The following is a 67,603-nucleotide window of genomic DNA, read 5'->3' as shown; positions in this document are numbered from 1 at the left end:
AACAGATGTATGAGATGTATCCCTGCTGCCACTGAGGCTGTTTTATCTGGAGCTCTGAGAATGGAAATGATTCTCTGAAGCTTTCATGTTTTTTTTTTATCTTTGTTCACAATGAAGAGGGACTGTTTGCAGTCCCTGAAAATTAACCTTGAAAACTATCATGAGTCTGAGCATAATTTTTCCTTCCAAGCAAAGAATAAACCTATTTTTAAATTTCCGGGTTGTTTCTTTGTCATTGAAACAACGATATATGCAGTATAGGTACAGGAGACGGTACTATTCGTAGTGAATCAGTGCTTCCTGTAGTAGGTTCTTCTTCCAAATTTTTGGTAGCATTTCGATTAAGACATTGGATAGAGAAGGACTATCAGATTTTAGGCCAGATTTCAAACAAAGACGTTATAAACGGCACAAAACCATGGGAGCGCATTTTCACGTTTAGGAAGCTTAAGCAGAATTTACAAGAAATGCATACAAATATTTTACTCTACTATTAATGTCTTCTAATCTCGAGTTTTTTCTTTTGCAACATGGCCTCACCTATAGTTTCCAATATTAATGTCAGTAAACCAAATTGGAGATGGGCTCAAGCAGAGCCATTGTGGTATCATCAGCCAGAAGGCAGTTTTTGTCATACCTTTCTGATGGTTGCACCACAGCCTAGCAACCTTTTAGTTGACAGTGACACTCACATGTGTTCCGTGCTAGATTCTGGCATCCAGACTTGTTTCCCTGGGACACATCTGTTGTGTTCAGCTGGGAGGTGATTTGGTGGTGAGGTGCACCGTTTGTTCTTCATCCTACACAGAGCAGGACATGCCTGGACTGCATATGTGGCCTGACAAACTAGGAGGTTCACAGTTGACCATGATGCTACTCGGGCAGACAGAACTTAATGTCTGCCTTAATATCTAGCCGCTACATTGTACGAGGGAACAGTTTGGCTGTGCAATTACATCTTATGACATGCTTTTTTGTTTTTTGTTGAATTAGAGATTTTTTTCCTGATGCATCATGTCTATAAAACATTTTTTTTTTTTGATAATGCAGTTTTCTTTCCTCTACAAATTACTGCTATAATGGCAATATTTTTCTTTCACTATTTTTACCTGTTCTTCTAGAACACAGAAAAAATATACCGAAGATCTTAATGTGGAGATCAGCATATAAATTCAATCCTATTCTGGACTCTCAAATTTGTGGCCACTAGAAAATTCTGGTGGCCAGCTACTGACTAAACCTTCTGAAGAGAGAGCTGACACTTACACACATCCTATGATGACCACTTACCTGACTAGAAAAAAAGGGAGTTACAAACAATGAATTTTGAGGCTGGCTGTGTAAGAGAATAAATAAACAATTACACCTGTTATCAGCCGTGTGATGTGGGTCGAAGTTTGCAGCCACTATTCCTACTCCTTTAGTCAGTAGGCTAGAAGTATTTGACAGGCTGTCATGAAGAAGGAAAACTGGTCTGTGCCTCATATTACTCATATATTTAACATATTTAAGAGCCGACCTTTTGACTTTGTTCAGAGTAAATAAACTAAATAAGCAGAAATTGAACTACGTCATAAAGACAGATGCTCTTCATGGAACTCTGCTTCTGTGTTTAGCTCAGCACCTTGGCTTCTATGGAAACCTACTGAGGAAAAAGCAACAATGAAAAGAACTATGCTGAAATGGTTGTGAATTTCAGGTTACAGTCATTGACTAGCTTTTCAGATACAGTGTGGAGCATTTCTCACTAAAGAGTTTGTAAATGGAGGTTTTCCACTACGCCTGGCAAAAAGGGTAGCAGGAAGATCCCATATGTCCTCTCGCCTCCTTTTGTGCCTGTGTGCGTGGCCCAGGTAGATGTGTTGATTTCCTCATTCAACTCCTTCGTTATACAAATTGAAGAAACAATGGGCCCAGCTCACTAATGTAAACAGAAACATAGACACAGAAGCCTGCCATTCTATCTAACAATTGTTTAACAGAGCTTAAATGAAATCTACGAATAAAAATAAATGACAGTATAAAGCACTTGTCATATGAATAATTAGACATTATAATAGCAACAGTATACTCAGTCTGTTCTCATCTGTAGTGTTTCTGTTCAGCAGCTGCTATGCCTGACAAACAACTGTCAGATGCAAGAGTTCCCTCATGGGCACCTGGACATGCTCTGTGTATCCTCCTGAACTTTACTGCAGTTAAAATGTTATTGCGGACCTGCAGAAAATAGATAGATGTTTTGCTAGCTTAGCAAATGGGAATATTCCTTCTCTGAGCCAGTGGGAAATGCACTACATCTGTCTCAGCTATAAACAATTTTAGCATTCACTGTTCAAATCATCTGCTTTTGTAATCTCTAAAGTATTAGCGAATCTCAGTCACAGATTTTACTTACTTGTAGCAGAATAAAAACCCTCAATTTTTCACATGCGTTTTTATAAACCAAAAAAATCTTCTTCTCATCAATAGATAGGAAATCTAGGGCTCTTGAATATCTGGGTCCTGATGATTGCTCTGCTACTTGTGCATTAATAATTAGAGATTACAGGAATATGCTTCCAATTACTACCAGTGTAACAAAGTTAGAGACAGTTGCAAACAGACTTTGTAGAGTGAAGAAGAGCTAGTACCATGAGACATATCGCTGTGAATTCTTGCCATCTGTCTGATGACACATGACACCAGTGTGAATGGTATCAAATCAGCCTACAGATTTGCCATATATATTTAGTAACCCGCAAATACATAAGGCAAAATGGCCCCACTTACGCTGTGCACCAAAACAGAGAGTATAATGCTTTGTCATAAGGTAAACTGCTCTATTAAAATTGTCACGTGTTCAGACATGAAGAAGGCATTTCTTGATTTCAACTTAGTTTATTTCTTGTTTGGACATCTTTTTTCTTCTGAAAGTCTCCTTTTCATGATTTGAGTTTCATTTCATAGCTATTAGTATTTTAATGCTACCAGTTTTAACAGCTCTTTATAACTTGGCCTTTTATTCTCTGACAAATGCGAATGTCATGAGGTTAATTTTTACAGTAGTGGGAATGGTACACTCTTCCTCAGCAAAACACCAACAATCTTTGCTGCTTAATATAAACGGCTAGATACTCTTTCAAGCATTTTGCTACAGTTGAATGTCATTGATTGATGGTCCTTTCCTAAGGTGAAGCTGGCAGTGCTCTAAACTTATAGAAATGGAGTGCCTAGGGCAGATTCTTTGCTTGTATAAGATGTATGTATATGTACACATATATGATGAACTCTGACAGCTAGAAGTCACCTACATATAAAAGAAATTGTGTCAGGGTTATAAATGAGAATAGAGTTTCCTTCTCATCTTTTTTCCTTTCTGATACAATTATAAAGGTCTCACATGACGTAATGTCATTGCTCCTTTAGCTTAGTTGAAAGCTTTAATCCTAAATGTTTTAAAGATTTTGCCTCACCTTACCTAATAGCAGTTATTTAAAAGGTAAATATTCAGAGTAAGCTTATTAATTAGACTTTCTCTGCTTTCTCTGTTATGGAAGAAAGATGCGATGAATTGCCTTCTGCAGGCACTTTCCTGCATGGACTCTGGAAGATTCTTAGATGTCTATCTCAGAGCAGGTATTTGTCTTTCAGGCTGCCCTTGGCAGCATCTGTCCCCTGTGCTTCATCCAGTACTATTATCTTGACTGTGTCAAGAAGAAGCATCAAAAGTCAACAACTAGCAGAAGCATTCACTTCTTTGTTCCTTTCAACTTAGTGATAAATTTGAATGTGATAAAATGTGAGGCTTTTACTGGAAACAATATTCTTTGGCATAACATCAAGGTAATGGGCTAGTCCAATTCCTTGAGAGATGAGGCAGAGTCAAAAAAAGAGGCAATAGGTGTGACACCTTCTATCCAGGTTTTAATTTATTTATTTACAGAGTACTTCTCTATTCAGGAGAAATATCTATAGTGACATCTTTTTTTTTGATTTGTGTGCTTTGACTTCATGCTTGCTGGGCCCCCTGGCCTCAGATTAATCAAAAGCAGAACAATAGAACCAAACCAAGTAGAAACAAAACCTAACAATAGCCAAATGATTTAGGAAGAGTCATAATTATGGATAAGAAATATCTCATTACTGCAAAACCCTGACACGTTAGCTTGTAATGGATACTGCTCGTTAAATGAAATAATCCTTTGAATGAAAATAATTTTGTCTAGAGAAGCTAGAAAATGACAAACACAAATATAACAGCTGGCAGGGTGCAGCATCTAACTGGGCAAGTGGAGTTGGTGTCAGCAGTTGCTACAAATTTTATTCTACAGGAGGGACAAAGATGCTTACTCATGGTCCATCCTTTTTGCCTTTGCTGAGAACATGTGCCCAGCAGATGGTATAAACATGTGCATTTCAGGTCTTTGAAGTCTCAAATGTCTTATGTCATGAATAGAACTGGTTTAGAGTCTGTAATCTGTTTCCTGCTGGCTGTGTGCTCTTACCCCCGAAGTCACATGTTTGCCCAGAGAAGGTCCATAGCTCAAACAGCAAGATGAACTCTTAAACTTGTAAACATCTCACTCAAGGGGCACTCTTCACTGTGCTTAACTATTTTTCTGGAGAGAAAAATGTGCATGCAGTTTCTCATTTCTCATACAAAGACATAAAAATATTTCCCAGTAAATAATGGAATTGCCATGAAGCCATATGATAAGCTATTTTCCTGCTAACAGGGAACAAGGTACTAATAGTATTTGGAGTGTTTGTAAAATTTTCTACTGATTAATTCTGCGTTTATTCAACACTACATTAAATTCTTCAAATCACTCAGCATCAAATCTTTTGCACTACAAACAATAAAAGCTTTCCCATTACTTGCAATAGGCATAAAAAGGTTTCTATGTTAAAGAATATATAGTGGCAATTGGAGGAGATTAAAATATTACAAAAGTGTTGTGCAAAATATTTCTCTTATAGAAGCTCAGAATTCTTAATCTGTGGCAATTGATTGCAAAGAATTTGGGGGTTTCAGTGATTCTTTTTTTTTACAAAAAGAATGTTAAAAAAGTTCTTTACTGTTGGTTTTGAAGTCAGTTTTTAGTAATAATGAACTATATTTATTAACAAAACTCCTGCAGTCAAGTGGCTGTGTTACAGTGTGATTGAACCCTCCTAAAAATGAATTTCACTAAGTGTCTTACAGCTGTATTCAATATTGGTACAGACTTTGGTACAAACTGTTTTTCTTCTTGAAAAGATGAGTAGCAATGCATTTTAACTCTTGTAATATTTTTACCTCTATTTTTTTCCCTGTGAATAATAGTAGTTGACAATACAGTGAATGACCTCATTTTAGAAAGTGCAGCAACAATGAACATTATAAAATGCCACTAATCACTTTTGTTTCTATTTTGTAGATAGAAAATAAATAATTTTAGAGTTTAGTCACAGAAATTGTGATTTTACTTGGGCTGAAGAGCAGTATTTTCTTTCCCTTGTTCAAAAGAAATTCACAATAACTCCCGCCTAATTGCTGAAAGATTTGAAACGCCATTTCCTAAATTTTGGCCAGAAAGCCTCCTCAGATGCCTGAAGCTCTGCAGCTGCTCATGACCACAGGCATTACTGTTCTGGGTTGGCTGAGCATCTAGGGACTCATTTAATGCCTACACCTGTCGAGGGGTCACAAGCTGCAGGAAGCAATTCAGTATTCATGAGTCTAGAGAAAAAATGATGCTGTAGAGAGTGAGTAGGGAATGTTTATCAGGAAAGTGATAAGGGGATGGAGTTCTCAGTGCTGCTCTAAGAGATGTTTTGCACTTTACTTTAAATGGAGAAAATGCAGAAATAACACTGTAGGTAGAGATCATTGTGCAAACTCAGAACCAGCTTGGGGTTCTAAGGTGGCACTGCATGATATTGAGTAGACATAGCCAGAAGCCTCAAGTGTGGATTTGTTCATTTTACATCTAGAGCTGGGTGGCTAACACTGTGCAAACCTCTGCTTGTGGTTTGCTGGGTTAAGAAGTTTGCTTCCTCTGTGGTTGAATCTACCTTACCCTTCTTTTCTTTGTTTGATCCTTGTTGCCTCAATTAATTAATTTTCTCCTATTCCTTGTTCAAATTCCCCTGGCCTAGTCACTTGAATAACTGACAAAACAGAACAGAGACTATGGTTACTCTGTGGTACTAGCTGTGGCTCGATTTTATTTAATAACACTGTGTTGCTCTGTGCAACAAATTGTAACTGATTACTTTTCCATTGCTCTGTCAGTCTGTGAAAAGGACAGCATCACAAAACACCAAGTAAGAGCTCCCTGGCAAATCCCTTAGGCTTATATGAAAAGCAATCTTTGGTGAATGAGGTTTGACTGGAATTAAGTGTTTTGGTGGAAGAAATGTACCCATCATTGACTCCAGTGCTGAATTCTGCAATTTTCCCCTCAGATGTAATGTATATAAACATTTTTGACTCCACAGACCTTGTAAAAAAACTCATCCTCTTTGCCTTTTTCAGGAAACAAAAACTCCATTCATATAAACTTGTGTAATATCTATTATTGTGTTGATAACGTGTGGGTTTCAATTTTTATTTTAATCGGTTAATATAATTTCTCCCTTTCTTGCTTTCTTCCTTAGTGCTAAAAAGTACACTATGGCTTTTTAATATTTAATTGATGGGATCATTTTACGGGTTTTAGTTTAAAGGTAACCATAGCACAAACGCATCCATTATTAACTGCAGAATGGCACTGTAGCTTCTTGGGAACCCTCTTTAGTTTAATATGAGAACCCCTGTCAACAGAAAACAGCGCTGATATTGTTGTTAAGTGTGACGGACTGGCAAATGCAATGGGCACCACGCTGGAACAATGCAAACTGCTTATATCAATGGAAGAGACGATGTTTAAAAGTGAGATGAAGGCAGAGAGCGAGAGGCTGTCGAGGAAGGTTCGATTCCGCGTGGCATCCTCGCATAGCGGGAGGGTGCTGAAGGAGGTGTACACCAACGGGGAGGCTGCCGACTCACTGGACTCCGAGTATGCCAGCAGCTCAGAGACCGACCAAACCAGCCGGCTGAGCGAAGTGGACGGGCAGCAGAACGGACACGTAGGGTCCGAGTGCGATGAAAATGAGAACGAGCAAGATGACTTGCTCATTTTAGTCAGAGCTACTAAAGAGAGGGGCTTTGGTACAAAGCGAGTCAACATCCTCAGCAAAAATGGCACAGTCAGGGGAGTCAAGCATAAAGTCAGCGCTGGTCAAGCCCTCTTTGACAATTTGGCAAAAGTATTTCAGGTAGGTGATGTGGTCCTGCTGGCTGCAAGCCCTTTGTCTGTCCCTTTTAACTCCCCACATTATTCTTTCCCTTTGTCCAAACCTCTCTCATTCATGATTTCTCAAACTCTGAATTCAATTCTACTTCATTCCCACTGCTGTCCACTTGCTGTTCTTGCTTACTCTTTCTGGAACACACCATCTTCACACTCCAAATTGTGAAATTTTTATTTCAAATTTGACTTAAAGTTTGTTGACTGGAAATATATACGTTGTGCTTCCCATGTATGGACCAGGAAAGAAACCTAACAGAGTAATTAACTGGAGATCTGTACAAATCCACTATACAGGGATGTATCATGTTTCCACTCCTATTATATTAATTCTAAGGAGTTTACGATGTTATCTGCTGTCCCCTACATGTAAATATGTATACTTGCAAATTCCATTGTGTTTAATCTGCAAAGCAGATCAAATTAGATGCAGGATGGCAGCAATGATAGTTTTCCTATATGAAAATTTCAGAGGAATGAAACTTAGTCAGAGGTCTCTTTTATTAATGTCTGTTTTCCGTTTATTTTGTAGAAGGAGCAGAATATCTGTGTTTGAAAGAGTATATACCACACTGATGCCTTAGGCTGAGAAATACAGGCCTCAGAAAAATCAAGATAAAAGTACTAAAAAATTCAGCTTAGATATGTAATTTACCTATATGCACTATGCAAGTCTAATAAGCATTACTATTCAAAAAAAGGGAGACAGGTATGCAAACAAACTCTTTCTAAAATTTACTATAATCCAGAATTAGGATGGTTGCTTAAATTAAACAGTAATTGACTTCAAGGCATTATTTTAAAAGCATTTATGCAGTTTTACAGCATGGGGAATTTGATATTCATAATGACTGCTATGTATTGAAATGAAACCTTCTGAAAATTCTTTCTTATTTTGAAGTGATTTCACAATACATTTAGAAATGGCTATAGATTAACATTATTGCTCCTGAATATGAATTTATCCTCTACATTGTGCCTAAATTCTAACAGTCTTTCTGTCAATACTGATGTTCCTGTGCAAGATTAATATTTTAAAGATTAATTAGCTGTTCATTTTTGTTCTTTACATCACATAGCACTCCAATAGCTTGCATTCTTTCAAGGCACTCTGTGAAAAGTTTGTCCTTGAGTATAAAATTTATAGATATGAGTTAGGAAGTGTTAACTAGGGCACGTCTGGATTCTTCTCCAACCTTGATTCCAAATACTGTTCCACGTTTCACTACATGGAGTACACCATTTTACCTCACCAGCCTCCTTCCCTCCTAAAAGCTTCCTTCTGCAGTGTTGGTGACACCAGGCTAAGGAGTTTGAATCATCTAAATAAATGGATGTAGCCAAAGACAGAGTGGCCCTGTCATCTTGCTGTTTCTATCTCCAGTTTTAGGCTGGAAGTTCTTCAGGAAAGCTTAATGGACTGAAATCAATGTACTTTGATTACAATTAAGTTTCTTTATTCCTATCAGAGTTACAGCTAGTACCAGCACTATTTCCATGCCAGAAGACAGGAAGACTTGAGAGGAGGCATAGCCATCTGATAACTTCAGAAAACTATGTAGCCAAGTCTAGCACAGAAGTCCATAATTATAACCTCTAAAATATTGATGGTTTAAAAGGTGATAGAGATCTCATATTGACAAAATTTTACAGCAGAAGAAAGTGGAAAAATGAAATTATCAGGTGAAAACAAACTATTCAGTTTTTCATACTGCACATAATTACACTTAAGAACTCTCTGCTACAGACATTGTAAAGGCTAAAAAAATAGACAGGTTTTGAAAGTAGATGAGGAAAATATACGGGGAACTGAACAACTTCTGCTTGGGGAGATCTAAATGATTGATTTCCAGAAATAACTGCATATTCTTACCTTAAGCATCTACTGGATTGAAGACATATATTCAATACTACAGAGAACATCATGATTTGAGGTTTCTACTCAAACAAGTTCCTTTCTGCTCAGAGATAAAGTTTGAAGTGTAGTGAAGAAGAATGGTCATTCGCGTATCATCTTTTATGTCATACTGTGAGCCAATTTTCTATGCTACATGGTGGACACTGAGGACAGCAAAGCACAAAGGTTGGCTTTGAGATTGATTTGGAACTGCTTGATCTCAGTGTGAAATATGATCGAAATCTTTCCAACTACAAAAGAAATTATGACCTTTAGGATAAGATTAGAGAATGATTTCCACTTTTCTGTAAGTACATTCCAGACAATTAATTGCACAGTAATACCACTTAGAGAACAAGAGTCCTTCATTCAAGAATACGATAAGACAGAAATATGTGTCTATTAGAAGATATAACTCAAAATCTCTTGATCTGGACATTTTTATAAGTTTTCTCCTTGATTATGTGAGATCATCTGCAGTTACATGTTTCACTTTTCTTAGGTGAGCAGCAGCAGATGTATAACAACAGTTAAGATGTATATGAAGTCGCTTATCCCTGAGGAGAGCCCATCTCTGCCCCTTTGATGATTCAGCACTAGGTGACCTCAATATATATTTCTCAGAGTCAGTGTCAGAGCAGGTATTTGTAATGACAGAGTATGCACATGAACTCTTCACAGTTTTAAAACCTGAGCCTTGATAAATTTGTGAATGCAAACACTTCTTATTTAGTATTTAATGTATCACTTATTAAAGAAAATGTTTATGCAAGAAGCCAAACACTGAGTGTGTGTGAATGTCCTGTGACACTGAAACTATTTTTTTTAGATTTTCTGTGGTGTAAGCATTCTGATTTTTCAGACTATATTTGCAAACTCCTCCACTATGCTGTTACCAAAATCCCCACATTCCTCATTGTGACATAGAAGAGATCCTTTAAAACAAATCACTTGGCTCAGATATTCTAGGGGTAGGCAGGGATTCATTAACTGGGCTTTATTAAGTTGCGCAGCCAAGACCTTTGGTATTTTCTGTTCAAATACCTGTGCTAAAAGCACTCCTGCGTATTTTACTTTTCCTTGGAATATTTAGGCTTTTGAATATTTTTTCCACATTTTCTAACTATGGCCTTTCTACAGACTTGGTTCAGACAGTTTCTTTCCACAACAGCCTCATCTGAAAAAAATCACACTTTCTGGAGATTTTAGGAAATAATGTAATACAGGAACTATTTCTAGATGAAAACGTGTCTTTGTTTTTTGTTGTTGTATGATACAAGGTTGGCCTGAGAATGTATATCTGCTGCCAAGTACACACATCCCCTGCTACATCTTCCCACATCCATGCACTGAGTACGTCCATCACCAGCACAACCAGCGACTTCCCATTTCCACCGTTCCTTGAGAAGAGAAGCTAGGTCACTCGCATTAGTCCGTCTGATGGCTGTTTGTGTCCCCAGACATGAGATGCTCCAGTGCTCTGACAGTAAAAGGTCTCCCATCAAGTCAGCCCTTCATGGGCTGGTGAAGCTGCTGCCAGTTGGGTGGGAGCTGGGGCTGGCATGGCCATGGGGATGTTGTGGGACAGAGCAACATGAGTCCGGCAGTTATCTCGGCTTCATGGCAAGGTATTTTGGGGGCAGAAAGGCAGGGAAGAGTCCAGCCCTATTGATGCTGCAGGGGAGTACAGTTTCCATGGCAACCCCTCCAGTCTTTCCCTCCCAGGGGTAGGTGCCACAAGGAAACCGTTGACATGGCAACCACATCCTGGTGGGGGAGGGTGTGAGAGGGTGTTGTTGTGGTAACATCTCTCCATCCCCTGCTTTGTGGGGAAGGTGGGAGGCCAGTCCGGTGGTCATCGGTGAAGGGCAGGGATGGTGATGGGTGTCTGCCGAACCTTGGACCAGAGCGGGGCCACCTACAGGACTGGCAGTGTGGCGGTCAAACAGTCACAAATATTTTATTTGCAAGAAATGTGCACTACTGAAAAGCCTGAATAACATAAAGGATTTAAAGCTCCCAGTGTTCCTGTTCATGTACCTCCTCGGTATAAGTGAAATCATCTCCTGCTGAAAACACTAAAACTGATGATGTTGGCAGCTCTGGAGCTGAGGATCTGACCTGCTAATTGAATCAGAAGAATAATGCCTTTCTCTGCATATCTAAAGCAATTGTGGCCTTATTTTTGTATGTTACTAACATTTTTGTTTTCCAATACTTAGATCACTGTTAAAATGTGAATGGGTGTGAATATTTCCTATATTTTTGCATAGAAATTAGTAGAGAAATGGTTCTTGTTTCCTTGAAATAAATGTAATTCTCTTCATGACCAATTTTTATGATTAGGCCAACCCTATGATGGCTTTCAGGTGACCCAGAACAAAAATCTTTGGCTTGTCTTGCATATTACTAAGTAGTGCAGTGATCATTTCATGCCAGACCAGGTTTCCATCCCAACGTGTAAAGTAATGGAGCTCAGCCAAAGGTTTTACACAGGTCTCCCCTAATTTCCACCATTTTAATGTGGGTCCTTTCTTCTATTTCTAAACTTACACACTCCACTGGCATTCTGCCTCCTCTGAAAGGTCACCTTCTGCAAAATTAGCTACAGATCTCATTGTCAGGCAGGGCCTGCTGACGTCTGTTATGAAAGGGCAGGTCTGGTTAACAAACCTGAATAATGCCTTTGTGAACATTGCATCAGACGGGATACGGGTGAAGAGTCAGGCATAATGCACTTGGTCTTTATGATATTCCCCAGTATGGTGTCTTAGGTAGAGCTAACCTTTAAGGTTGCAAAGTGCAAGTCAATGTTCAGCCTGATAAAGAAGTAGTTTATTAATGTTTATAGAGAGATATGGGAAAGAGTTAAGAGTCAGGTGGAACTTTGTTAAGAGATGGACAGCTTCTGGGATGGTTAGGTTCACTTTCATCTTTCTTTACTTGGAGGTGACCTGGAAAAGTCAATACAGAACAGGGCATTAAGAGCTTACAAACCACTAGGGCTAGCTAATACCTTAGAGAAAATAAAACGAAAGGCAGCAGCAAAAACAACCGTCTTCCAAAGAAGGCAGATGCTACAAAATGCTGTTAAGGAAAGTTTTTTTGCAATAGTACAAGCAAAGGATTTAGGGTGGGTGGCATGTTGTATACCACTCCAGGCCCTGGAGTACATATCACTACCACCTGCAAAACTCTGGGTAAAAGAGAGAGAAATCTGCACTTTCACTGGAGAAGTCATGATGTTATACTCCTCACTTCTTTGGTAGATGGTCAGTTGTGACACTTCAGCATCATTGGACTCTTTGAACTGAAAAGCCTCTGCTAGAACTGGACTTAGATTGTAAGTGATCGCCTGAAATTCCATTTCATATTTCTCATCTATACACACTGTCCTGTGACTCCCAATTGGGCGTAGCTTGCAAAAGGAGAAGATGTGCTGGATTGCTTGTACCTCCTAGTAGCAATGTTAGGGAAACCTGTTCATAAGCTAAGGCCATAGCATTTGCTGTAGTAATGCCATATATATGGATGGAGATAAATCCCAGTGAGCTGCAGGTATCTCCTCTGAGGTATAAAGTGCCAATATATGTTTCTAGTGTTAAAAAGTCTGGAAAACTAATTATGAAAAAGTGTAGCACTGAAATCCACTGAAGGACAGGAAAAATTGTAATGACATAGAGGAACATGCGATTATTAAAAGTAGGTTTCTGTTTGCTAAAGAAAATTCAGTATTAGAAAGACAACTGGATCACCATTGGGATGGGCATAGTGTCCCTTCGCTACTTCCTTTGTGCCTTCCTAAGTGCTTTGGTCTGTGACCACAATGCAAGGGACAGTGATTCAGCTTATTCAGCTGATTAAGTGGCAGTTAAAACAGATAGGTTCCAGAGCTGGTAGCTGAATAGCCACACTGATTTTAAAAGGCAGATGTTCAGGTCTGTGAGCTTTTAACTGGACCCTGGTGTTGGTCAGTACTTACGATATTGGTATTTATTTTTCTTATGTTCTCATATAAATCAGCTGTATAGCACTATGCTCACACAGGTCTATTGTTACTGTTCCTGATATTTTAGGGTTTGCTGCTTTTGGATTTGAAATACATATTTGACATAGACTTGAAATGATAAGTAAATAGATTTTAAACTACCTAAACCTCTGATGTGAAATACAAGCTTTGAGTTAAAAAATACTTAGCTGTCTAATTTTTTAAAAATATAGGTAAGGGATGTCTTGACTTTTCAGTACACTCAGCATTGGGAAGCTTAGCAACAAAACTATGGTTACATTTATCACTTTGTGAAGATTGAATGAACAATTGAAGAAAAAACATTGCTACACTTTTATGCTGGCAGTCTGATTAGCATGTACTGGACATCTGTCCAGCCTTTCAGAACACTGCATGACCTCAAAATTATCCTTGCTCTGGTGTGTCTTCATCCGTGTAAAAGATCCATAAATGAGGACAGTGTTTTCAAGACACTTGGGTGCACTCTATGGGGCATGACAAAAGGCAGAGCAAAGAAGCTACGCTTAATACTACAGTGAATATGTATATACAGAGCATGTATATGTAGTACTAGAGTTAATAAAGACTTTAGGTTTGGATTCAAAAAGTCCATAAGTCTCCGAAGAAGGACTTGGATATCAAGCTCCAAAACTCTGATCCTCCAAACCTCTATTTGGTGCCACCTTGTCTCAAAGATAGCAGAAGCCTTTTATTAATCAAAATTCGACTAAGGATCTGCCTTGGCCATGTGCCTCAGCATCTCAGTATTGACAGGACATGATGCTTACCTCCTACTCATGTCCTAAGGGAACCACAAAGTAGGTGCTCCTTTGCCTGTCTCACCTGCAGGGCTTGATGCAGTAGGTATCCTCTGGGCATGCCTAGTGGACCAGATCCTACACAAACTGCACACAAGCAGATGCTGCTTTGTTACAAATTGTCTCTGCAAGAGGCAGTGGTGGGAGTTGTGCTTTGAATTAGACAGTCACAAAACAGTGTGAATAAGTTGCTGGAGAAGGGATGGAACACAGGCTTGCTGAATCTCAACTTGCCATCCCAAATACTATGCTTCAGCATCATGCTTGCCTTCCATTTCTTACTCGCTCTCAAGCACTATGATGATGGTGTTGCTTCACCAGCTGGGTGTTCTGGAAAAGCTTATAGCCTGTGACTTACTTGTTACGGAGAAGAGGTAGAGATGAGGCTGGATCCAGGCAGCCAGTACATGAGAGATTACAAATAACCATGTTCTGCCACCTTGTTTCATCCTCTCTCTTTACATCTAAAAATACACTTGCTGTATTTTTGAAAGAAAGAATGTACTTCTTCTCAGACAATAAATATGAATGTCAAATCGAAAAAGATGTCTCCTGGTTGGGATTCCTAAATCATATTGGCTTCAGGAAATTCTCTGAACTGAAAATAGTCATAAACTGAGATTTTTGGGATGAAATATCACATATGCTTGCCATCCTCTTATTTTTAGTTATCTGTCTGGTATATGACCTGGAAAACTATACGACCACTGGTTCTAAGCCCATGTACTGCTCTGGAACTCTTAGATAATGGAAAAAAATTTGTGCAATTGCTCACTAAGGTGCTCAACCTTTTGATTAATACAGAAGATGCTTCATCTAACTTCAAACTGACTTGAAAAAAAGGAATGTTACATAAACAGCCTGTTAAAAACATTCTCAGGATGCTAACCTGAATTTTTTTTTTCTTTATTCTAACAGTAAGATTTTTTTTTCTAAATTGGCCTCTTACAACAGAGATGAAAAAGATGAATTGATTAATATTAATCATTAATTAGTTACAATAACCCTTCACTTTATTTCTAGCTGTGGAACTCAATTCAGTAACTCAGCAGGACAATTATGAGAAAATGTCTTCTGAAGTACTCTTAAAACTAGGAGTATCAAGAAAATTTTGGGCTAGTCCCCTTTCTTTGATGTGGTACAACAGGCTGCGTGCTAGCTCATTTGTTGTGTCCTCTTGCCCCTGAATGTGTGCATGCCTTTGACACAGCATATGCAAAATTTGTGGAACTCAAAAAGCTGAAATACATTGCCTAAAAATGTGAACCATCCTATATGTTTAATTACTAGCATCATTCTTGGTCATTGACCCCTAATTTTTGTGTACAAATAAATTACTTTGCGAACAAATACTTAAGGGTCCTCATTGCACCTGAGTGTCTTAGGTGAGGTTTGGTTTTAGTTACATTTACAAATATGGAAGCAAATATTTGGCTACACTGGACCAATTTGTCACCAGATTGCACAACTGTGCAGTTGTGCAATTCCAAACATACGGTAATAATGAGGATGCAACACACCAAAAAAAAAAGGAAAAATGAGGAATTATCTTTACCTTGGTGATATGGTTCTCTGGGAAGGTACTAACATCTTTGATTTTGTGCCATAGAAGTCATTAACAAAAATACTTTCTAATAAGTTAATTACAATTCACTTTAGTTTACAGATCTCTGAACTGTTTCAGTTCTGCACTAGGATTTGCAAATACTTACACTAGTATTTGCAAACACAAGCTAGACAAATATAAATGTACACATACCATACAGGTATTGGGTTATAATGACCCAGGAAAAAAGTATTTTAGCAGTTGACCAAAAACACAGTTCAGGAGTCACCTGCTGCCAATTTAATTGCCATGTAGGTGTCATTAAGGACTATTTCCTTCCCTAAGAAAGAAATGAAATCATGCTTTATTTGCAGATAACACTTGCTAGACTACTCTGATCTGTCAGCAGCCTGCTCTGACATTTGTCTACTCACATTGACAGGTTATTACACACTACACCAACACAAGACACATGATTAACAGCTTGAAGAAAGAAATGGTCAAAGAGTTACTGCTATTTTGGCTGGAGCTTTAACCTGTGACTGCAGTGTTCAGCAGCAGCATAAGTTTGTAACTGAAGAACAATAAAATATGCTTCAGAACGGAATTTGCAGGCAGAGAGAAAAGGGTACGACTTTCATGCATGAAAACCTTTCTCATTGCTGCAACATCCAGTACCAGGTAGTACAAAGTGTGACACTCAAATCTCACTGAATTTTTCCAAAGCTTGAAAGATAAATAGCAATTAGGACAACATGCCCAGCCTGTTGATTTTGTAAAGGAGTTGGAAAAGTACAGTTTCCCACTCAACCAGGCAATCTGTTGGTTTTGCGTGACACAGTGGTTATGTTGTGGAGAAGCTGCCACATCACAACTGTTTGCAGCCACCATCACACAAAACAACAGAAATGGTCACAGATGAGCACCTGGAGTCAGTGAGGTAGAGACTTATTTCACACATGGCGAGAAAGAAGACAGAAAAAACATGATTCATTGCTAGTATGAATTGTGGAAAGCATTTTAACAACCTTAGCACAATTTTGCTTTGGAACTATGTCTAGAGACACCATCCACCAATAATGTCAGAGGAACAGGTCTTCTATACTGCAGAAATACCACACACAGCCTCATTCTTTCTCTGTTTATCACAAAGAACTATGGAAAAACTTACTGGCCAGTATTTGCACATTTTTATAACAACCTGGCGTGTTATGTCCTGCATTGGCAAATCAGTCAATGCTCATGCAAAGGCAAAGAAATTTTTCTTTGGGATTGACTCACAGTAGTTTTGTTTGGAATACTGCTTATTGCTAATTATCTATCAATTTTTTAAAATATTAAGAATCAACAGCAGTCATAGACCATAATTTAAGAAAAATCTGTTTACCCATGCCATTTCCACAAGATAATAAGCAGTCAGTTTCTAAACCTGCAGCTGAAGTTGCATCTTTTTAAAGAAAATATGATATTTTTCCAGCTGCTCATGTCCTGTTCTTGGTTACTACATCTAAAAGCAAAGTACTCTTCCTCCCAGCTCTACATGAAGTTGTGAAGCATTTAATTCCTGTTAGAGAACGTTGCAAGAGACAGACGGATAGAAGTAGTGAAAAATGAGACCTTTAAGCATTATTGTTGGAGTTCCTTACATCCTTCACAGGCCTTAATCTACATCTTGAGAACTTCCCTTTCTAGGGGCTGGCTGATGCTTTCAACAAGATTCCCAAACATGCAGTGAGTAAATCCAGTTGTTCTTCCAAATCCCTACCATGATCCAAAAATATAACTAGCTACTCAGTCCCTCCAAGTCCAAACTTAATCTGTCATGAATATTTAAAAGAGGCAGGAGTTCCTGGATGACTTGTTCAGGAAATAAATTCTCTTCATTTAAATCTGTCTGGAAAATTTTGCCATTGCAGCTATGTTTTTTGTAACTGCTCGCTGGTCAGGCCTTTTGAAAACCTCTGTTTGGTGCATGATATTCTTATGGATCTTCATGTGAGAGACTGTGGTGTAGAAAAACACTTTTACAGGTCAAAATTTGCACTTGGATACTGTCGAATAACACTATTTTTTTTTCCCCTACTGCCACTGACTGGGAGCAGCCTTGAAAAATTTAGCTCCTTGAACAAGGTAATTTTATACTCGGCTGCTCCTGCAATTCTCTTTTGAAGTCACAACAGATAAGGGCAAGAGTTGTCAAAAAAGGAGAGATGTCTAGTGAACTTTCTGACCTGTCTTTCATCCTGTCTCAATTCTCATTTGGTAGAAGATTATGCAGTTGGCAGAAATGTAATCAGTATGGGTTTTCAGCATTGTTCGAAGACATGATATTAGAATAAATGTTATTGATTTTTCTTGCTGTAGGGGATTAAATGATATCTATGCAAGAAGGCTATTGAACTTTTGCTCCAAACGAAAAGCAGATAGCCAATTAAATCATCTCGGCATCTGCATTTGTAGTCATATTCCTTGACCATAATGCATTTATTTCTATGACGTGATATAGATTTTAGCCCTATTATAAGAACATTATTATATGAAAAGTATGATTATAAGAATAAAAATGTATGTTTTATTTAAAGAATATTCATCTCTGGGCCAAATACTGAATCACACTAGAGCATGATACTGCTCACACTGACCTTGATAAAAAATTACTCCAGCTACAGACGTGATATATACAGAATAACTACTTCAACAGCTATTTTGACTGACAGGTTTAGTAGCTGGTATAAAGCATACAACTTGCTCTATTCTGATTTTCAGACATTTTACATATTTATTTGTTTAAAAAAGACCAAAAAAGGTCTTACACCTTAGATTTTTTCATCAGCAAACTCTGTAACTCTGTTCCATGGATATGTGTTCTATTTTGCTCACACAGAAATAGTGGATGAGTCATCTGTCCCGTCTTGTATATCAAGGCTAGCAGCCATGGTAGAGGCTCTTCTAGGGCAGAGCTGGTTTATCTATGCTGTCTAGGAGTTGCATTTGCTATGTCTGCATAAAAGTCTCAAGCTCTCTGCCTTTGGTTTTGGAATGTATCACATAAGAAAAGGAATGAAACACCATGTGTGTCCAATGCAGATGGATCTTTAATGAAATGGAGATTGAGTGTATAACTAGTAATTAAGTACTCAGGGTTTGAAGATGAAGGTACCAAAGTTCTAGGTATTATTAAGTAATGAGATAGCTGAGAGCATTCTTCCAATTAGGTTAAGTAATATAGCAGGGAAATAAGGTCCTTCATCACTCAGTGCTAATAGAGAACAAAGTAGTGCAATAACTGCAAGAGTTTCCTTTTCATCACTTCTGTATATTGAGTGGTAAGGGTATCTCTCATTGAGGAGTAAGGACTGAATCAGCACTTCATCAGCACTGTCAGCCTAAGCATAGCTCAACTTTGCTCTTTGCCTCACTCAAAGACTTCTGCAAAATCCATTACTGATTGCAGAGTGCTTCATGCAAGAGAATGCCCTATGTCCACCTGGCGTATTGTTGGTGTTTTCCTTGACTGTGCAGTTCAAATGACAGCTTCAACTTTTTACGGAATAATCTATTTTTATGTCAGCCCAGATGAGTAACATTTTCATGTAGAATTTAAATTATATAGAGCAGCAGTAAATAAAAAGTGTGTCACTTGCCAGTTGTTTGGAAATGTAAACTAAACATACTGGGAGGGTGCTGGTTTCCCAGTTTCATTTAACAGTTCTTGTGAGTTTCAGTATCATAGTGCATCTCATTCTAACTCCCATTCACAGGACTACAATAAAAGATAAAATAACTTTTGACAGAAAGCTTGTTATCTACCAAACATGAAAACTCTACGGTATATCCCAAATCAAAGTGAGACTTCATGTAACACTGCCCTCTCATTTTATTGATCAGGAAGGTAAACTGTGAAGAGTGGATTGCAATTTGCATTTTCTCTGCTATTAAATGCAATCCAGAGTTGCACATTATTTCACTTATGCTATTATCTTCTTTGGTTGTTTTATGAGTGACAAGTACTTTTGTTGTGTAAAACAGAATGATCCTAGGGTGTAATTGATCCATAAAAGGCTGAACCACCTGCTGATGAATATGCAGTAAATTTTGAACTGAGCTAAGTCTAACTTATAGGAGCTTTCTTGAATACAATTTTTTACTTGCTGTTTGTATTTAGCACTAGAAAAATCACCATTTGCAACACTGATGCAAATAAGAAAGAAGTTATGGGTTATTTTGCTGTTTCCTAGGATATTCTGGTATATTGAAGGTAAGTTTTTGGAAAACAGATCCATTTGCCACACAAAGCATAGCCTGGCAAAGAAGGAAGAGCCACGTAATATCACAAGCAGGATCTCGACAGGTAACTCTTTTATTCTCTGGTCAGAAATATGATGAATTACATTTGTAAGAAGCTCAACAGACTAGAGTTCATTTTCATAGGCCACTAATGCCTTTTAATTAACTAAGCTGTAGTTGACATTTGGGAACTAGAAAGGGGATCACTGCATGAATAATCTGCACCTGGCTGTGTTAAATATAAAATGACTGGGTCAGAGATCCATGTATGTATGTATATATTATGATTATGTTATTAACATCTACCAGTCTCTCTAGCAGTCTAAGGATACACAAGGAATATTTTAGAAATGATGAGTCAGGGAGTGATGAAACAGAGAAGAGGGAATGGATAGCTACCTTTTTTTTTTTTTTAAAGGGAAAAAAACAACCACCCTTCATCTGCCTGCCAAAGAGAAGTAAACAGGGTTTTCCAAAGCTCCTACCAATTAAAAAAGAGATGGGCCAGAGTAGACATAGTAACTTTCATGACAGTCATTGGCTGCTGATCAACACAACTATTTCTCTGCAGTATGAAATGCTCTATTGAGTGATGCAGCAGTGATTACAGACAGATGGGACCAGCATGCTCAAACCAGGACTCAGAGCCATGCTGTTTGGTAATTTTTCCACGAGACCTGACATATCAAACACCTTCATCTGCCAGCCCTCAGCAAATCCTGCTTTAGTTCACTTCTGGCTAAAGCCACCCTTACAGAATATTCTCAAATAGGATACAAGTTGCCCAATGATCCTATTTGGAAAAGCAACTAAAGATTCAAACATCTTGAACAGTGTGACAATTCATAAACAAAAGAAAAAGCTTATTGTCACAAGTTCACTGTGACATTACAGGAAATGGTACCTAAATGAATAGAATTACCAGAATAGAATAGTAGCAAGATGAAACATTGCCTCTCAAGACAATGAAACATAATTGAAAAATCCTACCCATGTTACTAAAAAGCAAGCCCCAAAGAACATTAAGATGTGAATGTCATTAAGAAAAATAACTGTGCAAGAAAAATAACTAGTCATTTATTCAGGTATTGCATACATACAATTAAATATAGACAAGTCTAATCATGTTTAAAAGTTCTTTTGGGACAAGTGACCAAACAGCAACTGCCAGCCATAATACTTTCAAGTTGATCTGCACGCTCTCTTCTCTTATTTCCAGGCCTTCTTGTTTTGATTATAATCAGAAAACAGAAAGGCCCAGAAAAATTGAGTGTAAAAATTGAACAATGTATTTAAACTTGAGAAAAAGTTCTATTTTATTGAAGTTCGTATTTCATTTTACTCAGTGTATTTCTCCCTGTTGTTAGTGATAAAGAGATAGAGATAAAATAAACACTGATCAAATGTTGAATAACATTTTTCATACTCTTACATATAACTGTTACCACTAAGTAGTAAGTCACCACTGTTAAGCAATAGGAAATTAAATGGTGTAACCTAGGACACATCTTCTTCTAAGAACAGAGACTTATTCTCATATTTCCAGGGCTTACACATCGTTTAGAATTGTGTAATTAATATTAACATTCTTTTTCATGACCCATCTGTGTTCTATTGTTTCATTTCTCTAGTCTTCCACACTACTTACAGACGTCGCTTTTGGCAGACAGATGCTATGCAGCTCAAGCCATACATTTTTAATTTACTGATGGCAGCATTTCTTTAGGCAACATGCAGTATACTTTTTTTCCCTCTCTCTTACATTAATTAGTTTCTGTTTACAAGGTACTTCGGAGAAGTAACAGTAACATTCCAATTTGCCTGTTCCCTAACTTCATTTTGTCTGTTAGTAAACACAGAAAATTGATAGGAATGATCCATTGTGAAGCTACCATTTTTATTTTTGCATTTTGTTTGACTTTTCGTTTTCCCAGATGTTTAAAAATGCTTGTATCTTTCTCGTGTCAAAGACAAATGGCGTGAACTGTTATGCTGCTGTTCTGTGGGCATAGTTCTCAGAAAGCTCTTCAGGTAAACAGCTGCAAACAGCCAAAGTAGAAATTCAGCTCTTTTCCTTTCATGTTGATGTAACACAATCATAAATGCTCACTGGGATAATTTAAAAGCTATGGTGCCCTAGTTTTGCATAGATCGAACATGCTACTGGAGCCAAAATGAGTGTAATATGCAATGAAAGTACGGGCCAAAATTTAGATCTAAATTAAAAGACCTCCAAATGGTCACAGAATTCATGCTACAACAGAGCTGTATGTCTTTGTAGGCATCGCAACTGCATTCAGGCCTGTCACAACACACACCATATTTGCCAGAAATAATATTCTTGCAGAGGTGGGAAGTTGCAGTTTGACTACTGATATGCCGCCATGCTTAATAGCTATCATGTTTTCTGGTGACTGGGTGTGAATTTTAGTGCAAATTATTTACATATAGTCATATACCTCATTACTTTAGTAAACACTTTGTTTCTGATGATTTTTAAAGGAATTCAACCTACATGAAACCGTGCAGGAGGTGAGACAGAAAGCTACGATGAGTGGGTACTGGGAGTAAATGATTAAACAGAAGAAGCTATTGGTGGGGAAAGCAAAGGTCTTTCTCTGAGATGATAAAGGTAGCTTAAGTGTCTGTGGATAAACCTTGCTGAGTAAAGTTGATAGGGTGAAATTATGTAGCATGCTTCTCAAGTTATGCTGCACAGGTACTTGAAAAGATGAAGCTAACCAAAAACCAGAAGAATTAGTGGAAATCAAGATCATGGCAAACGAGACTGGCTGGGATGTAGATACTCAAAGTAATAAGTTTTCAGAAAATCTCAGATGGTAGTTATGTAAGGTCTGTGTCTGTGAATAAATGGGATAGACTTGAGAGGAGTGAAGTATGAACACTGATATTGTAGAGGAAATTCAGGAGATAAATACTTGTGGAGAAAAACTGAGTTTATCCATGGGATGCTGGAGGAAGCTTCCTGCTATATGGATTCACAGAGACATCTTGGAGGGAATGGAAGACCTGTGATTGTCTATGTTTGGAAAGTTGTCTGGCAGCCTGAAAAGCTGGTGTGATGGTTGTGGAGATTCTCTGCAATGGTTTTAAGTACCTCATATTTTCAGAGTGCTTGTTCAGATAATTAGGTACTGTGTTCACTTGAATTCACAGAATTCCTTAACAAACCTACCAGAGAGGGAAACGATGCTTTGAATTCAGCACATTTCAGGCATAATCTGCAAACAATAGCAAGCTTTGAAGGTTTTGGCTCAGTCTTTTCCCGGCTTAGCTTGTGGTGCTAGTTTGCACCAGAAAGGCAGAGCTTATCTGAAATGCCGGCATTATATGTGCTCCATGGCAATGCACAGTGATGATCTTCACATGAAAGAATAAGATAAGTGTGACACTTTCAGCGAGTAACACATGTCCAGAAACCTGGAAACTGTTCACCGCAAATGCTCCTAGGCTTGATTTGGGGAGGCCTATCTGTTTAGTAGTGTGACTCCTCTGTGGGCCTCTGTCCCATTTTGGTTATTAATTATACACTCAGCCCTGCTGAAAGGTAACAAGGAGGAACTGGTTACTTCTGAGCTGGCACCGTGGAAATCTCCAGCTCCCAGCCATTCTTGCAGCCTGTCTGCAGCACAGGCTTGTAATTTTGACCTTTTGTAAATCTTATGAAAAGATAAGGGCTGCACTTAAATCAGTCCCTCAGTAGCTGCCAGAAATGTCAAGAGTGGCAGCAAAGTACCCTGTCTAGAGAGAATAAAGCAGAAAGCGAAAAGCAGAAGAAAGGCTTCTGCATGCCGGCAGTGTTGTAGTAAGTACAAGTCTCTCCTGGAGGCCTGGGGAAAACTGTGTTAAAGTCCCCAGAGATCACTTTGACCTGGAAGAGAGATGAGGAGCAATCGGGCTTGCTGGAGGGGAAGGGAAGCTTAGTCTGCAACCTGGTCAGTTCTCTGAAGTCAAGAGAAAGGAAAAAGGATTAGAGAAACATGACTTTTCAATAATAGCTTGAATTCAGAAGGTTTGGCTAAGCCAGATGAATGGAAGGAAATAGTTATTTTAGTACTGTACTGCAAAAACACCTGTTGGTGACCAACATAAGAATAATCCTTTTGTTCATTCTTTATTACAACTTAATTACAAATACCTATATTTTAACCATATCTGTGGTGATTTCTCTTTCAAACCTTGTTTTACCCAGAAGAACGTACTCTGGCATAATTTTCCACCAGAAGTTCAGTCCTGACCACAAAGGAATTTTAGTTTTGCAAAATTTTGGTGGTTTTTACCATTGAATTTTCCTGAATTCCTCCTCTCATCAGTATCTGACTGGCATAGCCTACTTCTTAAGAAGCGGTATTAAAAATTAATAAGCATCTGTAATTAGCATTTGCTTTATGGAGCTGAAGACCCAAGAAGCAAATCAGAGAGCTTACATCTCCTATAACACTGTAACACAATTTTGCAGAAGTATAGGTTTCAATTTCCTGATCCAGCGATTACATCAAACAAAGAGTAATTGTTTATATAGCCACTGGGATTGTTCAGCTGAAAGCCATTTATCAAACATAGCAGATAATCAAACGTTTCCTTTCTGTATTGTAGTCTAGGAAATACTGCAGTTTCACTCTATATAGTGAATGCTTTTTTGAATAGCAGAGCATTCCCTCCGCCATGCTTACTTTTATAGGGCTGAATCTTAGTTATCAGTTTGGACTGGCTAAAAAACTCCAAATGTGTCTGGATGATTAGTCAAACCAATTGATTTAAAATAATCATGCTAGAGTAATGCTTTCCATGTCTTACAATGGTTGATGTACTCAAAGAAACTAAAACAATGGGACAACAACCAAATTCTGATTTTAAGTGCTACTTAATCCAGGAGATATTTGGGTCCAGAGCCACATTTTTTAGATGAGATCATATTATAATAAGGCTAAAAGATAGTATATTATGTTTCAACTGCCTGCTTTGGTGCAAGGTCCAAGAGCAGAATTTGCAAATGAAGGAGAAAGTTATTGTGTGCCTTGCTAAAACTTGGTTTGCATGTTTCCTGACTGCTGCCTTAAAATCGCACTGGGAGTTTTCTGTTGTAAATGGCAAAGAACTAAATCTGTTTGTCCTAAAAAGTAAATGCATATTATATTTGCATGGCGATTGTACTGGTTGATGAAAATTTTTGAAATCAGTTTCTTTAGCTAGTGCTGTTTAGAAAACTGCACTGACCTGAATTATGTGTCAGATTTTTCTGATATGGACAGCGTCATAAATATTGTACTGGTAGTGGAAGTTTCAAAGTTATTGGCAGTTCAAATTCTGTACAAGCCAATTTTAAAAAGATTACCTGTAGTTTATTGCTACTTGCTTTATACTTTCTAACATTGTATTTTTCTTGGTATCTTTGGATGATGAGAGTGGAGCATGCTACCAAATTGAATCACAGAGGTCTCTGCAACAACGAAGGATTTTTAAATAATGAAAAAAAAAAAAAGAAATAAAGTCAGTTAAATAAGAAATATCCATATATTTTTTCTTGCTACCACCACTGGATTATCTGTGAAAGACTTTTCAACAGCATTATAAGGACAATATAATAGCATTTTGTTAATTAACACTGTAATTATATTTCACTTAAAAGGAACATTTCAGGCAGTTACATTAATAGATACAAACCCAGTATTTGATCAGGAGTGCATCATTTGAATGTTTTTCACCATACACCAGGATTATGTTTGAGGGCTTGAAAAAGAGAAACCACATTTGGACAATTTCATGACATCTGTTGTTTCCAGGACAATATTTTGGCCATTACTACTCCTTGCTCTAATAATTTCTTCTATTACTCTCTATGAAGAGATGCAATTGGCTGCTCAAAAAAAGGGATATGAGAGACAATACTTTGCTTGTTGTTCAATCCCCTAAATGCTTACATTTTGTCAGCTATAAAATACATTATTGTGCTGACTGAGCAGCATAAGATACTTCAGGGATCAAAAATACCCTAAAATTTCTTTGAAGCTGCTATATTTCCTTTGGAAAGAAAAAGATGAGATGTACTAATTTAATGACGACTGTCAAGATAGAAAGACTCAACAAGTGTAAACAGCTCAGCTGTTACCTATCCTAACTTATGCCACATATGCTAGACTACCAAAAGTAGCTTTATTGACATTACAGGATAGTCTTGGTGCAACTTGTCTGGCTTTGGGTCTCTTCTGCTGAACATGGAGAATAGTTCAAAGAACCGCATGATGTGAGAGGAGATTGCTGGGCACTCATTTTTCAAACAACTTCTACTGCCTCCTGTGAAGTGCTGAGGACAAAACTATTTTTGGTAGCTCTTGCTTCTTCCTGTTCAGTCTTTGTGGTCAGTGTCCTTGTGCAACAAAGAAATGCTTCTTCTTTCCCACAAAGCTATATAACATTGTCAAGGGTCTTCCCAGAGACTCTCTTTTTCTCTGGGAAGAATTTCTTGGAGATGTTGAACTGATAAGTATAAAGAGAGAGAAATAAGGAGTGAGCAAGCAAAAGATAGAAACAAGCATTATATCACAATGTTGTTTCTTCTTGAGAAAAGTGCAGACTAGGCTAGAATTCCAGGATTATCTTTTGCTTCTGATTTTTAAAGGTTTCACTTATTCCTATCACATACAGAATGGCATAAATAAACTAATAAGAAAATGCTAATAGACCTTCAAACACTTGATAAATAAAATCCAATTATGTGTGGACAGATACAGATCTTCTTTCAACTAGTTTGAACACCGTAACAAACGCCCTGGCATCGTTCCACAACATTGCTGTGCCATGTTGAACAGGACCTGCTTTTTTCCCCAGTCAGTGCCACCCCTGTAGCAGGCACTTTGACTTTAGAAAGTCTACTCAAGCATAGGCATCAGGGTCTAGCAGAGACCATGAACCTTAGGGAGATAACCTGTTCTCTTATCTAAGCCAGGGTCATCTGAGAGCGGGCTGTAGCCTGGTTGTATGGGTGTATGCTGGATGAACGGTACTGAGGACACTGGGAGATGAGCTCAGCTGTGGTCTTTGTACCTTCTGAATCTGCTGATAGCTGAAGAACTACAAAGAGCAGGGAGAGGCAGGGTCATGCCCTGCACTCTTTTGCTATGGCATTGTAAGTATATTTTCTGCTTTGAAATGAAAACACTTTGACATTCCTTGAAGAGCAGTCTGTGCCAGAGGATATGTGGGAAAGCCTGCAGCAGCAGAAAAAAAGACAAGATGTTATATTGTGTTATTTGAGGAACAGAAAGGGTCACAGCACACATATACATGGTGTTGGAGGATGGAAAGGCATCTTTTTTTTTTTTTTTTTAACTATTCACTCAAGTGATTTGAATGCTGATAATAATGTTATCAAAACCCCATATATTTTTGCATAAAATGGCTTTGGATTCTTTAAGATGAAAGGAACAATATAAATCTCATATGCAATATTATGATTACTTTTGTTATTTTCATCTGACACCCCTAAAATTGATACACTACCTGAAAAGTTACAAATGAATTACAGACATATATAAATATATCAATATCTTAGATATAATGAAATCCTACATCTACTTTATGCTGCAGTTGAACAATTTTGAGCACGCCAGCCTTAAGAAGGTAAAACAGTGCTATTTAACAATCAGCAATACGTGGTGGGTCTGTAGATGAGAGGATAGTTGCCTAGGAGTTAGAAGATAAAAGAATTCAGGTTCTTGCTGGATCATAGCCCTTCTCTATAACTGTTAACAGCCCCTCAGAACTGAAAATGAAACAGGAAAAAATGATATGTTTCATGCCCTGTGTTGGGACACTCAATCAGCCAGAGGAGCTTGTGCTCCCATACAGCATTTGGAAATGGATATATTCCTATGGCTGCTGTTTGTGGGGAAGGTGAATGCCAGAATACAGGCAGATAAAATGAGCACAAGTATTTGTGTTATTTTAAAACCTGAGAAAAAACAGTGACCTGATAACTTTCTTGGGGAAATCAAAACTAGTATCTATATAGTGGACTGTCCCAGACTCACTGGCTACCTTGTTTAGAAGTGCAGCTCTTAATGCCCTCATTTGCAAACTGATATTTGTAGCCTTCATCAGCTTGCTGATGGTTATGGGGATGATAACTGGTGATATCATATCACTGTCCCAGGGGGTTGCAGACTCCAAGTCCTACAGTTATAGCCCCTGTAATTACCAAAACTGGATAAGAAAAAAGGTAGTGTTTTTGCAGTGATGTATTTTAGAGAAGGTCAGTATATCCTTTGACTTGAGTGTATGACTTGCACTGTTGCAGATATTTAGCTTTTATTCTACTGAGCTCCACTAAAATGGAGTTCAAGATCTGAATTTTCCTGAAAATTGATATAGCGCCAGGTCCTTGAAGACAATGCAAACAGGACTACAGCCTTAAATGTAGTAAAGCACTTATGGGAGTGCTTAAACTTAAAGTTAAGTGCACACTGTGCTTTGCTGTGTGAGAGCCCATGGAGGGTTGGAAGTGCAAACAGTGAGGTGGAAGGGAATGTGATTTCATACCAAGAGTGCACACTGAAGCTGAGCATCACTTGCAGTTCCTCCTGTATGTGTAAATAGATGTTATATGCCAAAGAAAAACATTTTATCTTGGTCCATGAGGTCTGCATGTTGGCAGAGGTTGTCTGGCCAGTTAATCAATTCTTACTGAAAAATGTTATTAAACCTTTAATTTAAACCAGGCATCAGACAGTGACAGACAGAAGGGACTGGTTCACAACTCCATTAGCATTGTACTATGTTGTTGTGATGGCAAATATTGTCGTTTTCATTGGAACACAGACCTTCAATCTCCAGACATCTAATTCAAAGAATGTTGCATGTTTTCGTCTAAAGAGTGACATGATGAAAAGTACGCTTTTCATTAAAAGCTATACATTTTGAAAAATATGTGTGTTCTGATTAAGTAGCATGTGGAAAAACCTTGAAACATTTCGGTGGTAACTTTTAATTTAAAATAATATTTCAGAAAGTATTCATTACTTTAGTGTACATTTTGAAAGCCTTTTAAAAATCAAAAGCTAGTAAAAGCTTTTCAATCTTGCAGAAATGAAATGTTTAAATTGATATTATTTTTTTCTGCAGATTTTCTTCAACAAGAAAATCGTAGCTGTTTTCTTATCTTCTGTTTCTGAGTGGAAAATAAAGTAAAAAAGTCCAAAACAGATTGTGGTCAGAAAATTAGTGTAAGACCATAATTATTCTTGCCACTGAATTACTGACTGTAATTCAAGCTATTAGCTATGTAAATCCAATTATTAAGTGAACAGCTTAATTCAAATCTTGTAGAAATGCAAGCACATATAAAATCATGTACATGTATGCACATATATGCATACATTCATATGCCTAAGTATATGCATTTTCTCTTGCCTAACTTTTTCTTTAGGTCATTTACTCACTGAAGCATCTCTGGCACAGGGTTTGTAACATGGTCTAGATTCCTGCCTCAGCTGACTTAGTGGACAGCAGATACTCCTGCCTGTCTGATAGTATCTAATTACAAAGTCAAGGGGTGCATATTTCAGTAGCACACTCTGAGACACTGAAAGATGATATTCAGAGACAGAGAAGGGCATATCAGCCATTGATTTAGGTCACTGAAGCAATTCACTACTGTATGAATAACATTAGTTGAATGCTATGTCTGAACATAGTAAAACCCCTTAAAAATCTCATATGATTATGATTGGTTGACATTAACATTTCAGCTTTTGCCAAAGTATTGTACCAGCCCACTAGTCTTAGCAGAAAAAATATTCTGGCTTTCTTAGAATACAGTTCCTCACTTAAAGCAAAATATAGAGCTATGTTTTGGGGTTTTGTTTGTGTTGGTTGTTTGAAACAAGCACAGGAAAAAGATGAGTACTTTAAAAGAACCAAGTGTAAATTTGCAGGTTATGTCACCATTGAAACAGATTATATATGTATGTGAATGTAAATAGCTATTCTTTCCATGCCAATGAGATTAAAACACACATTTATACTTTCTATCCAGAGGGAGGATTAAAAAAAATAAAAATCTCATTATTACTTTCGTAGTGTCTCTGTCATAGTTGGCATTTGCAACCAAATAAAAATAAGGTTAACAACCTAATTCTTTTGCTGCTGGGCTTATCTGTTTACTTGCTTACAAACATGGTCATATACGTAGGTTTTAAAAAAGAAAAATCTTACCAGTGTTACCAGTAATCACTTTATGCCCCAAGGTCCAGCATTGGTCCTTACATCTCAAGTAGAAAAGCATTGGTTTGGACCGTGTCCTTTGCTCTGAATTTGCACCACAAAAATATTCACGTTATTAGTTTTGGTGCAAAGATAAAGAGCCACCCAATGTCCTCAAGGCACACAGAGAAATGTAATTAAAAATTATTTAAGAAAATGTATAGCCTCGGGAAAGCCATTCATCACAAATATGCTGAAGAAATAAACTACTATTATTTTTCAGTAATTCATTTTACAAATTACCCTCACAAATAGGCGTGTGAGTGATATCAGCTCAGACTGTGGAGACTGGTCAGGGCCAGGGTAGCGATGGGACCAGTAGAGAAACACAGACTGTTTTTGCTGCTGCTTGTGTTGCAGCTGGATCCAGATGCCGGGGATAAGACACAGCACAGGTCTGAGTCCTGAGACGTCTCAGGGAGTTTTACAGCACACATATTTAAATGTCTTTCAGAAGCACCATGGAAACACCTGACTGTTATACAATATTTTCAGAGCTACTGAGAAGTCTGTGATTATTGTCATGAAAGCTGTTAAACAGAAAAGGCAAATTCTTAAACACGTATTTTAGGAGTATGATTCCTAAATATTTCATATTTCTGTGGCTCCAGTAATGCACAGTTTTTAAAAAAGTACCTCGAAAAACAAATTGGAGATTCATCTATTCTGTAATATATTTGTTACCGTACACTTACACTGGCTACCAGGATTTCTTTTAAAAAAAGATTCAGGATGTCATGTTTCAGTGACCTTCTCTCTGTTTTATAATTTATTTCATTTACTGTCTCTTTTCTGTCATATTTTTCACCTTCTTATTTCTACATTTAGTTTGTCCTCCTCTTCCTTTGTCAGTATCCTGACATTTTGGGTTTTGCTACAATCTATTTTTGGTTATTTCTCTTTTGTCAGCCCTTTTCCAGTCTCCTGCATTCCTCTGTTTTGTTGCTTATCTGCTTGCTCTATTAAGCTTCCTCTTTTTTATCAGCAATTTCTTCCTTTGTTTTGTGGTCTCTCTTGATTCTAAACTCACGTATTTAACCTCATGGGATGACATCCGTCATACTGTTTACAGAAGACTTGCTCAGTTAAATATTATATTTTGTTGAAACCATGTCAGATGTATGCTGGTGGGATGGCCGAAGGATAGGCTTCCCCTAGTTGGACACCGAAGTGTAACTAACTCCTCATTTGGGAAAACCCTGATCCACCTAGTGGAGAAGTCTGGGAAAAGACTGAGTAAGGTGCAAAATAAAGATATTTAGGTTTTCTCATGTTCAACCATGAACAGAATTGAACCTGTGCAACAAATGCCTTTTCTCTCTAAACTGAGAAAAAAAGGGGCAGCTGTTCCTGTGTCACTGGGAAGGCATCTGTGCCAGGCAGTGATGCAGGTCATGCTGCTGCTGGTGCTGCCTACTTGAAACCCCCAAATAAAATGCAAGTTCTTCAGGCTGATGCAGTAAAACAGATACTGCCTTCAGAACCTTTGGGAGATGACAGCACTGTGCTGGTAAATTATCCTTGTAAATAATTTCCCTATAAAATCTTAAATCCCTTCCTTGGCACTCTTTCTACATGGACTCTTTCTTTGAAGCACACTCTTGTTCCATGTGCATGGGGTTTTCTGAATCTGACACAAAAGTAGCCACCTCAGACCAAAGATTTCCATAAGCTTCAGGTAAAAATGAGAATCCCATTTACAGAAAGTGTAAGAAAGTTCTCAATTTAAGTTGCTCTGCATCTTTTGGTTTGTTCATCAGTCCGACTTCCTCAGTTTGAGTAAAATTCTGTCTTGCCCATTAACCAGAGAATCACCTTCTGTTAAACTTCAGCTAAAATTTCCTGTGCATTTGTGAGCTGATGATTCTAATTTGAAGTTTGTTATTCAAAATTGTAAAAGTTCATTTTCTAAAATGTCTTTCTATCTATTAATTTCTATTGCTTGTCATTTATTATGTTTTTGCCACAGTTCCAACTTAGGAAGGAAAAGCACAGTGTTCAAACATTATTCTGCTGATTTACTTCAATAAGGTATTCTACTTAGTCAATATTACAGGCTGTAGCCATTGAGTTGGGTAGCAAAATAAGAATTAGCATAGATTTTCATTAAGAAACACTCTACATGTCTCTGTCTTGACTCCTATTCTTAATCACCAATGCGGTTCCAGGCAAGTGACAGGAAGGATTTTCTTGGTATAACAAAGTTCTACCAAAGACAAGTTCTGTTTGATGGTAACACAGAAAACAAGGTGTTTACTAAAATTTCCCTAAAGAGTTATTTAGTTAATGCTCTTGATACTTCATTGCAGGGCAAAGAAGGGTATTCCTTTACTGCCACAGTAGGAAAAAAATAAAGGAATAAACATAAAAGTAACTCTGCATACACACCTTCTACTTGATATCTTTCCAGATCACTTTACAACTTTCCATTTTTCCGTCTCTTCAGCTGCTTATTTGTATGCTGTAGGGACACCACAGTCCTGATGCTTCACTAGATAATGACTGTATCTGTGCTGCCAGCCTCTGGTGTCTGGGAACAAAGAGCATTAGAGATTAGAGCTATGAAGGAGCAAGAATTTCCATCCTATTGAATAGTTTTCCACTTCAGAATGTTTTTTCACTCCAAAGAGGAGAAAACAATAAGTATGTGAAGTTATCTTTTTGAAGAAATGTTTTAAGAACTCTTGGTTACAACTGAAAATGATGAACTCCTGTTCCTTCCAGCAACCCATGTGTGATTACTAAAATATTTGGCAGTGTTTATGTAGAGTACTTGTCCTTTAAATACAAGATGAGCAAATCCTCTCACTTGGAATGTGTGAACAATATACTGGAGAAGAGTCAGCAGTATAACTGATTTTCAACACAGAAAACAGGCTGGAGGAAAGTAGCCCACCTTTTATAACATTTGTTCCTAAAATTGAATTTCTGACATCCATTCACAGACAAATAAAACTGGTGTGTCACAACGTGCTTCCTTGACAGAATAGGAGACGGAAAACTGTTGTGTTCCATATGTTTCAATTACACTTTAAGTGAAATATAAATGATCTGTCAAATGCAAGTGTTTTTCCTGAGTACTCTTCATTGCACATTTAGCCTTCGGAACACCTTTCTGAGCAGAATATGTTTTTTGCAATGACTTTTTTTTTTTTCTTCTTTTTTTGGTGCATTTATGTATTAAGAGAAATCATTACTTTGTTATTTGGCAAAATCTGCAATGGCAACTGCCAAATTTTACAATTGAGTCTTAACAGTTATTGCATGAAATAGTTAAAAACTTATATATTCACCCATCAAAGTTCATTTTCCATAGGTTACTATGGTGTGTTACAGGTATCCTTGCTTTTTACATTCTAACTAGTGTTTTTACTCCTGGAATACTCCTGAAATAATTAAATATAATTTGCTGAACATAATGGATAATTGGAAAAGTTTAGAAACGCCTTACCACCTTTTTAAAAAGGTAGTATTTATAGCTATTTATCTGAACATAATATGTTTGTTTAGAGCAATGATTCTCAGGCTTTTCAAAAATGTACCACTCTCTACTGGGCAAACTAATCCCTGTGGTATTTACACTTCCTAATAGTTTTCATCCCAGCAAGGAAAGATGCAACATAAACTTTTACATACAAAGAACTGGGATAAAAAGTCAAATCCGTATTGTGGTATGAAATTTTTTACAGCTAAGGGAACTGCCTCCCCCAGTTGCAGTGGGCTTTGAATTGGACACTGAATATGCACAAAATGTACTGTTTCATTGTTGGTTGGATGTTATGACTAATTTGACATGGATCCACACTAAAAATTAGGGGTACGTCTGTCCTCTCTGCAATCAGAATGTAGATCAATGTGGAGAGACATAAAGGATTCTGAGTTAATGTTGGTTCACGGATGATGAAGCTGAGCTTTGGCTCCTGTCCTTGATTAAAGGAGACTGTCAGCAACACCTCAGCTAGCAAGTTTAGACCTAGTCTGGGTACTACCAGACTGTGTTTGTGCAAACATGAGCCACGGTTATAACAAAATCAGACATCAACAAAATGGTGATGATTTATTAATGTTTGGAAGTCAATCAGGATCTAAAATATATCTGTTTCTGAAAATGTTTAACTTGGTTCACCATCTTTAAAACTTTCAAAAAAAAGTAAAGTTGCACCTTACTTATATAAACAGCTTAAATTGCCTTGAGTTGTTGGTTGCAAGAACCTAATTCCTCCCCTTCCATCTTTCAATTTGAAAAAAGTATAATCTTGGATTGTGTTTTCAAGATACAAAGATTTGGCTTAAGTAATATTTTTCATGAAATTACTGAATAATTGGAAGCTATTAATACCTTACTGTATGTAATGGTAACTATTTTTTTTCCAGGTATCTACAGTGCCAGAGTTTGGCCGCATAGTAATTTATACTACCAGCCTTCGTGTGGTGAGAACCACTTTTGAAAGATGCGAACTGGTTAGAAAGATCTTTCAAAATCACAGAGTTAAATTTGAAGAAAAAAACATTGCTCTGAACAGCGATTATGGAAAAGAACTAGATGAAAGGTGCAGGAGAGTCTGTGAAGTTCCTTCACTCCCTGTTGTGTTTATCGATGGCCATTATCTTGGGGTAAGTAAAGCATAAGCCTATGTTTTGTTCTGCAATCTGGAAGAACAGATTAAAATCTTGATTAATGAATAAGAAGCAGGGTTTTTAGAAAATTGTTTGCAATGCTGGAATGGTGGGAACAATCAAAGACAGAGATCCCTCTGTGATATCTGCAGCACAGATCCACAGTGATAGGTTTGATCTGAAGATGCAAAAGGCTAAAATCAGAGGCTATCAAGAAGGAAATAAGATGCAGTATTACAATCTAAGCCACACAGTGTTTCTTTAAAAACAGTTTATCTTTGTAGTTGAAACAATGAAAATCTAGAGAATATGATTTTTTTTTCCTCATGGGAACCTGTATGCATGATTGACCAAGGAAGACGAACACACATAGCATAAACCTGTCATTTAGTAATATCTGTGTTGAATATGAAACTAACAGGTTGGAGTGTCAGACCTTATGCATTGAATTTTATATGATGTAGTCTGTATCAGGCATTTGCAATCACCTGAACATTGTTTAGGGACAGAATTGATCAATACTTTATTTTAGAAAAGTCTAGCAGTAAAAGAGAGACAAAGCCAGCCCAACTCTGACCTGTTGCTAAACATAAACTCCAAATAGAAAACTATAACTATATACTCTGGTATTCAGAGTCTAAAAGCCTCTTGATATGTGAAATCACCTTTCCATTAAGAGCAGCCTGTACTTTTGAAATGTATTTCTCAGAAACTGAAAAAATCAGAGTTTACAAGAAAAAGATTCTGGAAAGTGGCAAAAAGAAAACAGCTTGAGAGCTCAGTGAAGGTATTTGTCTCCAGCAGTAAAGAGCTAGCAATTAACACCAACAGCGAAACTGTGATTTGTGAAGGCAAACTATATTTACACACAGCAGGGTTATTGTGTTTGTATTGCTTAACACTTTCATTTTTACAAAAGATTTAAGTAATGGAATGAAATGTAATTACCAATCAGGGCATAACTGATATTGGGCCTGTATAAACGCTTGAATACCCTTTCTCCCCTTTCTCCTCATCCCCTTCTTAGTTCTCAGTGGCCTCTGCCCGATGCAGGAGTCCCTGAGCACTCTAACAAATGCATTTGCTGGCCCAGGGCTCACCAGACCACTGCAGCAACTGCAAAATTGTGACTGTGCAGAATATTAGCAGGCAGTGAATTTTACTTCCTAGTAGAGGATGCTTTTATCAAAAGCCTGAGTTGGAGAGTTCTCCAGCCAGCCAGGAACTGGAGTGCTTTGTTCAAAAGTGGCCTAAAATACAACAGGATTCAGGCTAAGTTTTGCTCACATAATTATCATGTTAAAAATAAAATAGTTATAACCCACTCCAAGAAAAACTCAGTCTGTGTGTGACCAGTTAAAATGCTGAAAGGGATTGAATAAATTGCTTGCTCAGCTCTAGATGAAGTCTGGCTACAGTCATTTTGGTATGATGGATGGCCCGTTAATTCACCAGATATTTTTGCTTGTTTTTTCAAGATCATGGGACATTTTTCTTTTAACAGAGGAGCAACAGTGGAACAAGCAATACAGACTCATTACAATTATTTAAGTATTGTGTGAGATATTTTGAAGACATATAGAAAGGAAGATGAGTTAGGAAGCTAGCTGTCTGTGGGAGAGATAAATCTAGCTCTTCAGCTACCTGCTGACAGGTACTCAACAAGTTTTACCTCCTGTAGGTAAAAAAAAATGAAGAAACAATTTGATGTTCCGGTCTACAAACATCTATTAGAGCACAACAACTCTGTTCACATTGTTTAACACAAGAAAACAAAAAGTATTGATCTGCTAAAAAACAGAACAAAATCAGACTTGGTGGTTGTTTTTGTTTTGTTTTTTATTAAATTGGTGAGGCACACTGTGGTTAAATGGAGCAGATTGTAGGAGAAAATTAAGGCCATTCCATATAACAACAATATTATTTGTGAATCTGGTCTGCGGGCAGGGTGCAGACCAGAAGACACCTGCTCTGCTCGCGGCTGGCCAGGATGGTCAGCCCTTTGCTCTGCGATGTGCAAGCCCTCAGCTCTGGTCATGGACGAGGCTTCCACTCTCTGCTGCTCTCCACTAATTATCATCATATTGGGGAGCATTGCTGCTTTGGATCTGCTGTTACAGCATCACTCTCTCGTCTGTTTTAGTTGAGATGAACCAGGATGGGAAAAAAAAGGTCAATGTCAGCAGAGTTGGCTCGGACTGCCAATGGGAGCACCACAGCTGGTGGAGTGATGGGAGGGGAGAGCCCTAAGGTGAACCTGTCACTTGCCCTGGCAAGGGATCTGTGTCCACACACTCTGCTAAATGTGGCAAACTCCATTATTTTATGGCAGTTTTTATTTTTCTGTGCATGTCAAGAAGGTTACAAATGTTTAACCAGCCTTCCAGGCCACAGCTATGTCAGTGCCTGGTGGATGTGGTGCCTTCAGACAACAGTGTGTCAGTGACTCCAAAGGTAATAAGTTGGCTGAAGCCTCTGCCGGGCTTCTGTTTCATTAAAATGAGGTTGAGAACTAATTACAGAATTTGGTCTCATTGGTAACAGTGGACATTTCTATAATGCCTTTCATAATAATTATCTTCAGATATGCAAATGTAATACAGAAATCCAGAAGCCTGATGTGTAGGTAAATTAATCATGCAATATTTTTTTTCTCTCTCTTTTCCTGTCTCTCTTTTTTAAAATCTGGAATAGTTATTTCCTGGCAAATCCCTCCCTAAAGGAAATTGCTTGTAGCAATACAAAGGAGAACCTTTATTGAGCCAGGCACCTTTCAATGAGTCATGTGGAGAAATAACAAAAACCCCTTATTAAAAGATGAACTGTTTTGAAAGGCAACAAGATTATTTTTAATGAGATAAATGTAAGAAAACCAGCAGAACACAGCATATGTGCGTCTGATAGAGTATATGATATCTGAGTGGTTCAGAAGCACAGACAAGGTTGTTAAAGCACCATGGGCTCTGTGGATAAATCTTTACAGTGTTGGGGAATTTATCATTGCCTGCACAGGGGAAATAAAACAAACATGCCACTTGGGCAGAAGCAATAGAAAAATTATATTTAACCCTTGTCAAGCAAAGTCCTGCATGCTGCAATGCAGCAGGTTTTTAATCTTCTCATTTTTTTCAGGATTGAATCATTGCATTTCTTGACACACACTGTCTAAATATCAGTCTTTCAGGAAATTACAGGTTCTTTCTGCAGCATGTTTTTTACCAGCTGATCTAATGTCCCCTTTTCACCTGAGGCTGTCTCCATCTGAAATGGAATTATGCCATCTGCTGGGACGCTGAAGCAGAATAAAAAATTACTTCCAAAAACCAGAACGCAACACAGAAGAAAAAAAAAAAAGAAAAAAAGGTGGAGCATTCATTTGCTCTTTTACAAAGGCATTCAGGACTGTTAGAGGTTTATGCTATATGAAGACCCACTCTGCTAGAAAGGGATGCACATAAAAAAGGGCAAATAGAGTCATATTTAGTAAACATGTCAGCTCACTGCATAATAGTTTTAAAATATATTTATTTTATTTTTCAATTTAAATATGAGACTGAGTTCAGTGTTCACCAGCCATACGAACATACTTGTATCTTTTTCAAATATGTGATTTTTTTTTTTCTGAAGAAACTGTTTCCTATTTACTTTTCCCAGCTGTAAATGAGATTTACAGTAAAAGTATTTTATTTGACTCATTGGTTATGATTATTTCCAAAGAATGATGAGGCCTTTTTGTAACTGACTTTTAGAAAATATCTATGTAACATATTTTTTGTAATACAAGTGGTAACGGTTCCTTTTTTATTTCTTTCCAGTGGCCATATATGATTGGTAGCTCACAATTGTCTCTATGTTTTGTTAAATATGTTCTCCTAGTGTTCTCTTATTGGCGTGGATATGAGTGGCCCTGTGGCAGTAAAACTATGATGTAATTGTTGCATCGAGTCACCTAGCTTTTTCCCACTTGCTTCCTCAATTTTGCAGGATTAGGGGCGTTCAACTAATCTGATGGTTCGTTGCATATCAAATCCAACATTTCTGGTGCTGGTAGTATACTGCAGTGTCAGTTTTCTCAGTTTATAGTCAGTTTTCCAGGCATTTGATCACAAATGATGCATGTCTGCTGTCAAAGGGCCCCTCTTTGTGAGAGGTGTAGTGTTACAGTCTGAAGAGCATGTGAGCTCTGGGCAAAGATGGGGTACATATAGCTTGTCTCCTTGCTAAGCCATGGTGAAAAACATGGCAGGTCCAGCTGGGGTGGGGTGTGTGATTGCATTCTGATGCCTTTAGCAAGTGCTCTCACTTGTAAACTTTGAACAAGTTTATTTTTGAAGAAATAAGGGATGCATTTATCTGCACAGCAAATGTGTCCACAAGAGAGATGTTTCAGCAGTGAACTGGTTTTTCTCTGTATATAAGGAAGAATGGGGAAGAGAGGCCGCTCACCAAAATCAGCATGTATTCTAGTAGAAATGCACAGCCATATATCTACAGGTATTCCTTGATGAAGAATTACATTGTGAAAATGGTAACGGGCTACATACAAGATAGGTGAGCAACAGATTGATTTAGTGACAGGACAGGGCCAGAGCAGTGGGACACTTGGTAGAGCATGGATTTGTCCTAGTTCTGCAATTAGTGGGACAATACCTGAAATACAGTGCTAATTTCCAGACATTTTCAAGAGAAAAATGAGAAAATATTTTGAAGGATGAAAATGTTCTAGAAAAACTGTTAAGTGATTTAGCCAAGTCTGTGGAATTTCCTTGCCAAAAGAAGGGTAAAGACCTGACTGGAGCCCCTGGTCTCCTCCACCATGGCAGAGAGCTATTGAAGTTAATAGACAAAGGATTCACAGGATGGTGCTTTGAAATTTAACTGGTTAACAAAAGTGAAAATCACTTCTCTCTGCTGCTTCTCTAAACATTATGGCCTCTGTCACTTGTGCTCCCTATGTGACTCTTAGCAGGGACAGACTCTTTACATTTCACATCCTTTTGTGGGTAACTGTGGACTGAACACAATCTAGGAAGAAAAAGAAAGCCATCGCTTTCTGGTCAGAAAGCAGATATTGGACTTAAGAGCTGCTTTAATCACTCTATTAATTACGGACTCTCTGTGTTAAGATTCACAGATCCAAAGGGAAGGCTAACCTCTGCAAATAACTTTTTCTCAAATATCACTTGAGGCAGCCAGTAATCAGAAAAGACATTCTGAAACTGGCTGACTGACTGAATGTCATGTGAAATATAAATCCTTTACAATATGAATCTATAATAGGAAACCTGTCAGGCTTTTAATTATACTGCTGTAAAAGCCAGTCAGCATTATCATACAGCATCACTGTAACATGGAGCAGAAGTCATAGAAATGCCTTTGCCAACTGTTGTCACAGAGAAGAGATCCTTCCCTAAATGAGGGCAAATTTGGCCTTTCTAGCTTATGGAGCTTGCAGTGCTGCAGAGACATCAATAAAGCTGCAAATCCATAACGTCATTGCATCAGATGGGCAGCGCAAGCTTTGTCCTAAGCTTCTGTAGTGTATTCAGGCCCTGAGCTAATACTCCATGGGCCGCCTTGGCAAATCCTCGCTTTGTTGTGCCAGTCACTCCTGTTGCCTGTTCTGTGTGAAAGCAGAGAAAGACTAGAGGGCAAGCTTGAAAGAGGCCAACAGGCTGCTAAAAGCTGCTCTGCTGGGGACAGGGAGCCCTAATGCATGTGTCAAAGCTGGTACACTCTGTGCCCATGATCTGTAGCAGATTTCGATAGCAGTCAGCACACGTAAGGCTAGCTGATCTGTCTCCTGTAGTCTTCTGTGACTAATTAACCACAATTAATTACCTTGTAGATTCTTTTCTAAAAAAAATCTCTTTGAAAGTGTAGCACTGTAAGAGTAGCGTTCACTGAAAAAGTGGCATTCACATCCACTAAAATATTAATATTTTGCTTTTTAACTGAAATGAATATCATCAAACACAGAGTCAAGAGTGCTTTCTTTTTGTACAAAGCCAGAGCAGAAAGACTTTGCACAGGGAAACTACCCTTAGTAGGGTGATACACAAAATGTTTTGCAGTGTTTTTGTGGCCCTTAGTGGGCTTTTGTGCTACACAGTTGTAGCCTCTGGAGTCCCCAGTGAGGCACTGTGAACGGTTGGGCACTAACAGGCACAATAGTGACCAATATGTGTTCCCTGTGCTCCCCATCAGCCCTTCCTGTGCCTCCCAGTAACCAAGAGAGTGATGCTGATGGTGAGCTGGGGCTGAGGACCCCTTTGCCTGACTGTGGGCAACTCAAAGTAATGGCCAGTCTCAGTGTCCCTCGGCATCTCAGCCCTGTGTCAGCGTCCCCCCACACCACCCAGCTCATGCCAGAAGTAAACCCAAAGGTGAAATTTAACAGTCTGGCCATGCAGAGACCAGCAAACTGGAGCATCGCAGTGGCATGAACCTACCACCTGGTCTAGGTGTAGCAAATCGCCCTTAGCAGTGAGTAAGGGCTGTGCAGTTCCCTCCATCTGTGCCTCAGTTTTCTCACCTTCTGTTGGTTTCTTGTGATCCACTGATTAAAAGTGTCTTTAAATGTTTGGCAATATTTAGTATTCAGTGAGTTTGGTTATATAAGTGAAGTGGAAGCATTCAAATGTAGCCCTCTAATTAGAAGAAAAAGGAAAAAAAAAAGTTTTACATCATCTTTGACATTTTCATTTTGTCTACAATAGTTTCTTAGCATTTCCTTTCAGGAGGAAAAAAGAAAAACCACTTCAGTACCACCGCAGTTCAGATGACAGAACCCCCCAGAGACCTAACGTACTCAGACTAAATTATTATTATTCATTGTTGTGTCTGACTTTAATGTTGTTACAGTATTTTCATTACCCTTTTTCTCCTTGTGTTATACATTAGGCATATTATGTCTTAATTCAGTGCTCAGCTGCCAGAATATTTGAAATGCAATTTCCTCCTCTCATTTTGCTGCATTCTCTGATGTATTGTATATTTATATAATGGTAATTATTGACATGGTAACTAGACATATTATTTATTCTGTCAGGAAGCATATAATGTAAAATAAAGTGGGTCCAATCAGAATTTCCAAGCTGTGTCATCTTTTACAAAAAGGCAGCACAATACGACACCTGGTAATGAACCTCAGACACTTCTATCAGAATTGCAATTAGATTGTCCTTGTCCTTCTAGCTTTCCTGAGGTTGACCTAATTACAAAATACTTAATGTGAGTCAAATTTGTACTCAGAATGTTTAAATTTTCAAGACCACATCTTCTAATCATCTCTCTTTTTTCATGCTGCAGTGGCTGAACTTTTTCTTCTTCTTCTCCTTACTAATAGGGTGCTGAGAAAATTTTGCTAATGAATGAATCTGGAGAACTGCAGGATCTCTTAACCAAAATTGAGGTAATTGTATTTCTGCAAATAATCATACAGAACATACATCGAGTATTTGCAATTGAGAACTTTTTTTAATCAGTTCTTTTTCTTCTGTTATAAACTGATGATCCCAATAGTGAGTGCTTTTTGTTTGTTTGTTCGTTTTATTTTTGTTTGTTTGTTTGTTTTGTTTATTGTTTTTTATTTTTTGTTCTTTCCTTTTGCATGAATTATAGCACAATATCACAGCCCATTAAGTTTGAGAAAACATGAATGTCAATAACATCAAAACAAAATGTCCATCTCTATTTTCTCTTAGTTTTGCCACAGCAGGAAAGGCAAGTCATGTTCTTTTTCCTATAACTTTTGACATTTTCTTTGGTGTTTAACCTTCACCATGCTCTGGAGGAGTCAGGTCTCTTGTGTGGATGCTGCATTGCTTCTCTGTGTACTGCAGTGAACGCACTTGGAACCTGCAGTCCTAGATTCTGGTTGGACCTCAAGCTGGACATCTACAAAATCTAGGCAAATACCAGAAGTTTCCAGTTACACCAATTTGCCTTTCTGCAGCTCTTAGTTTGCCTTATCTGTTCAAGTTCTCTGGGTTATATGGAAAGCTGTGTCCACAGAAAAGGAATGTGTTGCTATTAATTATCTTGTTATTTTGAAACCACCCCTAACCAAATTAAGATAACACAAACTTCAGAAGTATGTAACATCAACATTGAAAGTAGATAATGAGAATATATTTGTAAAAGACACTGATGAAAGCACAAAATAAAGCTGCATCTAGTCGATTTAGCCCCAAGGTTTTTCTTTCCCTGCATTTAGCCAAACTGCAGCATACGTTTTCCTAACATGCTTTCAGTAACTCTTTGTATACCAAACATCTTTGAATTTATCACAAAACAAGTAACTCTTTTCATGAAGCATGTTGGCTTCGTATAGCCAGTCTCCCTCCTGAACTCCTCCAGAAGTTCCAATGAGGCTGAACCCAAAGGTTGCTCATCTCTGCCTTATTCAGGAGGTAGGTTTAACACAATCTGGTAAAACATGAACTGCCTCATCCCTTTGCAGTGGAGAGAGCACCTTCTGCATTTGTCTGGCCTGCTCCTTAACTCAGCAAAGTTTCCCTTGCCTCATGACTCAGTGTATGTATTTCTGTATAAAATGCAGAAGAACCTGCTGGACATATTGAACCACATTGAATATCCAACTGGAAGCTATTAAGCAAATGTATGCATATGAATAAAGCAGGCAGCACCCTTGTTGTCTGACTAGAAAGGTTAGCTAATACACCTCCTTAATGTTTTTCATTACTTTGGAATGAAATGTCCCCAGATCCTGCTTTGGGAGGGGTCCTACAACATTACTGCCTAGCCCAATGTGTGTCCTAATCTTGGGACAGAAAACATACCTAAAATAAAAACAATGCCGGACTACAGCAGACGATGATAACAGCTTACTGAACACAAACACCACTCCAAACACTTTTTTTTTTTTTTTTTTTTTAATTTGCAAAAATGGCTTTGCTACAATTGCAAGGATCAGTCAGGCTTCTTCCATACTGAACATGCAGAAAGTGGTTACATAAGCTGTCATCTGCTCAAGGAGGAAACAGCCATTGTTCAAGGAACTGAGATAAAGAAATTTTGCATTTGGTTTTTGTTAGTTCCCTTAGCTACATGGCTATTTACAAGTCTAGCAAGCAATAATGAATGGAAAGATTCAAAATATTATTCTCTTAAAGCTTTGAGATTTTTGCAGCAATGTCATAAATTATGACAACTGTGGGGACTCCTGAGATAAAACGAATGCTAATTTTACATTAAATAGTGCCAAACGTTGTCACTGGAGGGGCTAACAGTAAGAGGAAGAACTGTTTTCCCAGTAAGGAAGAATGGCAAGTTTATGAGCTACAGGACAAAAAACAAAAAAACCTTTTTTTTTGCATGTTCAAGTTGTCAATAGATAAATGCTATTATTAATGGTTTTGCAGAAATCTCTTCAGTTTTCTTGATGAAGATACAGGAAGGACTATATTATCTTTATGTATTTTAGTACACCCTGGTAATAATTTGTGATTAATTTTTTAGTGGTGCATAATTCCTCAGTCTAACACTAGCAGCAACTATATGGATTTTTGTTCTTCCCTTGTAACTAAATCTGTAAAGTCTTTACTCAACAGTGCAATGTTAAAGTCACATATCTATGCTGTGGTAAGTACCCAATATGAGGTACATTTCATTTCTCTGATACAGAACTTTAAGGCAATCATTAACCAATTAGCAACATTTTCAGCAAGTGAAACTTAAAAACATCTTTGAAATTTCTTCTTGTGTTTTCCATTGTCTTTAATCCAATACAAAATAGAGGAAAATTATTGTTTTACTCAGGACAATTAGGGGACCCTAAGCCTTGCTCGCAGCACTTTTCTCCAGGTATAGCTGTTGAATAATGATGATATTTCTTCTTTACACTTAAAGCTTCAGCATTCTACACCCATAAATATGAATACACCACTTAGTTCCTCAAGCACTGCTTGTCAGAAACTATGAATTGCTTTTTGATATGATCAAGTATAACTGTAATAGGAACAATATCTTCAGCATGAGCATGCAAATGCTAAAAGTAATAATATCTTAACATACAGCATAGAAAATATAACACCAACATAAACTGCCCAGAGTTTCGATTCAATCAACTGCAATACCTCCTAGAATTGATCTAGACCTAAACTACATCAGAGTAACGTGTGCAAGCTTTCCTTTAGCTAGCTAGTTTGGCAAATATAAACACAGGCTGCTAAGGGATGATGTGGCTGATGAATCTGCAGTGAGCCTCTCTGACCGCTGCATGTGGATCTGACCAAACGAAAAGGGAGAGGTACCAGTCTCTCATGCTGGATACTTTGGGATGGGGTGGTGGGTATTGCTCAAGATGGGAACCAGAATGTGCATTCTTAGCTGTCTTGAAGCCCTTATTGTCCTAGAGCTTATGGTGCTTGATGAAGTAACATTTTTGCCTTTCTCACTTTCTTCTTTGAGCAGAGAGTTCAGCATCCTCATGAGTGCCTCTCTTGTGGGGGCTTCGGATTCCTGCCGTGCTCAGCGTGCCATGGGAGCAAGATGTCTGTGTTTCGGAACTGCTTTACGGACTCATTCAAAGCCCTTAAGTGTACTGCTTGCAATGAGAATGGTCTACAGCGCTGCAGGAGCTGTGCAGGCTAAGACTGGCATCTCCACATGTACAAACTGATTTTATGGCACTGCACCAGTTTGTAATATGATTTTTTAAAATTAACCTGTTTATCCAATTCAGTCAATAAAAATCCATTTGTAGTATACTTCTGCTGGTACGATCATTCGAGCTATTTAAACTAAGGTCACAGCCTGTAACATGTACTCTGAAATGTATTTGTCTACATTCTTTATAGAGACATTTGTAGTCTGCAAATCTTATAATATTGTCACCCTTTTGGATATGAAGTCTTCCCTTTTTCTATAGGGGATCATCACCAATAGTATGTGTTTCTTAATCATGCCCTCCGTATTACAGCAAATTGATTAGACTAGATGATCTAGGGGATTGGACTAGATCGAGGTCCATTCCAATCCCTAACATTCTGTGATTCTGTTTGAAACTTAACCTTCAGATAATTGAGTAGCTCCTGCTTTCAAGATCAGTGAGAATAAGTATTTTGTGATGTGGACTAGCCCAAGACCATTCTACTCAGTACTTACCTGAAAAGTCTCCATGGCTAAATTGTGGCCTGAATTCTAAGTGGCAACAAAAATATTTCTTAAAAGTCCTTTAAATCATCTTTCTCTTTTAGTACAGTGTGTACACATACGCAGGCATGTCGCAAGAAGAGCCAGAGGCCATGAATGCATTGCAAAGAGCAAGTTTTATTTTAGATACCTATCTACTGGGGGATCTCCGAAGCCACACCTAAGCTGCCAGGCAGAGGTGATACAGGCGGGGACGCAGGTGCTGTAAGTTCAGCCCTGGTAGAAGATCGCCGGGCCTGCTGAGCTCGCCTGTATTTCAAGGCTTCAGGCAGGTGCAGCCTTCCGCTCTTTCTCACAACAAAGCAGGAATCTCAGACATAGTGACAAGGTGCCTAGAGTTTTTCACAGGCCTATGTTATCTAACACAGAGGTTCTACTCATCAAGCACACAAGATCAGTAAAAAAATTAGTGCGATGTATGTGCTTTTTCTACAGACAGGTGTAAGTCACTTGAGCATATTTACATTTAACTAACCTCCTCGTCAATCTTGCGCTATATTCCCATACATACTGCTTTGCATTTGGTAGTAAATTAATGTTGTCAGAAAAAGTTACATAAACAGTTAACATAGTAGATATTGATAAATACTGCTGTTCTATCTCCGAGCTTTATGATCCTGCATATCACAATAGATCTTATAGTGATCAAGAAAGAACATAATTGAAGATGAGATTTCTGCTTTTTCATCTTAGTAACTGCTGTGACTTGACAGCTAGCCTGGTGTGAGTCTTTTAGGGCAGCTCTTCTCTCCAGGAGGGCCACTGGTCTATGCCCAGACAACTCCAGCACTGTATTTACCTTTGTCATATTCAATAGGTTTCCCCAACGCAAGCACAAGAGAATTAGTCAGTGATTAGTCTGACTGAACTCTGGGCTCTCCATATTGATCATATTTCAGTTTGGAGGTGTATTAGCATTCATGCACTCCAACAGAGTACTTTTTAACAGAGTACTTTTGTGGATCACCACATTCTGACACTGACATTCTTACATTGACATTGCACATCTTTCTCTGTTCCTGCTGTATGTCTGTACTGGCACAAGCAATACAGAGGTTTAGCAGCTTGTTGACATAGGTAGTGGCTAGAAAAGGCTTGCATGGTAGGCATTGCCTCCCACCCAAACTGCTTTAGCAAATGTTAATCCATGTCCATTTTTGCTCTGCCTCATTCCTTGTAAAGCTGTGCTGACTGAGGTTTGTGTAAATGCAGCTTTACTAGAGGCTGCTTACTCTGGTGGGGGACCCCATTTCCCTTCCCTCTTCCCCATACAACCTCGCTTAATTTGTCTGTGATAGGAAACTCAGCTTTCCTTCACATCGTTCTAGACAGAGCACAGCTATGGTAAAGAGCAGGATAGCTACAGCTGCACAGAGCACAGTTTGCAAAAAAGCTACTTCTGATAATATTTGTGTTTCCTGATACCTCATTTCCCTCACTTGAATCAACGGAAATCAATCTTTCTTCCACCTCCATTCCACATGCTATATCTAGAGGTGGTAGCTGGTGCTGAAGAGTTGGACAAGTTGGGCTAACTTATCTTTCTGAACATTTGAATCTAAAGGACTTATGCACATTCTATGGGATATTGAATGTGCAGGCTCAAACGTGCTTGTAAGGTCCTGCTGCTCCTACAGCTGCTAAAGTGAGGCTGAGAGGGAGCATCTGAATCTTCTGCATGACATGAGAGACATTAAATTTTCTACAAAAGCCATCCACAATACTCAGCATCATCTCAGCTATAAAACTCTGCATTGAGTATATGCCTAACTTATTACTGCTTGAATATGAAAAAAAGAAAAAAAAATACAGTTCCCTTTTTCATTTAATACAATCATGCATCCTCCATTTCTGGCTAATATTAAAGTCCATATTGGTATGACAGGGAATGAAATGTAACATTAAGTAGAATTCTGATGTTTAGAATGTAATCATTTGTGATGCATGGAAACTTACGTTTTTGGTTGTTAATATGCTATGGATCATGGGGGTGAACACATTCACAGTAGTGAATACCACACTTAAGATGGCATGAGCAAACGTGCCCTTGATAGAAATACTATTGAAAAAAATGCCAGTGTATTTGTCATACTGTAATTCCCCAGTCTTCACCCCTGAAAAGACATTTCGCATGTTGAAATAGTCCATATCACTATCCTTCCACTGAAGCACTATGTGGTTGAATTACTATAACTTGTCAAAGTAGGTTAAACATTTTCAGTGACACTGAAGATGTTCTCCATTGATGTGGAATAATGGTTTGAAGCTGGTTTTCCCACCTCTCAATCAGAAAATGACTTCTCTTCAGAGTGAGACAACACTAATCCAGTTTATTTCCTGATTTATCTCTGGAGCCATGCAAAAAACCCAGAAAGACTGTTCCAGCCCAGGCATTACCCTTCTAACAGAGGCACATAACTTCTACAAGAAAAGATGAGGCAAAACCTCCTTAGTTTACTTTTTAGAATGGGAAATGATGAAAGAAAAAAGGTCACATTTTGTAGAATAATTTTTCAGATTTTTTTTTGTAAGCCTAGAAGATAATAAAACATAAGACACATAATACTCACAAATGAAACGTTCTTCAGGCACTATGTATTTTTCAAGAAATGTATGACAAATTTCCAGTACTAGAGAAGTTTGATTTTCCCTCTGTCATCAACTGAATTATAAGCTTTTTCTCTTCAGCTATATTTTATTTTCCTTGTTGCGACCTGCATGAGAAACAAAACCAATTTTTTTTTTTTTTTTTTTTTTTTTCTTTCCAATAAGACATTTTTACCTCACAATTTATTATCTTTGCCAGGGTTTTGGGTCTGGCTTCTCAACTCTTCTCCAGCCAACCTAGGAGCACTGAAGGTGACAGAATGACAACTTTACTAAGGCAAACCCAGGAGCCAGTTCAGGTATACGATGCTTTCTCATATAAGAGATGTATCAGGCAGTTAGTAATACAACTTCTAAGCCAGTCTGAGAACAGACAAGGGATGCAGTTCTGTTCTGATTTCAATCAGCATTGCATCTTTACTTCCAAGGAGTTAGCAGTGATCTCCTTTGATGTGAAAAATAAAACTCATCCAGCTGCATCTTTGTGCAGGAAATCTTCTATTTCTACACACATCAAGCTCTGCTCCATTTGTTTCTGGCCCTCGTTGCTATGCTGAGGTAACGATCCAAGTAGCTGTTCTCTGTCTGACAGCTCAGTATATTAACATATATGAGAGCAAGTAAAAAGACCAAGGTAATCCTTAGGCTGTCTGCTTTGCAAAATAATCTTTTTGATCCTGAGAAAGAGAATGGTGTTGAATTCTCAGGCCTGTAGCTGGTAGCATGCTGTTCAGTGGGCTACGCATCCCCCGTACTGATATGCTCCAGCCATCAAGTTGTTTGGCTTCAGGATTCACATCCTGAGACATGACATGATGCAACTCATTCTCTGACTTTTCTACAAATTTAACTTTTCTTTTCCCTTTTTCATGGGCTCTAACTACTGGTTACTTTCATGAAAAAAAACCTGAAAAGTAGAAACTGAAATGCTGCAGGGAAGTGGGTCTCACACCAGGACCAGCTGGGGTCTTGGATACTTGAAACGTCATGGATAAACATGGGCCCTCCCATGGCAAAGGCTCATACTTACTGACAAATAAAGGTATTGTTTGGGGTATAAGCAACAAAGACTCTCTGACTATTTCTCCAGATATTGTATATATCACTTAAACTAACTGGCTAGACAAATGTGATGTTGCAACGTATAATGATCTGCAGAATACACATGCTTTGGTACCTTCATGACACTTTTGAAGGAGGAAATTTTTGAACAAATTCTGCCTAACTAGATAAATTTAAAAATAAATTTAAAAATCATTCAGAGCAGAGGGGAAAATAAAGCAGAGCAAACCACAAAACACTAGACTGTTATGGATAACATTTTCTGGGTAATTTCTGTAGAGGAAACAACTGCCCGTTGTGAGGCAGAGAAGAAAGTACCTGAGCATTTTATAAATCAAAATCAAATGCCAATGCAGTAGGGACTAGCAACTGATTGAATTCATACCCGGCACGAGATGTCTGCAGAGGTTGGATGCCTGTTCAGCATCTACACACAATCACCCTTGTGATTTCAGTCCCATCTGAGATGAACAAGTGCTCTGAGAAGTCGTGTATGTGAATTTTCAGTAATCAGGCAGTGATTAGGAGTTTCTTTCTTCCTCACTTGCTTGAAGTTTGGCTCCAAGGCTGCAATAGCAGGTTTTCCTCTACAAGTTTTGACCTGGAGCATTCTTCCTTTCTTCCTTTTATTAACATCCATCTGATCAATTTTAAGAAAGGGATGAATATCCTTAAAGCTTTGGAGCTTCTTTCCAAGTAAGAAGCCGTGTAACACTGAAGAAACGACTCAACTTTTAAATTTTGACAGATGACCACATGTTGACCAACCTACATGTACTTTCATTTTATATAGTCACAGGCTGGAATCCGTGCACACACTGGTGGTCTACTCTGTAGAGAATTCTACTGCTCATAAAAATAGACTGTAAGTAAATTTGTTACTCTAAATAGAGAGGGCCACTGTAAGCTGAATTTTTATCCTCTTCATTTTCTTCGTAATAATACAGAAGTATTTCAGAGGAACACGTTTCTCACCTGCACAGTTTAAGAGCCTAGGGATTAAAAATTTTATTTTATCTTACATTATTTAATAAACGTTTTGGGTTTTACTCTGTTGGGGAGCAGCTTACTTTTTTAACACATCAATGTGTCTTCTTTCACGGGGGGAAAAATCCAGCCATTTTTAATAAGAAATAGTGCACCTGAGAGTTGATTTCCATTCAGTCTCTGGTTATTTCCTTGCTGTAGTATTTCTAAAGATACATACAAATGGATAGACTACCTTACCTGCCAGCAGCCTACTGTAATAAGTCTTCTGCTCTGGAGACATTCGAGACCCACCTGGACACATTCCTGTGTAGTCTCATCTAGGTGTTCCTGCTCCAGCAGGGGGATTGGACTAGATGATCTCTTGAGGTCCATTCCAATCCCTGACATTCTGTGATTCTGTGATTCTGTGATTTTATAATTGTTTGGAATGATGAGAGTTTCTGAAGGCAATGTTGCATAAACAAGCTTTGCCTTTTAATTAATATCTAAAAACTATATCAAACATAGAGCTTACTAACCTCCATACCCAATTCTAAAGTTTGCTGGTCTCAACAAAGTCCTCTCAAATCAATGAGAATTGTTCTAGTAATATAAATACTTGCTTGATTTGATCTAATCTGTCTTCCCTTTACAAGTACTGTGAAAGACAGTTACCAAATTAATGCTATGTAGCGTACAGTATAAATGTCCCTTTCAAAACAAGAATGCGGTGTGTCTTGAAATCCTCCAGGTTGCTCGCTCACTCACTCTATGAGTTAATTTGCCACACCTGGGAACTCATAATATGAAAAGAACCTGATAGCTCTTGAAACAAGAGAAACTAATTCCGCTGTAAGTAAATATGTACTGGACGAAAACTTGCTACTTTTTACTTCAGTGTTACTTTGCGTGAAAAAAATAAGACAAAATTCTAGAGAGTTTTGTTTTTTTATTGATGAAAAGAAAAAATTACTGAGCTGAGTTTTGCAGTTTTCCTGAGTAGATACCTAATGAGAGACACTTCAGGTAGTTTCCTAACTATTGCCTTTCTACTATTATATTAAAATTAATTTTATTCTCTTAGCCTGAGAAACATTATTTGACCACAAAAGCATTCAACAGGAAACATTTATGCCCTAAATAATTTAGTATGGAGAAGAATTTACATTTGTTAGCTTACTTTAAATAATTTAGAGATATAGTAAAAGATATTTTAATCCAACAATAATTTGAAAACTAAAAGCTGGTAGAAATAAATCTTTATGTTTATTCCAATTTTTCTTTCTTCTTGCATTAATTTGCTTAGGGGTGATGAATCAGAAACTAATTGTATTACAAAGAAATGTCTGTGAAAAAAACTTGCAGTTAAAGCGTCTTCTAGCTAATCAGGTCTACTTTGAAAAATTGGTTTCAAATGAGTTAAAAGATTTATGAAATCCATTAAGTTTTCCACTCAAGAAAAGCCAGACTGCAATAAGACATATACTGCCTGTCTCTCTTTGAAGCCTCATATTTTTTCCACTGATGAAAGGATCATCTTATTGAAAACACAGGTTTATTTGAAAGAAAAAAAAAAAAAAGAAGTCAGACATTAAGTACAACAAAAATAATTATCCTTTAGTGAACCAAAATTTGAAAGTATATAAAAGAAATACATTGTGGAGTAATATCCTCTGGTAGCTTACAGAAAGTTATATTTTGATCTGGAGGAAAAAAATTGTGACTACACAAAACAAGCAAGGATTATATGACCAGTCAGAAGGGCTTGCTGCAGGTTGATATTTTTATTATTGATCAAAATCTCTTCAAAACAGACAAATAACAACCAATAAAAATCATCCAAGTCATAATTTAAATTTGAACACTCATGAAATTACCACTTAAAAGTTGCTATTTTACTTTATAGAATCAGATCTGGTGGATGCATTCTTGTCTGACACATACGGGAAAAACAATTTTCAGATCTCAACTCAGGTAACTTGTACATGAGTGAGGGTGACAAACCTACGAAGCATCATCTAAATCTGAGTACTCTCTGAGCTAACTCCCAGTACTGTCTTTATACAGCTTCCACTTGGGGCTTTGCCCCTGATTTGGGACAAAGTCTGAGACTTTGAAGAACATCTAAACTTTGTCTCACCCCCAAAGTTCATTTGCACATTTCATTTGCACATCATATGACAAGTAGGAATAGCACACAGTAGGACAGAGGTGATGTACTCCAGCAAAAAATCACCAGACTTGTGGTATGATGTATTTATGTTAAACCTGATGCATCAATAGAACTGCACTGGCACTGAGTAATTTACACTGCCTCAGGGATCTAATCAGACAGACGGGATGAAGATCGATACCTCAGTCTGCAAAATTAAAGAACCCAGTAAGAACTTGTGATTTTTTTGTTAATGTAAGCACAAAAATAATGACATCATTACTCATATATTTGAGATTGCTTATAGTATTATAGGAGAATCATGCTGTCTTTTGTTACAGCTTGATGGCAAGAGCTGATACTGATAAGTTTTTCTTTTCAGCACAACACCGAATAAAATTTACTAGAATGTTATCAAACAACAGAACTGTATTTTAAACATATATAGAATACTATTATCATTATTATTTCCTCCATCAGTTAGGATCTCAGAAGTAGCAAGAATAACTAAAGCAAGATTAATGGATAAACCTATTAGAAAGTTTAGTCCATAATCTTCTTCCTCAGTGTTTTAGAGACACCCACTAGTGAGCTTTCCGCAGGATGCAGAGTTTCATGACAGGGCTTCTTGCTGTTTGGTGTCATATTCTTGTGATACCCCTGGCAGTGCAGATAGCACTGACTGCTACTGCCCTCCCTTTTTCCATGTCCCACATTCTTTTGCCAGCTTGGGACATAATGATCCTAAATTTGTTAGTCTTTTCTCACATTCTCAGCCAAATGTTCACATCCTGTATCAAAGAATAGTTAACAATCAAATCCCCTCCTCTTTTTATAGCCACCATTTCTGATCTCCCAGGACATATTTTATGGGCAATAGGGCTTCAAAAAACCTATGATATTTTTCCACATTTATTCTCCACTCCTTTATCAGGTCTATGATGGCAATAAGTCTTTCCTATTGCAGCCTACACTTCTTGCAGAGCATCTAATGCTCAATAATGCCAAATATGTCATATCGCACTTTATGCTTACCTTCAGCCAACTTGGTATATCTACTTATTGTAGGATTTATGGCCTCGGGGCCTAGCCACAAATCCTGTTGTCCTATCTTGGAGCTTTCCTACCATCTGTCTTTGCTGCATTATAACTTATGGTCCAGAATACCTTGCTATACCATAACCTGGTTTTAGAATTTAATCCCAGAGTCACTCATTTAGTCTTCTCTCCCTCGAATAGTTTATCCGTCTTGCTTAATAGAGGCAGTTTATTCCACCCCGTTCTCCTAAATCCTCAGCTTGTGTCAGCCTTTGTCCTCTGTTCCTCCTGATGGCCACCTTGAGTGGGGCTGTTAACCTCCTGTAACCAACTGTCTTCATCTAATGTCCACCTGCAGAGAAACAGTGCATTGCCAAAGTAGTGAATATCTTTCAGATCAGCACAGCAATTCTGAATTAACATCCCTGGTTCATGTAGATGCTATCAGGCAGAAACTGGAATACACTGTCTTTTCCCCCTAAACAAATTCTTTGACTTACTAAAATACTGTTCGTTTTTTCAGAGGTCTTTACATTCTGAGTGGTTTTGTTACATGATAGCTCAAAAGGATCAGATAATGCCTGCAGAAGCAAGCATTTATGTTTCATACTAAGAGAAGTTCTCACAGGTTTTTGGAAAGCTTTTCAGCTTGGAGCATTTGTGCTTAGTGATACCTTTTTCTCCTCTAAGCTGCAATTGAAACTGGCTGCAAATATTTTGTCATTTCTCAGAGAGACATAAGAATTTTTAAGTGTTTTTTCTGTTGACCAAATAGTGGAAAATGTCTCATCCATGAACGACTGTTATTACCTTAATAGAGAGAGAAAGAGCTTAATGATGACATATGCATTAGCTGGATACTTTGTCTACTAGAAGAAAAAATAACAACCACGCTTTATGGATGAAATAATTTATATATTTTGCAATTAAATGAAATCAATCAAGTTAAGATTATTAACTAACTACATTTTACAATTCTACTCTTATTCACTTTTGTTCTAGAGGTTGATATGTGTTCAGTCTGTTCAGAATGTTTTCTTTCATTTGAAGAGATATTATGAAAAAAACAGAAGTATTATTTACTGCAAGTAGCATTAGCTATTGGCTAAAAAAACCTAATGGCTAAAACCAAAGCTTGGAATAATAAAGCCCCCTTTTCCTTCCTTTGTTTCTGAATAAAATAATACAAAGCCTTGTCCCATTGTTCTGAGCAATTTGCTTTGCTAATCTCAATGTGCCATGTGTCATTCTTGCTTTTCTTGCAAAATTCCCAGAAGCGGGCCCAAAGCTGTGTTCGGAAGAACCCTTGGCACAATACTTACAACTCGCTCTAGACACTACTGGAACAGACCAGTTCACATTCTGCATTAGCACTTTCAGTCTTGAATGAGACATGATGAGAGACTGCAGCAGCTCAGCAGAGGCTTTGGATACTGTGTTCTGCTTTACATTCAACTGTGCCTTCTCCAAACCTCTTGAGGGATGTTATAGAAAATATGGCTATCACTCCTAATATACCTTCATTAATTGGCCAAAATCTGTGCCAAAACTAGGAAAACACATCAGATCTTAGACGATGTTTCTGTGTTTCACAAAATAAACTTAACTACCTGTCATGTTACTCAACCCAAATGTCATTACTGTGACTTTTTGTTGCAGTTTTAAAATAACTTCTTCTTTTAGGATTTTACTCTATATGATCTGGTTTTAAGCTTAGAAATTCTTACTGGTGTGTATACAGTACAGTCAATATACCTACAGCTAATATAAAGTATTTCCAATAAGGTTCAAACATTTATATTCACACATAAAAATAAAAAATAAATTTTAAAACTATCTTAAGCATTCTGTTTAGAATGAAAGACTCAATGTCTTCAGTTACATTTTCTTAGTAACAACTTCATTTCAGAAAAAACTGTGGAGAATAACATTGTCTATACAAAATATATAGTTAATCTGTAGCAGTGTTTATATTTAGTAATTAACAAATGTCTAGTAATTACATTATATGCTGGAGAGAGAAGTCTACTCTGTCAGCATATTTCAGTGTGAAATAAAAAAAGCTAAGGTGAATTTGTTTAAGATATTCTAGTACCTAAATGATCCATAGCATAGTTAGTGCACATAAATTAATTCTGGTAACTTAGGTCATATAGTATAGAATATAATCTAGTATTCTTACCTCTATAGAGATGTGTGTATAAATCTATATCTTTAATTTTATTCAAATAACAGTTATGTTCTTCTCTGACTCCTGCTCCAGGAAAATTCCTCTACTTCAGACCCCAGATCCTTGTAGAGCAGCTGGTTAAAACTCAGAGTTTCTTATTCTTCTGTTCTCCTATGCTAAAAGATGCTCAGGGACTGCGGATTTTTAATGACTGGCCTACTTATTGAAAGATGCTGAGAACCTTCTCACATTCCCTTAATCAAAGATGCACGTGGCAGAAGATTATGAGCATGTCCAGCCTGACTTCTGGAGATTTGTCCAAAGCTGTCCTCAACATCAGATGCAAGATCAGTCCTAACAGTGGTCTGAAAACGTGATACCATGCAGGTGTGGAGACTGCCCTCTAAGACATGGTTTGTCATATGTCTGACACATGCTTGTCAGTATAGCCTTAGTGTGATGAACACATGTGAAGGAGTGGAAATAAATAGGAAAGGGTGAGATGGCAAAGGTAGTTTATCTCTCAGGGGAGAGAGAAAGACAGGTAGTACATAGCCTGCTCTAGACAGAGAAAAACAAGGGAAAATGTCATATAATATGGCATGAAAACAGTATTACTTTTGACTTCACAGTTTTGGTGTCCAGTAGAGTTCTGAATTTTAAGTTACAAGTTTGTCTTCATAGGGTGTTTCACAGATTTTTCTTGGGGGTCAGGATACCACTCAGTCTCCGTTGCAATTGAATTGATTAGCTTCTCTTTTTGTCTCAAAAAGCAAGGAGGTAAACTGGAAAACTTGCATTCTTGCAGTGCTCGAATTCAGCAAGCACAGTCAGGGGGATTTATCCTGGATCATGTGCATTCACAGAGCTTGTAGGACAACCCTTCCTACAAGGTCCCATGTTCATCCACTTACTCACCTCTAGTGCTCTCCAATAACACTCCATCTAACAATGGTCTTAATTCCAAGTTTTGCACATGAGAAAGATTATAACAATTCAGCACTTAAATGAGTGAAATCTAGCATATCAAGTAAAATTTTAACAGGAGAGAGTTCTTGACCATAACAGGCAGAAGCTGTGCATTCAGTCAATATCTTTAAAATAACTAAAATAAATAAAAACTCCTCTGCAAATGCATATGCTTGCATCGGTCATTTAATTTTAGCTTTTTTGCAACATCCAAGGCAAATTTGGAAGAACCAATAAATTATTGTCCTAAAATTGTGCTGTTTCAAACATTTCCCATATATTTGGCTGGGTGCTTTATAACCTTTTAGTTATTGCACAAAGGACAAATTCTTCACCACTTCTACCCATATTTATCTCATCTCAAGGACAAAGAGAATTTGCAAAACTCTTGTCTCTTCCAGTGTGTTCTCAGTGGCGCAACCTCTCTTCAGCCCTAGGCGGCTCTTCGCTACATTTTACTGTGACTCCTAACTTTTTTTATATTGTGGAAATTCGCCAGTCATTTCCTCTATACCAAAGAACCTTGAGTTGTTCAGAGAGATCTGCATTTTCACTTCTCGAAAGAAAATAAAAAGAAACAGCTACCTTTCTGGACTGACCCAGGGGAAAAAAAAAAATCACACAGACCCATTATTCCTTGGCTAGGAAATTACACAAGTTTTTAAGATCACATTTAATTTGTTATTTGCTGGACGTTTTTGTGTTCTGGCAGGCAACTGCTCATCTTGGTGCTCTGGTGTTTCCCCCTGAAGTCAACTATGAGAGTTAAATCTTATCCCTTGCCTTTCTGGCTGGTTCCTTTTAGGAATCCTTGATTCATCTCTAATTTCTACTGTGTCAGTAATCCAGCTAAGATAATGAAATAAGCAAAATTTGTGTGTCCTGTATAAAAGTTATATTATGCAAGAGTTAAATTCCTAATGATTAGAAATAGTGAAAAGGTATTTTAGTACAAAGCATTTTTGGAATCACAGTCTCCTAGTGTGAGGAGAGTTTTCTTTTTTCCATTAGATTGTTTTTTAATAGCAGGAAAAAATAAATCTATCAGACCCTTATAACAAATGGAAATTACTGTCTCAGTAGAAAGTCAATGATAATATTAAATGCACGGTGAAACTGATAGCAATCTCAAAAATGGTATTTAAGTAATGCTGATGTGTAACTTCACTAAAGAAGTCAGATCTCTCATGACACTGTGGTCTCTTGTTGCTACTTGGAACACTCCACCATTCAGTACAAAAAAATTCATAATGGCTACACTAAAAGGCATGCGCTTTCTTCTTAATATAACATAACTTATGCATATATTTTATTTCTGTGAAGCAAAAGGACTGCACAGAATAGCCCTAACCCAGAAGTAGTCTGTTAGGCAAACAAGAGTAGACAGTGAGACTGTGAGACCTGTAGTGGGAAAAATAATTATACATAGTGCTGTAGTTTCCTCTACTGATGTCATGTGGTCTTTTTGCAGCTTCTAGTAAGTTTAGGGGCTTTAGCACAATACCTTCTGCTGCAAAATCTTCTTTGTATTACCAAAGGAGCTTCTCTACAACAATTGAACTTGTAAAAGCATTTTTAGAATAGATTTTAGTAGTACTGGCTTATTTTTAAAAAGGATTTGTGACTGTACACAGTAGTAGCTGTAGCTAAGACAGAGACTGGGTAGAAATGTTGCCTACATGTGTTCAAAGTTATTTGATCTGGAGATAGTTACTTGTGGTTCTATTTTTACTTCATTGCGAAAGGTCATGAAATCCTGAAAAATATTGCTGGAAAATGGCAGAATGCCCATAGTGATCATGCAAAGGGGACATGTCTTCCTAATTGAATGCAACAGAAATTGTGGCACAATAAAAAGAATGTTGGAGTGCTTTTAGAGCAATCCTGAAGAAAGTGGTAATGGAGGGAAGGAAGGGTTATTTAGTTCTAGGGAAAGACCCTTTGAGAAACAAAGAACAGTCAAGAGATGTCACTGCTTCTCTCTAACCCTGCTTAATGATAGATCTATATAAATGATGTAAATGAAGATCATTGTAAATGAGAAGTACGGTGAGCAAGATTAACCATCCCTGATTTGAATGGGATGTTGGTTTTCTTTGGATTTTAGGTTGCCACTGAAAAGTCAATTCTGTCTGCTAATATACCTCTCTTTCTCCAGGAGCTTACTCCTTCTAATTTAAGCTGCTCTACCCTCATGACTTAAGTGCATATCATATATCCCAAGAGATCGGTTAGATGAGTTGGCTGAATTTTAATGATGTGGTGGAAGAAATCTCCTTTGTGAGTGTTCCTGGTGAGCCAGTGCAATAGCTCAAATGTCAAAGGTGTAGAAATATTTCTTAATATCACTTGGCCCTAAATATATATATTTTTCTTGAAAGAAAATATTTTCTGCTCAGGTCTTTCACACCTAATGTGCCCGTAGTATCTGCCCTGACAACAGGCCCTGGCCTATTATGTTACCCAGTATATCAATCTGAAATTTGACACAATGGAACTACGTAACCTCTGCAATATGACACACATTGGAACTATCAATTCAGCAACTCATGATCTTTGTGGGAGGTGAATAAAATATTGACTGTCAAAATAAAAAAAAAAATGCTGATACTGGTCTCAGCCTGGAAGGTACTTTGACAGCTTTGGCACGTATTTGTTATAGTCAACAAGGACATTTTAGAATATACTAGGGATCTGGCTAGTTTTCCATCCTCAGAGGGAAGATGATATCAAATTGAGAAGGAAGACAAATAATTTGTCTGTAATGCTATATCCTTGAAAAAATGGAAGAATCAGATTTTAAAAGTCTACTTCTTCCTAACTAGAGGAAAAATAATGTACTAATAGATAGGAAGTTATTAGTAGGGGAATGCAAGAGACTGGCTGCTCACAGGAAAACTGGGAGCATGCATACATATTTTGCCATTAATTCCAAAAGATCAGATTTCTGAGACTTTGCAATACACTGCATTAGGTAGCAAGCATGAAGAAAGTTAAAAATAATAAAAATAAAAATTCCAAACACAGACTGCTATTGCCTTATCACTTCCCCAGTCTTGTTTGACAAATCCAGGCCTACTGGCAGAGCTGCTGAGTGCCTTTAGCTTGAGTATCTCTTGAAGGACCTCTTGAGGCACCTCCTAGAAGAGGTCTTGTTTGAGAGTGTAAGAGGGCTCACTGCTTTCGTTTTCTTTCTTACCACTGAACTGAATCATGATGAAGGTGAGAAAAAGATAGGAAAAAAAACTGCTTTTGGCAGGATGGAGCCTACTGCCTCTCTTAGGTCTGCAGCATTCCTTATGAGTGCTGTGTGCCTGCTGTTCCTCCTTGAGAAAGGTTGCAGTCGTGTAGGTGGAGTTACAGCCAAAATCTGCTATCTATGGTTTGTGCTCTGAACTTTCACATCACAATGACAGCTCTTTCTGGAAGTATGAAACACGCTGTATGTAATATTGGCAATGAACCACAGAGATTAGAAGAAATATCACCAACAATATGCTAGAAAAGTCTGATATCACAGCTTTAATGAAAAAGATGGAAACAGCATCTGGAGTGCAGCAGAGAAACATGTTCTTCCTAATATCATTGTAAATGAGAACCCAGCAGAGTAGATAGAAGTTCCTATGTGATTTGCTGGATATTATCAGTGAACTTTTGTCCTGAAAGCATTTTATTGTCAGCAGTTTTATCAGATAACAGAAAAAATTCAAAACAGTTAGGAAGCTCCTTAATGACCACATTGTTCATGCTGGACAAGATTTGTAGTCACACTGAGACAACTAGTGATACCATGGATGTGTCATTACACAGTGTTACAATACACTTTTGTCATATTCTTGCCTTTTATGATAATGAAAAATACCCAAGAACAACAAAAACAAAACAACCAACCATCCAACCACCTCCCCCCCCCCAAAAAAAAAAAACCCACCACAACACACACACACAAACAAACAAAAAAAACAAACCAGCAAAAAACCCCAACAACCAAGAAGCTGTCTGAACTTGCTGGTTGTTAGGGAATGTTTTCAGCAGTCACAGTTGTTGCTGTCCAAGGCAATGCAGCTCTGCAAGCTCAGCCTCAAGCTCTCTTTTATCACGATGGCAAAAGTGTCACTGCTTTTCCCAGAGCTGCTGTTGCTTCTTGATGCTGTGCACCATGGTGTAAGAAGGAAAGATCTGTTTACTTGCCTGCTGCTTTCTCCTCTGGCAGCGTAATTCCCTGTTTCCCTAGTCTGTTGCTCACAAAGCTTGTGTTGCTTTGATTAAAAATGGATCATAAGAAAAAAGCACAGTAGTATGAGAGAAACAATTTCTGTTTGAATAAGAAACAGGATCACTATAGTTCCCAAAATCTTCAGGACAGCACAAGGTTAAAAATGGAGGACAAAGCCTCCAGCTCTGGAACAGTGGGTTTATGTTGTCATGAGAATAATAAGTTGCCTGTGGAAAAGGGCTGTTCTTTTTCATAGAAATATATTGCACAGAGACAATCCAGACCACGCTCCTAAGTAGACAAGGGGATATCTAGTGAGCATCAGCAGAAACTGAGGACCTTTGTTCACAAGTGATTACACCACTGGAAGAGAGGCATCCTGGAGTGAGATTAAAAGGACAAATAATGAACTAACACAAAAGTGGGCCACTTATTTTGCTCTAATGTCTCTAAACCATGGCTTAAAAGAATCTTCTTCAAAGAAACTGTCTTTTCAGCAAGTCAGTCTTTTCCAGCCCAGAGGAACGATCAAAAAGATTATTGTTGTGATGTTTTCTCTTCTGACCCATGCAAACACTATTGCATTTAAGGTAGCCAGAATAAATTAAAATACATTTTTTTAATGCTTGTGATTATTTGGATGATATAAACAGGTTTGAAAACTTAAGTGTGGATCCATACTGTTTGGACCACTGTAAATATATGCAGATAATTTCTTTTGAAATGAAACCATGCCTCAAAATATCTTAAGTAGCTCATAGACATGTTAATTATACACGTATATGTATATATATACAATGTACATACTATAGATATAGGATCTGTATGTATACACACATACATAAACAATAATATTTGAACCATAAGCAGTCCTAAGGGCCTCTTTAAGCCTTCCCTTTCATGCTTTGATATGCATCATCAACTATTCATCATGCTTTTGTTTAGAGTGCCTGCTTCTTAGGACACTGAATCATAACTTACGCTTTCTGTGAAACACATCTATTTGGGAAAATGCAATAAATAACAGGAATATTTACAAATAATATTATTTTTATATGAGATTATCATTTTTCTGAGGTCTTCCAGCACCTCTCAGAAGTTCAATAAACAAGACTGATCATTGTTTAGTAAGACAGAGTTTATTTTCCCTCCAGACTTGGCTCCGAAACAGAACCAAACCAAAACATTATATTTTCAGGGCATTTCTGCATTCTGGCAGGAGATGGCAAGATTATAAAGATGTTGATGAGTTTGTGTAGGAAGGTATCAAGGTAGAGCCATCTCTACGTAAAAAATAATTCTTGTCGCACAGAGAATGCATGAAAATATGTTGATTACTGATTATATGAACTGCAGCTGAAAAGGTAAAATAAAATGTGCTCATATGGTATAAAAAAACTTACAGTAATTTATATTTTCCCCTGTAACAACAAATCTTGCTATTACAGTTTTCGTTTGACAATGATGATAAATTCCTATCAGATAAATGTTTTGATAATAGTTACTCAGCTTGAGATATATAAAGATTTTAGTGTTGTATGGAGAAAAAAAGCTGCTTCAGGTCCTAACTTCAAAACTATGTTGTTTTTCATGTTCTGTTTCTTTCTTTCCTCCAACCCCTAACCCCACACTGACTAGGCACAGCACTTCAAATGTGAGATAAAAAGTGCTGTAAGACATACTGGGTTCCTGTAATTCCCACTGAAACACCATTAAGTAAGGAAAAACTATCAGGTATAAAACCTGCTGATCCCTAGGGATGACTTGGAGGACATTTTGCTTTTAATAGCTTCATCTCTTGCCAGGCTATAATTCACTTACATTTCTGTCAACAGCCTCATCAGTGTATGACTATGACTTTCATGAAAATTACTGTACTATAAAACTTTCTTTACTGTGTGATCTTAATTGATAGATTGATACACGGGAGCAGAAAGACAACAAAATCATGATACAGTATTATTTTGCCCTCTGCTCTCAGTAAGTCTCTCTGCTAGGAAATAAAATGATAGGTAGCACCTTTGGAAATGATTTTTACATTCTTTTCAAAAGATGGTAAGCCAAAGGGTGAGTGACCTTAAGCAGCAGAAAGCTATGAAGATTTCTTAGAATGGCATCTGAAGTGAAATGTGTCATTCGGGCAGGGGTCACTCCAAACCTTGCTCTTATAGTAGGAGGGTTCATATGCCAGGTACTGCTTTGAAAAATAAGGCTTTGCAGGCTCTGAGCACTGGGAAAGAACTTACAGCCCAGGATTTACTGGGGGACACCAACATTGATTTGACATCCATGATTGCAACATAGGAAGAAACAGGTGGGTTTGGCTGTGTACTTTATGTTATCTGGATCACATTTTAAAACACAAAGGAAGAAAGAAGACATTTTGAGGATGACTTTGGCCTTACCCTGAAGACAATAGCATTTTGGTGAAGGAAATTCATGGGAGGAAGACTGGGGCTGCATTGCACAAGTTGTGCAAGCGAGGTGGAAACAGAAGCTGCCTTGCCCTGGTGTGGAAAGCTCAGCTTGCATTGACTGAGTCAGTGTGTGGTCACATTGGGACCAGCTGGTTATGATGGAATTTAATTGGCTTCGGCAAAATTTAGGAAAAGACAGATGTTGCAGGGCTGACTGTGCCCCTGCAATGTGATTGTCATAGTGTAATTTCCTGCTGGTGTGTTTCTCATTCTCAGAAGCCCAATTAACTAACTAAGCTTTGCTCGCGGCAAGCAGAACTAGGAATGCACTAATTTTCCCTGGGGCTGCTACTTTCTTGTTTTCTGCATGCAAGGAAAACCAAAAAGTTGTCTTTTTCAGTTAACTGAACCAGAACACCAGCACTTTAAACTAGCAAGACATTAAAAAGAGGCTATTCTGTATATTCACAATGTGTTACATCTCCAGTGCACTCTAAGGCTTTCTTTAAAAATGACAGTCAGGATTTTTTGTCCCTTTTGCTGGGCAGCACATAGCTTTATATCTGACTCAAATCCTCCCCAGCCATTTCCAAAACACAGTTTCTTTAGCTGTACAGCTCTATGATCACTCTCTTTAGGACCCTAGACCTCTCACCTAGGTGATTCTGCTCTACTTTTCTTCCCTGAATTCCCCTACCCCACTTATATCTAGCAAAACCAGCTATACTACAGCCAACTCCACATATGCAGCATCCTTTCAATTATTTAAAGTTTTCAGGGGAGGTACAAGATGTGCTCTGCCCTTTGCAAGCCTGTCTGTGTACTCTACCTCTTCCACAAAGAAAAGTGTTGGACACTGTATCTACTAAAGAACAAGTCTGATAGTGGAAAATTTAGATTCTTTCTCTTATTGTTAGAGAAAGTCTCTTAGTTTTCTCCTACCTTTCTCTAACACAAGGTGGGTGGTTGAATTTCTTGCTAATGGTGATCTGGGGGAAGGTGACTGTTCTCATTTGTATCAGCTACATCATATTTACTCCAGCCAGTGGCATATATTTTCATGTAAATCTTATGCATTGCCCAAGATACATACCGCAAAGATCCTTTTCATTCACACATGGTAGAGAAGCTGGGCTGACTGGAGTGTTTTAGAGAATGATGTCCATTTACACAGGGTCCATACTTATTATATGGTAACAAGATGTGAAGATCAGCATTTGAAGACTGATTATCAACACAGTCAATATCAAGAGGAGATTTCAATGACTTGAAAATGCATATGAATAGTACCAACATCTTGATCTGCAGAATCCAGAGGTCTTAAGAGAGCAGAATGGTTCCTGGTCTTTGTGGTACTCCTGTGAAACAGAAGGCAGTGCACACACAGAAAGTGCAAACACTTAAAAATGAAAGTTAGAAGGGAGAGTTGCTAACTCTCCATAAAATTCACATAAACAGCAAAGAAGAGATTTTCTTTTTGATGTTCCATCTCTATCTGTCGAAGTTCAAAGCTTAGTAAAACTCCAAACAGAAAGTTTATTACATATTAACTTACAAAATTGGTCTGTTATGATAAGCAGTGAGAGTCGGAGGCTTACAAATGGGTAAAGGGACCTCATACTCACATGAGAACTGACATTGATACTGCCCATATATGTGAATTTTTAGCATTGCCAGGTGTTCTCGGACACCCCCAAACAAGCAGGAGTGTAGCCATATGTGTTCTTCTGTGTCAGTTGATAGGTTCATGGGAGAAAACTACTAGTTTTGCAATGCATAACAGAGTCTGTGCCTTAAAGACATTGCACAGGTCTTGTCCTGGTATAGATCTGCAGGATTTATGAATGTTATGTGTTCTTGAATAATTTTCTCTCACCTAGTTAACACCAAACAGGTTGTATTTAATAAGTATGTATCTCCAAGAGAGACAATTGATCTTGATACAAAAAGATGAAACAATTAGAAATTCACTGTTTCCCTTAGGATTGCCTTGTAATAAGTCATTAGCTTCATTGTTGGAAAAATGTCATGCCAGAAATGTCTGGCATTACTTCCTGTCTACATGTTTTTATTATGACTCTACTATATTAAATATCCCCTTATTTGTTTATTATTTATTGTTGTGAAAACACTTGCAAGCAGTAATCAAGCAACTTCTCTAGCTGCTGTTTTGGGGCTGAACAGATTGGGCTCTCAAACTCTCACTGGAAGGCAATTTCTACAGCCTTTAAATTGTTTATGTGGCTTTCATTTAAAGATTTCCTAGTAAACTTTTTACTATGCAGACACTTAACTGTACACACTTTCGTAATATTAGTGTCAGTCGTGGTGTAACTAAAAATAAATGATTTTATTTTCTCATGCACCTATTACTAATTTAAGTATCATGTGACTGCCAGCCCTTTTTAGTGTTGCGATATCTGGGAGTTTATGTGGAATTGTTTTTTTATTAGGAATACGATGCCAAGTCCTTTATTCCTTCGAAGCCTACACTTGGTTTACAACATTAAAACCTTGCATAGACGTTTTATTTGAATAGTCACTCAAACACTGATGTAGTTCACTCATCCTGCTAATCTGTTAACCTCTTTTGCCATTGTCCCTGTGCTCCCCATAGTTTTACTTATCTATTCTACTCACTGTGAATAAATATATTTAACACTTTCTCTGATTGTTGATGGTCAAAAGCACTCTGTGATGCTTGGAGTAGAAGCATAAAATACTATCATGGAAAAAAAAAAATAAAGAAACAAACCAGATTACTTGTGAATGTGTTTGCACTTCCCACGTCTTGTCTGGCTGTGCTTTTTAATACATTTCTAGTGTATTATTTTTGTTGATCTTAGGACAATTTTAGGCTCCTTTTTATAAACCTCAATTCACTTTGGGATAGAGATGGATTTTTTTTCAACATGATCTTTAGCTTTGTTTATTTATTTGCAGCAAATTGATTGCTCATAAGCTATATTGATTCCATGTTTATTTTCCCCTTCCACATGCATTTGCCAGGTACTGCTTTCCCACCCCGTGACCCCAGTGTTGATCCAAGTCATCTTCTAAATCCGATTTTCCTCTTTCCTGGAAATGTAATTCTTAAAATAGACCAACTTTTATGGCTTTTTAACAACATTATAGGAAAAGAGTCATAATGTTTTTTCCTGCAGAATTCTTTCTTTTTTCTCTCAGTCACAGTTTTCATCACTTTTGGGAGACTGAGGCAGGCAGACTGGAGCTTGCCTGACCTTGTTTAAAAAGCTGTATCTTTAGGTGTTGTTACTGCAGAAGTTTCACCAATTGTACAAAAAAGAAAATCTTCAACAACCTTCACACGAATGCTTAGCAAGGCCTCAGATATAAAAGAGCACAATAGAGAAGAATAAAAGAAAGCTGAAGGTAAATCACAAAATGAACAACCAGACTACGCTGCTTGGACAGGTTTATTTTTACCTGACTAAAAACTTGTTCTATTTAAATAAGCAGACAAAACAAAACAGTTACGGTGTGGTAATCTACATATAACACTATTGAAAATCAGCAGAAGCAAAATAAATCAGTCCTCTGCCTTAACAGAACTAATACTCTAATACCTCTCCCATCTTCTTCCCCTCCTCCCTTTTTTTTTTCTTTTTATTTTATTTTTTTTTTCCCCTCCTCCTTTGAATGTGTATCCCAGGGTTTCTATTTAAAAGGCTTCGAGCTTAATATATTCAGCTGCAACCAGTTACTTCCCAGCTGGGGTACTGCCAAGCCTAAATAGTGATTTAACTCATTAGGTACCTGCTCACAGTCTAGCAAAGGAAGGTCCTTCCTCTTGGAGAAGGGTTGTGTTGCTGAGAGCTGTTTAACCCACATGTACCTTCCCAGAAATGGTACAGAAATAAAGGTGCCTTCTCCCCCCTTAGCTTGCTGCTATGCTGGTTTGTGGTGCTGTGGCCTGAATGCAGCCTCTGCAGTCTGTGGATTGTGGCAGGGTAAATAAATTGTGCCTTTGCAACACTTTAAATCTGAGAACTAATTTCTGGTGTTACTTTTGTAGTCATGGAAGATGAGATGGACT

General features: G+C 37.8%; 1 protein-coding gene across 1 annotated transcript; it reads left to right on the top strand.

The window, feature by feature from the left end:
• Nucleotides 1–6,870: 6,870 nt before the first annotated feature.
• On the top strand, nt 6,871–45,422 carry GRXCR1 (glutaredoxin and cysteine rich domain containing 1). The gene is made up of 4 exons (XM_082051047.1): nt 6,871–7,281; nt 34,526–34,765; nt 42,117–42,182; nt 45,206–45,422. The coding sequence occupies exons 1-4, from the start codon at nt 6,874–6,876 to the stop codon at nt 45,383–45,385; spliced, it is 894 nt and encodes a 297-aa protein (XP_081907173.1). The 5' UTR covers nt 6,871–6,873; the 3' UTR covers nt 45,386–45,422.
• The last annotated feature ends 22,181 nt before the right edge of the window (nt 45,423–67,603 follow it).

This window comes from Streptopelia decaocto, assembly GCF_964273445.1.
Source record: "Streptopelia decaocto genome assembly, chromosome: 4".
Lineage (NCBI taxonomy): Eukaryota > Metazoa > Chordata > Aves > Columbiformes > Columbidae > Streptopelia > Streptopelia decaocto.
This window is presented reverse-complemented; position numbering and strand designations above follow the sequence as displayed.

Coding starts and splice junctions, on each gene's coding strand:
- GRXCR1 (XM_082051047.1), top strand. CDS start 6,874: ATGGAAGAGACGATGTTTAAAAGTGAGATGAAGGCAGAGAGCGAGAGG. Junction 34,766..42,116: donor TCGATGGCCATTATCTTGGG/GTAAGTAAAGCA, acceptor CCTTACTAATAG/GGTGCTGAGAAAATTTTGCT. Junction 42,183..45,205: donor ATCTCTTAACCAAAATTGAG/GTAATTGTATTT, acceptor TTCTTTGAGCAG/AGAGTTCAGCATCCTCATGA.